Source organism: Eschscholzia californica, unplaced genomic scaffold (assembly GCF_041429995.1).
Source record: "Eschscholzia californica isolate CP2 unplaced genomic scaffold, dmEscCali1.0.p SCAF_3, whole genome shotgun sequence".
NCBI lineage: Eukaryota > Viridiplantae > Streptophyta > Magnoliopsida > Ranunculales > Papaveraceae > Eschscholzia > Eschscholzia californica.
The window spans coordinates 2,847,331-2,919,419 of NW_028238420.1; the positions used below are offsets into that span (position 1 = coordinate 2,847,331).

Genomic DNA, 72,089 nt, shown 5'->3' on the forward strand with positions numbered 1-72,089 from the left:
TCCTACTGTAAAGTTCTTTCTTGTACACCACTATGTTGATCTCGTCAAAGTTTCACTCATGCATATTTAGGGTCTTCCATGTGTCGCCCAAGTCAATCAGTTGACATCTCGACTAATAAAGGCTGATCAATATTATTCTCAACACGAGTCTCCTCCCCTTTCTTAGCAGAACGCATATAAGGAGTAATGAAACTCCACGTTTGCTCACTTTTTTTTTATATGGATCATCGTACATAAAATTTATATCATCACCAATTATGGCTTGAGGAGGTAAGTCATACCTTAGGAGGCAAAAAGAAGGGTTGTGCTCCATGTGTGCCTCTTATTCTTCTTGGGGCAGAGCATTTGGTTCAGGGACACATTTCCTAACTTTGGTCACATCGCCTTGACATTTTGGGTGCGCATTAATTTATTGATTCAGATGTTTTTTCAAAAAATGTACTTTGTTACTCAATCAATTCTTTGATTACCGTTACAAGTTGAATTCTCTCCACTCGCCCATAACTCAGACGTTTTGTGTGATAGATGTGATCCGTCTTCCTCATTCCAAATATAATTTTTTGTTTTGATATTTTTATGTTAGATGTGATCCGTCTTCCTCATTCCAAATATAATTTTTTGCTTTGATATGTTTATGTAAAGGAGTTTGTTTGAAATTTAGCAACAAATTTCAAAACTTCAATCGTGCACATGTTGTACAAGGTAGTGGTATAATCTAACTGAGAGTTTTTATAAACACCATTGTCATGGTCTAATTGAAAAACAGGGAGTTGTGATTTCTAGCTATTACTAAGGGATTCCCAAATTATAAGTATGAAAGTTTTCTATATCCTGGTGCAATCACGTTGGGTTTTATGCGGAACAGTAGCAACTTTGCTAAACATACTTCTACTCATTGGCTTTACCAACGTTGTCATGTGTGGGAACTTAAATTTGTAGTTTGCAACATAAAATTACATATGCTTGGTGCTAATTATAATATCCTTCACGAAAAGAAAATTTTGTCGTGTTAGAAAATGACATTATTTAACAAAAAAACGTCATTTGTCTTAACACAGAACGAGTGCCCTTTACTTCTCACGTGAAGAGTATGCGGCACATTCTTTCACCAAGACAATCCATAAATCAATATATGGACATATTAAGCAACGCAACTATATTATAATTTTTTTAATGCAAAAACTGACATCTAGTTCTATCGAAAACACATGACCATTTTTTTCTTTTTTGGAAAAACATGACCTTATGATTGTTAATAAATCGATGTTGCCTCAGCCTAATAACGATAAATAAATGTCCCGTTAATAAACTCCCCTTTAAAGACACAAATTACACATGTGAATCTATTTTATAAACAATTTCGTGTGAACTTGCAAACATACGCCCAAGTGGAAGATCCAACCAATTTCGCATTTAATTTTGTTCCCACTTTTTACGCCTTCATTTGCACGTATAATGATAATTGGTTTTTTTTGTTTAACCCCCTAATTTATGATTTGTGTTGTTTGACCCCTTAGTCTATACAAAATTCTCAAATGTCCTCTTTTTCGTATTTCTTGCGTATTTAGCCATTTGACCAGTCCAGAATTTCTACTATTTTTTTCTTTATGTAAATCTCTTACTACCTTCATCATCAAGTTCATGATAAAAAGATTTCAAACTTTTTATCCTAAAATTTGTTCATCGTTTCTTTTTCTTTCTCTCTCTTGTTTCTCTTGTTTTCTTCCCTCCCATCCCAATCCCTCTTCGTCGAACTCTAAAAACATAAGAAAATCTTTTTCGTATCTTTTTTCTCTTTCTCTCTCGTTATCTAGAAACTTCTCAAATCTCTATTAAGCGGCTTGAAGACCGCGAAATGTAAATTCATCTAAAATATGGGAGGACTCCAACAAAGGGGAGAGTAAGAGCATCTCCAACAGGACACTCTAAGAAAAAACTCTTAAAGTCCTAGTTGTCAAGTGTCAATGAAAATTCTCTTTCCTAAGTGATAATATAGAGATATTCCATTTTTTTTTGTCTATAATGGAGATTTCTAAAATACCTAATTATAGAGTGTCTCTATTGAGACTCTTAATAATAAATGCATCTACTTCATAATAATGTGTTTAACAAAGTGTCCCATTGGAGGAGGTTTTTAACATAAACTCAAAAAAGTCATATGTGACACCCCAAGTGTTAGGGTTTGAATGGCCCACTGGAGACAGGGCCGACCCTGACTATTTTGTGGCCTGAAGCTAAATCTAAAAACGGGGCCCTCTGTGTTGTGCACAAATTTTAAAACTTTCTCTTACGCTATCCTAAACCTAGGGTCGACCTTATGTCCATGCTATGGAAATTTGTAAAAAAAATGAACATCTTTTCCATCATCCAAAATTTCATTCGAAGATGCATATATAGCATCAATCCCATCAATTTAATCTTGACTCGATTCATCACAATAATTGGCCTGCCAAAATGAGTTCATATTATATGATGCTAAAATCGAACTATGGGATGGGGCAGGGAGTATTTGGTCGATTTTGTATGTTATTTCTAGACCCCTTGCTTGAAGATTCAGAATTTAGGGGTTTTATTCAATGACTTGAAGCACAGAGGTAATTCTAACTCCTAGACTATCTTGATTACCAAGTAGCAAGACCTATCGTTACATAACATATTTGAAAGTCACGTGCCTATAAAATTCTTAATAATGTGTTTGTTAACTCCTGGAGTGACTTCGTAGAACATTGACCATGGGATCTCATATTAGATCGGGAGGAGAAGTCACCCAAAATGATGGTCATTTAGATCCATTTAAGATAATTTAAAATCTATCTAACCTAGATTGTAAGTACATTACGTATGAAACATCAGTAAGCATTATACTGTCGTAAAGGAATTTAATATTTGAAATAGTTAAAAATACCGTAGTTTGTTGGCAAATCTAATTTGAGATAACTTTAACATTACAAAAAGAAATGATAGGAACCGTCTAAACATAAAACTTAAATAAATTTTACTTCAATTGCAGGACGGAAATTAACTAGTATAATTCTAGTTATATAAACTTTTAACATTTTATTGCAATAACAACAATAGACATTAATGAAATAATTTTAATGATGAAGTAAAAAAGCGTAAAACTACATATGTACAAAAAGATAGTGTTTATCGTATGGACTCCGAAAAATGTAGAGAGTAATGGGGATGGGTGAGACTGTGAGAGGGAGTGACCGAGAGATAGAAAGAGATACTAATTGGAGACGGAATCATGGAGTTCTTGTTAAAACATACATCAAAATTAGAGTTGATACGTTGAAAAAGTTCAAACTTTTTTGTGGAGCCCCCCCTCGTTGAAACAAATGAAAAGTATAAGCGAGCGCACCTTGGATGTGAGCCTTTTCTTACGTTAGTTGGTTTTGAGGTTACGCACGAAAAATTTACTGTTATAAAATCTATAGATACCTTCACAGATGTAGCTCCAACTCTGATTAGAGATGATTAGAGAGAAGATATTCAGAGTTTGAAGAGTGTAAAATGTAGGTTAGAGGGGAAGAAGATACTAGAAAAAAGAAAAAAACAATTTAGTGTAAAGAAGTCAAGAAAAAGTCATTATTTTCTTTTGTCATGAGCTCGAAGATGAAGATGACAAACTTGGTAAGAAAAATGGAAGAAATGACAAAAAAAAAAAAGGGAAAGTGATGCTGAAAAGGGGATACCATGTTGGAGTTAAGGGTGAGTCATGAGTGGGGCGATCATGAAACATAGTAATAAATTAGGGGGCCAAACAAGAAAAAAAAACCATGATTATATACCCGCGCCCGATCTGGTGGCAAAACTGTAATTTTATGAAAAACAACGGGCTATATTTTCACCGATTCTCAATCATAAACTTTCGTTTATACAGTAGATACCCTCGACGCGAGCTCGGATACAGGGCAGAGAGTTAGAGAGAGAAAGTTCAGACAGAGAGTTAGAGAGAGAAAGAGAGAGAGAGGGAATCATTTTGATTCACTACGTCTCTATTTCTTCCCCGATTCCATCAATTTCTAGGGTTTTTTTTTCAGTTCTTGATGATCATTCTTCGTATTAGAATGTTTTCAATACACATCTTACGAGAAGAAAGTAATTTAATCTTTATTTGAATTTGTTTCTGTTACCGAATTGTTAGGGATACCGATGATGAAGTTAATTACGCGATAGATTTATTTATTTCTTTCTATGTTTATATCCATGGGAGCTTATAGAAACGAATCAGATTTTATTAAAGAAACTCGATCTCAGTGGAACCCTAAAATGGAGGGTGGAATTGGTAATTTGATTGATAAGTTTTCATCAATTGGTGTTCAAGATTCTTCTACAGATAATAATCTTTTTCAGGTTATGAAAGCTGTTGAAGCTGCTGAAAGCACCATCAAACAACAGGTTAGGTCTAAACTTTCAAAATTTTTTTTTTGTTTAATTTGATTCAGGATTTCTGATTATTAGTTAATATCTAGTTAATAACTGAAAACTTTGTTTGAATTGGTTATCTGCCTAATAGATGTTAATTAACTTTATCGAAAGAAGTCTACGGTAGTAGTTGATGATTAGCCCTAAATGCACTCGCATGACGAGACAATGGTTGTTAAGTTATCTTCGTTGAGTTTCTAATTATGGGTACAAGGTCATTTTATGATAAGTATTTTATGGAAAAGTTGCATTATAGTTATCGATGCACATACATGATTTCAACTGGTGGAAAAGCCCTCTTATTGGGGTTTTGAGTTCTAATTGTCATGTAATAAATACTTTCCACGGTTAACAAGTAAAAGTTCAACTTCTCTCACTGATAGAACAAATTTCAATGTTTTTAAGTTAAAAATGGAAAGAATTATGTCTTAACCTTCATATTTAGGTGAACGAAGTTTAGGAAAATAGCTCAAGGGAGTGTTCAGTAACACTTCCTCATTTATCAATATGAACTGAAAAGGAGAACGGAAACTAAATACATCTAAATGACATGATTTCAGTTATAGTTAGTAACGGTTATCTGTTACTATGTTATTTTGATATATCTATGACCATAAATGCAGTTTCTAGTCCTGGATTATACGCCTAGGTTATTGTTGTATAACAGTTGTTTTTTTGAAACTTAATTTGTATAACCGGTGTTATTATATGATCATGTAATTAGCAACATCAACTGAAGGTGTTTTCCTTTCATTGGGTCAAGAAGGGTGTTTGCTTATGTTTTTTGTATATTACTAGGTAGAAGAGAATAATATCTTACGAGCTGAACTTCAGAAAAGGACCCAGGAGCTAGAGAGATATGTAAGTGCCCTTTTTTCATCGTTTCATGTTTTAGATATGTTATGATTTTACTTGTTAAGTTTATTTTTATCTCAAGAGACACTACTGCACTCTCGATTTCTTCATTTATATGTTACCCAATCATTTATCGTTAACATAGAGGATAAGTAAAAATGAAGATTTCAAAAATTAATACTCATCATCTACAACTACGAGAAACTGAAAATTTCGGTTGTGTTTTCAATTCTAATTGTGCAAATCACTTAAGTATTTAGTCTAGTTAACTCTTTAAATGAAAGATTTGATGGTATTCTTCAGTTAACGCTTGTAAGAATCATCATGTACCTAGTCCTCTCTTAGCTTTGAAGGAACCCATATTTTGGAGTCAGTCAACTGATAGAGTTTAGATATAAATCTGGCTTCGAGTGGTATGCCTGCAATTGAAGTACCATAATGTTTTGTTTTTTAAATAATCATGTGAGCCTATTATGTGAAGTTCACTTTGGACGAACGATATTATATTAGCAAGGCTGTTTTTCGCCCTTCTATTGCATCAATATTTAGTTATCTACTTTCTTGGTTTATGTAAGAGCTGTAGTCATAATATAAAATCATCAAAAAAAAGAAATTGACATCAATGCCCTATCTGTATCTTAATTTGTATATATATTTATAACATTGGTTAATAATGCTCTACGTGTCCGGCAGAAATCAGATGAGCCAAGTGTTCTAAGATCTCATTCAGATGACTTACAGACTGACTACATTCAAGGAATTTACAAAGGAAACCAGTCAGATTTTTCTTTAAGGAATCACGAAGAAAGAGTTCGATGGACAGATAATAGAACATTATTGGATTCACAAGGCACTCTCGCTCTCCAACAAAATGAAATGTCAAAAGTTAACCCTAGTTTACATTCTTCTGGAGAAAGTCGGCACTACTCTGAATCCAACAATATAAATGGGGCTGTTAAGATGCTTCCCTCTGGAGAGGCCACAGGAGAAAATGCATGTTTCTCTCAGCTTTCCTCACCGTCTTCACGATCCTTTTCTCCAAGCAGGTAGTTCACATCACATTTGAAAAATAGACAGTATCAAGTCGTGTAGTATTGTGTATAAGAATGTTCAAAACAATCACATGTAAGAGCACTCATGTTGATACATCTGTAAGTCATATTCATATGCTGCAACTTCTGTCATAGGTACCAGCGTGAAGGAGAGCATCATTCCAGTACTAATACGCCTGGTCAAGGACTGGTGCCAGTTTCTGATGTGGATAATCAGAGAAGCCTGTGGAAGCAGGTATTATCTTATCACTTTGAACTATGAGACTTGGGTATCTCTATAAGGTTTTAATGGACCAAAACTAAATTTTCCGCAGGATCTTGTTCTTAAGGTTCGAGAACATGAAGAAGAGATTTTGCAGCTAAGGAAACATCTTGGTGAATATTCCATTAGGGTAAAGCCTTGTATTGATCGTGACCATTTTGTCTAGGTGGATGTTTGTTTCTCAATGACAATGTTTTTGATGTCCTAATTAACTGAAATCACTACTCCATGTTATCGGTAGGAAGCACAAATACGTAACGAGAAATATGCTCTGGAAAAACGTATTGCTTATATGCGTATGGTATGTATAATCTTGCTTCAATATCTGTGAATTCCTGTATCTCTTAGCTTTAGGTTACTAACCCTTTTGTATTCCAAAACATGCGCTAGGCATTTGATCAGCAGCAAAAAGACCTCGTCGACGCCGCATCAAAATCCCTCTCCTATAGACAAGACATAATCGAGGAGAACATACGTCTTACATATGCATTGCAGGTTCTCACCCTTTCTCTTTCTTATTGCCAGAATACATACTCAAGGAAACTATACGCTTCGTAGCATGAATATGTGCTTTTGATGAATTTCAGCAGTTTCCTTCCTTGATTCTTTTGCATGCCATTGGTTGGATAAATCAGCTTGCTAACCATTAACCACAATATATTCTCTTACCATAAAAAGAGCACGAGATTTTCCAAGTTTAGCCCCAATGAATTATTTAATTATCAATTTAATGCTGATGAAGTTTTGTAATTTAGGTATCTAATCAAGAAAGATCAGAATTTATAAATTGTCATCTAGCCTAACATCTATTATTATGATTCGGCTTGCAGGCAGCGCAACAAGAAAGATCAATATTTGTATCATCCTTGTTGCCTCTTCTGGCCAACTATTCTTTGCAGCCACCAGTGCTTGATGCCCAATCTATTGTTAGTAATCTTAAGGTTAGTATGATCCAGTTATTTAAATAGAATGTTACCTAGTACTGTGTTCTGAATCCATTCTTTATCTGAGAGCTCTCTAATTACTCGTACCTGACATAAGGCAGCTCAAGTCCTTCGGGGTACGCACCATGCACCTGTGGAACTGCATATCTGTTAATTTACTATTAAAGGCAATGCCCTCATAATTTTGACATGCAGTTTATATATCTTATGTGGATCTGGGCTGGGCTCTACGAAGAAAGATATAAAAAAGCTGTTCTAAGCATAAGTCCTTTCATGGCTATTATAGATACTCTTCACCTCTTGAAGTTCAGAAGGAGTAAAATTCAACTTATAAACGATAACTTTCTTCAGAAAAAGACGCAGATAAGCTGTCCTCGCAATAATATGACACTTTTAGATATCAGCCTGTCCATATGATCACATCACAAGAGCCAGACTGTGTTTTATTTGTTTAATAGGATATACGCTAATGGTAGTTATGCTTATATTTTTTTTGCTTTGCAGGTTCTGTTTAAACATCTACAGGAGAAGCTTATTATTACAGAGGTATGTATACATTGAGAATGAAAATAGCCAGTGTTTCTTTGAACTGATTTGCTCTTTTGACACAATAAGCTTTCACAATTTTCTTCCTATTAGATTGTGAAGATATTGAGGAGCATTACATCGTTTTCAATATGCAAATTCTAGTATATTCACATCTATTAAGAACTTGATATGTATTCGTATTTCATAATAATGTCACAGGCAAAGCTAAAGGAATCTCAGTATCAATTAGCCCCATGGCGGTCTGATGCATTGACTCCCCCAAGTTATACTCCTCAATCACCAGCACATTCGATTGGTGCAACGCTAACTACTTCAGTACGATCATATGCCTTTTTATGAGTTTCTTCCTATATATCTCAATGGTTTCTTAAACTCTTACCTTTCCTTATCAGAATAAGAATGAGCTCGAACTGGTGGCCCAACCAGCTTATTCTCACGGACAGACACCCATATCTTCCAATCCAAATGCTTCCCCAACCAGCGATTGGAGCCCAATGGAGAATCTTACACATCAAACTGAGCCAGATAACTTGGGAAAATCATCACCTTCTACAAGCAGGTGATTTCGGTGATGTCACACATTATCAATTAAACAAGTATTTATCATTTTAATGCATTAACGTAATGCCACTACCTCTTGACATAAAACGGACCATATGTTATCGCTAAACTACCTTGACCAGTTGACCTCCCTCAATTCTTTAGGGTGCATTTTAAAGAAGATCAAAGAGCGTACTAGTTAAGACTTAAGAGTAACTACTTTTCAAAAAAAAAGTTAAGAGTAATTCATGGTAGTTTCTAGCATGAATAACAATTTCAATAGGCTATAGGTTTTTCAGTTGATTTCAGGTTTTACCGTTCTTTTCCTTTTTCTCACAGAAAGTTCACTTCGAATCTGGATTTTAAACCAAAGTCAAAAACCTCTGTTACTTATATGGACTTTAGATTTGATTGATAGAAACAAAAAACCTCTTAAGTGTTCTTTAGGCCCTTCTTTATGGCTGAAAATCTGAATATAAGAATGTTGTCTCTTTACTGGCCAAATGTGAAGGTTAGTTATATGGACTTTAGGTAAAGCAGACATTCTGCTGACCAAATGTGAAGGTTACTTTTATTACATTACAAAGCTGCATTAATGTGTTGGGTCTTTGTTGGTCTCTTTACTGTAGACATGTATATGATCACAGTAGATACTTTTTTCTGATTTGCTTAATTTAGTGTGCCAATTATAAAAACTTATGCTCTTACTCCAGAAATTCTGCATTCCAAGATGTACCTGCTCATGACGTCAATCGGGATGATTTCCAAAACAAACGTTATAGAGAAGACACCACCAATAAACTACCATCTTTTAACGAGTACCTTAGGAGTGGAGACACGGATGATCAGGATGCAACTATACTTCAGAGTGGCCGAGAAAATTCACCAAATTGGGGTTCTGGAAATTCTCCGTATATGACACCCACACATGATGATCCAAGCACTTCATTTTCTCCTTATTTACCACCAGTTCTCGAGGAACCTTCTTCCTCGTATTCTGAAGGTAAATATATTTGTATATATTTCAGTGCGAACCATTGGTTTAATAATGGCAATTGCTGATCTATTGCTTATTTATCATAATATGATTTGCAGCTGCAGAAGATGATCCCTTACCAGCCATTGATGGCCTCCAGATTTCAGGTGAAGCTTTTCCGGGACGAGAACTACAAGCTTGTGGATACTCTATTAATGGAACAACTAGTTGCAATTTTGAGGTAATTTAGGTGTTCAGCTGGTACTTCTGTTTTCGTCTCAATTATGTGTCAACCTGTGTCTGAGGCTCTGAGCCTTACTCTAAGCCTGTGCACCAGTTTCACCGATTCCTTGCAGATTGGCTGAACGTTGGTTGCTTGGTAACAGAGTTTGTACAGGTTCTCTTATACAAGGATAACATGTCTCACTTATAAACTTTTTTTTTTTTTTTTTTGCATTACCAGTGGGTGCGCTATCTGGAGGATGGATCTGTAAATTACATTGAAGGTAATAATAATTAATTTTCTCATACCCCATTTTGTTTCTTTATCTTTTGTTGTTCTGATTCTTGGGTCTGAGTATCTGGGTCTGAAAAAGTTTTCTGGCTACAGGAGCAAAGCAACCAAACTATCTAATAACTGCTGATGACGTGGACTCATATCTTGCAATTGAAGTTCAGCCTCTAGATAACAGGAAGAGAAAGGTACTTTTTCAAATGTTCAATGATATTTTTAGCACGAAATTGGTTCCAGAAGTCCATACTTCTTAAAGTTTTGCAGTTCGATTAGTAGCCATATTAGATGCTGTCGATGAGTTGTGTCATGCGATGCCTTGTATAATTTTTTATTATCAGCTCTCTTTCCTCTCTTCCTCGTACTGATGATAAATTGAGTCATGTGATGCCTCTGTAGAAGATGATGTGTTGTCGTCCATATTGAAACAGTTTGAATTTCAATTAGTGGGTAAACCAAAAAGACGGATGAAAAACATTAAAGGTACAAAATTTGGTGAAGAGGTTATTCACAAGCAAAGGTGAACTGAAAATGATGTTTGAGGTTTCACATGGTTCTGTTGGAATATGTGCCATTAATGTGATTGTAGAAGTTCAATGTCTTTTATGAGTGAATTTCAAGAATTTTTCCATTTGGGATGTAAGACAAGTATGCATGAGCTTTTACAAGGAGGCTTTTTATATGTTGATTATTGCGGAGTTCGTGTGATACATGACCTTTTCAGGCTATTTGTGTTGTGAGTCATTTTGTGTCTCTTGAGTCTTGACGCTCTTCATGTAGCATTATTAACCTATGATGGCACATAATCAACAACTCTCTTTATTGATTTATTGTTCTTACTCCTATGAAATTTCAGTTATGCTATATCCTGTATGCTGTGAACTGCTATATTACATCTGACATCTTCATTAAACCTTCATTTATTGTTTAAAGAAAACTGCATATGCTTTCTAGGATGGTGGTCACCTTTGTTTAACTGGGTCCAGACTAACCCATTTCTTGTACAAATACAGGGTGAGCTTGTAAAAGTGTTCGCAAATGATCAAAGAAAAATCACTTGTGGTGAGTTCAATACACTGATTTAGGTTTTTGCAACGGATACCAGCTTATCGCATTTGTAACATTTACTCGTTTTTTTGTAGACCAGCTTGTTATTTTGAATAATGTTCAGCATATAGAGGAACTCACTGATCAAAATAGCAATACCATTTGCAATTGTATAGATTTAGGTTGATTTTGCCTAATCAAAGTCAGCAGTTTAAGAGATTTATTCTGTTTTATTCAGGAGCTTATCTTATTATCCTTTTTGGTAACCATTCTTCATTATTGTCGTCACTTGTGTTACCTCATTTTCTTTGGCCTCTCTTACACTGTCTATTTGGATTCCTCATTATAAGGACATATGCAAAGCCACTGCCGAGTTATCATATTAAAGTTGGGATACCTCAAATATAATCGTTATGTATTCATCACAGAAAGGGTTTTTAACTTTCTCTTCCATACTCTTTCTGGAACCAATTTGTTTAGATTAAGGCTTAAATTTGTCCCAACTCTCTGTATATAGTTTGTAGTTGTCTACTTCAGCGTCTCAGCATTTTATCTCAGTTTTTCCTATCCAAGTAACAAGCACAGCACTTATTAAACACAAGTAAATTGATTATGTATTAACCTGATTCTCCCCACTTCTTAATATGCTTATCAGAACCTATATTTTTAAATATCATGACATAGATCCTGAGTTTTAACGGGGCTTCCGACCTTTTTTCCCTGCTAGCGACTTGTTAAATTAAATTGCTTGCAGTAATTCTTTTTCTCTGCTGTTTGCAGATCCTGAAATGCAGGAACAGATACAGAAAACCCTTAACAGTGGACATGCTTCCTATGAAGTTTCTGTAGCAGTATGACATCTTCTTCAGATACTACCTCATTAATTTATATAATTATTTTGAATCTATATTTAGTTTAGTTAATTGAGTTTATAATTTTTGCTTTTATTAATATGTGCACAATTTTTATCTCCCCTTTTCTTCAAACAAAAAAGGAAAATCTACTATGAACCTACTAGAATTTTTTTTTTTGAAACTTCGAATGATCCTACTAGAATTCCAACTGCTCTAATGTATTCCAAGGGTTACCATTCAAAATTTACCTTTAATGCAGGTTGGGTATCTTGATATATGGGAGCCAGCTATTTTGGCCCTTAAGAGGGAGGGTTACATTATCAAGTGTAATGGGCCTCGTGGTGTTGTTGTGGAAGAAAAGTTTTTGCCAATCACAGATGTAAGGGTTCTAACCTTTACACTTAATTTGAAGTGCAAATGCAACAAGTCTTGATTTTGATTAGCATGAACAACTTTTCCCCATAATCAGATATGCTCACTCTTCTACATTTAATGGCAACCTACGTAGCATAATTTTTTTTTTTTTTATGTGTTGCAGGTTACAATTCCCTATGGACATCCTACGGCATTTTCAATACTTGGTGCTGGCGGTGTTGAACATCCTTTAAAAACGACAGATAGTAGCGCGTAAGTGCTTAATTGTCTCTATGTGGTAACATGAAGATTAATGTCATAAATGACTGTTCTAGATAGATTTCCTTGTCTCCGTGTCTGAAATGACTGTTCTAGATAGGCACCAAGTAATTCAAGCATACATCTAATCCCGACCTTCCATTTCAGTAATTCCACCATGTTACAAGATGTAAATTGTAAATGACCATTTTAACCGTCTAAAAAAGGACCCCTCCAGCCAACCATTTTCAGTGGAAGCTGTACGCTGTGGAAACCCTATAGTCGAGGTACTAAATTTTGGCTTCAATATAAATTTTGGTAATGTGGAAGTAGTTACAAATTTATAGAAATTTATGGTAATGATGGTTACCTTGTTTGAATGGTGGAAGTAAATTTTTTGTTAAAAAGTTAGCGAACTAGAAAAGAAGCAGAAAACTCATGTTATCAAGTTCTAGCAATAATCATGGTGTGTAGAAATGAAAAAAATAGTAGTATTCTGTTAGCTGCACTATAGAGGTTGTTACAGATATCATGTGAAATCATTAGTTGTATATACTACTTGCTGAGAAAGTTAATAGCTAATCCCATATAAAACGATACGAGATAATGATATAGTGTGTGATAAGGTAATTTATTCCATTCCTTGAGATCGTAATGTACTAGACAAAAATTTGGAATTTTAGTAATTTTTTTTGATAAATATTTCGGTTGAAACCACCATGTGTCTAAATGAGAAGTGATTTACTACCAAAATAGTCTATAAGGACATGCTATTTGAATGTCGGTAGGCATTGAATCAACTTATTCAGCCATTTTAACCGAAATATGACAGAAGTTTAATGCCACGTATATATTTATTTTGGTGGTTTTGCCGGTTGGATTTTGTGATTATTTGTTATATATAAATGCCACGTATATATTTAAGCAGCTATTCTCTTAAGGTTCTGCAATGACTAATATAAATGTTCTGATTTCTTTTTGAAATTCTGCAGGTTAAGAGATACCATTGTGTTTACAATGAGATTGTTTATCATGAGGGTACTACTCTTATCTTAATCACGATTTTATTACTGATTTGCAAGAATGGTATTGTTGGTTTAAATTGAAACATGTATAGATAGTATGGTGTTTTGGACTGGTACAGTTTTTCCAGAAAAATTGGCTTTCAAGCTGTAACATCAATTAACCCCATTGTCTAAAAACCGATAAATATACATATACCAGTCTTGTGTGTATTTCTTTCTTATACTTGACATTGGTGTATCAGCTTATATATATTTAGTAGTATAAACACGTGTCTAGGGTTTCATTGTAATTTTGTACGACTTTTAGGTACAGGTGTTGGCACTGACTTCAATTATAATGGTCTGACGAGGACTGAGATACCCAAATACACTCAACCTTATGAGACAATGAGAATCAACTTCGTTATATATCATAAAAATATCTTAGTAGTAGTAGTAGATGTGGGTGTTTCGCCAAAACTGCGGAATCCTCTTCGAGATTGTGTATTAATCGGTTGTTTTCGTCGAACTAGTAGTTAGTATCTTCAGACAGTTGTTGAGAAACCCATTTTCTTAAAATCCAAATCCTTTTTTTGCAGGCTGTTCAGAAAAAGAAAGGGAAGAAAAGGGGATTCTTTTTTCACAAGTAGATCGAACAAATTGTTTGTTATTTAACTTCTTTTTTTTCTTCTTCTTGTTATCGAATGGGGAGGGAATTGCTGTAAAGGGTTTGTGGTTACATAGTTTTTTTTTAATGCACATCAAACGAGTGCAGATTTGTAGATTTTTCTTGTAGTTTGTGTATCTAAATCTCATTTTATATTAATTAACAGTTCATTTTTGTTATCTCAGGGGAAGAGATTCAAGTTGTCATGAAAAAAATTGGATCTATTTTCAGAACTGTAAACGAAACCCTAATTTCTGCAGTTTCTTCTAGATGAGGTTCATGTCTAAGCTGATTAGGTTTGAAGGGCATTACTGTGATTATATAGACAAGTTTCTTTTGTGTTTATTATACACATTGACTTATTTCTGAGTGACAAATTACGAGCCCACAAATTCAAACCAAGACGGTAAGGCCGGATCTTTTCGGTTGTATGTAAAATTTTACGATGAGATTTAATGATTTAATGGACTGTTTGAATATGAATAAAAATAGATTATAGGAGTGATTGATGTTTAAACAACCAACTTGATTTATTTATTATTATGTTGAAAGAATCAATTTTATTCAATCCTATATGTCATTTATAGCCGTACAAAAGATATAATATATCTTGATTAAATTATGTTCAAGATAAATGTGATTGAACAATTAATAATTTTTTATTAAATTATCTTGTGGAAATGTATAAGTCATAACAGATGTGATATTTTAATGTTAATTTTGTCAGAGATAAACATGAAACAACGACTATTGGCTAATAACACTTCCAAGAATCTAATCTTCATAAAAACTTGCTTTTTGATTTCTCTGTCGGATAGGTATGATTGGACCACATTCCTCGCTTTGTAGAATGATTTATTTAACTTCCCGTAATAATTTGAGTGTTTTTGAAAAAAATAAAAAAAATTTGGAGTATAAAATTTTAAAAGAAAATTGAGATTTTGTTTGTCGGCAAATTTTATGGAAAACAAAGTTTTAAAGAAAAATTGTGGTTTTTGTGGGGGCAACGATGCTTCTTATTTCTGCTCTCGAGCTACACTTGGCGCCACCCATTTCCAACCATTACTACCATTTTTTACCCGCTATGTCCTTTCTTCTCCTTTCCACCAGCACTTATATTTCCCTTTTCTCTCCCCTTCTCCTCACTAATAATTATTTCGGCCAACGGGACTGATTGGGGTCCCCAAACTAGATCGAGGAATAAATATAAATATATGTATATATATATACAGATAGAGAGTAGGAGAGAGAAAATAAGGACGAGAGAGAGGAAAGAGGAGAGCAATGATGGTTGTCAGAGAGAAAAGATTTCAAAAGAAAATTTAAGGTTGCGAAAATGACTGTTCACTGCTGACTATTTTCGGTGCGGAGAAAAAAGGTGATAGGAGTTGGGGGAAACACATGAAACAAAGAAAAAGGTTAAACAGTTCTGGTCAAAATTTTCTACCTCAAATTTTTTTCTTGTTTCTTCCAAACGGTGGTCCAGAAATAATATTAAGACCTATTATCTTAAATGTGTTTCTTGCAATGATGTCGGGATCTGATTTGTTGTAGTTAGAGGCACATAATCGTTTTAGAATATTTTAGACTATAAAATCAATTCAAATTTATTTTGGGTGATGTATTTTGGAAACAAGGAAATTTTTCGAGATACAATGACGCTTTGAATAAAAAAAATCATACACAACGTGTCCCCATCTCCTCCCACCTCCGACCCCCACCACTCTTGTGACCAGCGACCACCACTAGTTCGACATATATGAATAGATACACGTTGAATAGTAGCTAAGGTTGATCAATGAATAATAACGGTTACATTTTCTTTTTAAATGCCAAATCTTTTGCTACAGATGACAGATGACCCCATAACCAATAATCACGCATTGGTCATTTTTTTTGGACAGTTAGTTACGCCAAATTTCGTAACAAAAATGTTTAATTAGTAATTATGTATGAGAAGCGTAACAAAAAGTTCGTGGTTAAAACTTTTTGTGACGACAATATTAATACGGAGTGAGTCATAGCAAAATGTCGTCTGCTACGAATTTTTGAGTATTTGTTATGGCCGGTGTCCGTAATAAAAGCCCGTCTGTTTTATAGTGAGATCTAGTTAACAAATAAAGAAACCAGCTTATGCAACTAGGTGGTCAAGTCACCATAAAATGATAAGCTAATTTTGAAATGGTCTAGGTCAAAATGTCTACTAGAAATATACAAAAATAGAAATCGTGTACACATTATTCAGCTGAACATGCAGTCATGTACACAACTTTTTATTATATTCTTTTATAATATTCAAAAGCATAATATTATTTTTTTTTTGCTGGAAATATTCAAAAGCATAATAGAAAATACTTTTTTTTGTTGAACACACTATTACTGATACAATAAAATATGTCACCAGTAATCTCATTTATTTGACCTAATAATTTAAGGTACAAGTTTTATTTAATTTCTTTTCATAATTTTAACGTGAATTACACTATAAGGATTAATTAGAGAGAAAAGAAGACGAATTCAAACAGATAAAAAACAATATCACTAGATTTTTATTTGTTCTGGTCTTTTAGATGTCAAACATGTAAACACGACTTTTACTTTACATATAATACTCAAAGAAAGAGTTAGGTAATCGTATGAAAACTATTATCGACGAAAATATCAAATTAAAGAATATCTTTTACTCCAGAAAAGACATATGAAGGAGACATCCAATTAAATTAACTTAAAAAGTCTTCCAAATTTGTCAACACATATCTGAATTCACCATGATCTTAATTGATAATGACCGTTGCAGAAAATATATCGTATCTCAAATTCAAATGTCAGACCAATTTATATCGTCATGGTTGGAACGAAGAAACGGTAAATGTACGTTCCCTTCTTACGAGTTACAAGAATGGATAAGAGAAGGCTTTGAGTTATTCGAAAACAATTAATCAAAATATTATTATTATTTAATTTTGTTATCGTAACATGACCCACTAGGATTCAGAAAGTTAATTTTTTTTTTGTTGAGAAATCGAGAAAGTTATTTGGATATATCCTTTTTGTATTTTAATATTTTGATATAATGGCAAAGACTTATATAAAGTATTTTTTTCTTTTTAAAAGAGTCCATTTCGATCAATGTACACTGTCACTCTATTTTGAGTTATTTTTTTCGGCTCCTACTTTGTGACCAACTTCTTTTTTGATCTTCTGTTTTTCGTAAATTTAAAATTAGTCTCTTTTTTAGCACCGTCAGTTAACTTTAATTGTTAACTTTTTTGTTTCTATAATTGTCATTCTTGTAGAAATGATTTTGTAAATTCAAAATTGACTCTCTTTTAGATATGAGTTAATTCTCAAAATATTCCAACTTTGTTAGAACAAACTAGGGGTCCAAAATAGAATTGAATTTCAAAACATTAAAGACACTTCTCTCTTTCATTTCATCACCTCTCTCTTCCACGTCATCTCTCTCGCTACCTTACTATCTATTCTGGCGAAGGTAGCCGACCGGTCAAAATTAGCGGCGAGCTTCAACTTTTTTTTAAGATCGTCGAAAATTTTAGTCTTGAACCGAGTTCTATAACAAATTTCAGTCTGAATTCACAGATTTTAAGATGCCTCTCACATAATGCAATCACACAGTGACGCATGTCATAAATCATGAAGTTAGTAGTTATGTAGTTCTATAAATTTTATTCTCAGACATTTTATGTGCTTACATGAAGTTCACCCATGACCTTAGCTGAAAAACATGATCGCTGACATTTCCATCCATAACCTAAAGTTAGAAATCGTGATCAATGACGCTTTTAGGTCTCGTTTGGCAACCAAAAGTATAATTACTTGTAGTAGAAGTTCTTTTGCTTCAAAAAAATAAAAAATTATAACAAGTATATTTGACAAAAATGTTATTTATAAGTAAAAAAAAGTCAAAAAGTTAGTTTGGTAATGTAATTTACTTTTTTATTTTTTTTCTCATAAAAATACTTGATTTCAATTAAATTTATTTATGTTTTTCATGATTATTCTTTTGGAAGAGGCGGTGGTGATATAAATGGTAGTGGTGGTGATATAAATGGTAGTGGTGGAGCCTTTGAAGTATGGTAATGGAAGCGATGGTGGTTGTTATGTAATTGAGGTGTGGTGGTGGTGGCAGAAGTAAGTTTGTAGGGATATGGTGGTGGTGGAGGTATGATGGTGGTGGCGGCGACGGTGGTGGTGTTGGAGGTATGACGGTGGTGGCAGCAGTGGTGGTGGTGGAGATATGATGGTGGTGGTGGTGTGGTATGGGATTGTGGTGCGGGATATATGAGGATGGGGTTAGTGGAGGTACGATGGTGGAGGTATGGTGGTGGTGGAGATACGGTGGAGGTATGGGATGATGGTGGTGGATATGTATAATGGTGGTGGTTGAGATACAAATGGTGGTGGTTGTTGAGATACAATGGTGGTGGTGGTTGAGGTGTGGTGATGGAGGTACAGTTGCGGTAGAGGTACGGTGGTGGTGGAGGTGTGGTGGTGGTGGTGATACAACGGCGTGGTGGAAGTTTAGTTGTGGTGGTGGAGCGGAAATAAATATAGAATTTTTTTTGGTAAAGTATAATTCGTGCATATGTTGAAGAAAAGTTACTTAACTTTAAAGTCAAAAGCTAAAAATATGAACTTTAAAAGAAAGTCAAATTTTAATTTAAGTGATGTCGAAAGTTTTAACCAAACTAATTTTTTTACTTTTCTACTTAAATCAACAAAAAGGTAACTTATTTTAGTGTTTCCAAACGACACCTAAGAAAAAATAGGAAAAGAATAAGACATAGATTTGGTCATAAAAAAAAACTCAAATTACCCTTCTTCATAGCATGTTAAAGCAATATTTAAATTGAAAAATTCTAAGTGTCGAGATGAATTTTTTGAGTTTTTATAAAAAGTTTACTCCAATGCAAGACTCAATTTAGATCTTAAGATGATGTGGAGTCATTTAATATTGAGATGTCTCATTAAAAAATCAATATTTAAGAATTGGATTATTTTGCGATACGGGCGTACATAAGTACCGTTTTTGCGAAAGGAGTATGACTATTTGTTATTTTGCGAAGTGGTCGTGGGCTAGCGTTGACCGTTAAAAATAAATGTTAGCTTTAACATCACATCACATGAATAGTTAACATCGTTATATAGATGTAACGGGGTCACCCCTGAATCTGATGGGCACTATTCCTCTACTTGGATGATTAATATCTATTGATCAAACTTATGTCGTCACTTTTTTTTGCGCGAAGCGAGTCCCTTCACTTCATCTTCTTACTTTTTCCTTTCTTCCACCTTCGATTTTCATCGGAAATTTAAAGAGGTGTTGTTGATTGAGTTTTACAAAGAGATTGTGCAGACGACAGGAGAGCGTAGTTTTTCTTTGTCAACTTTCTGGTCTTTGTTTTTAATTTTTTTTTTTACGAATCCTCATCAAACTTCTTAAATTCTTTTTTGCTTTCTAACTCTTAAATTTAGCAGACAGAGTAAAATTTAGGTTTATCTTCACATGCTTTTAGGTTTTCTCTCTCATGCTTATGTCGGAGTTGAAATTTTACTTCTTTTTTTTTATATTCCATATAAGTATATTTTGTTTATATCATTTATTCATTATGTATTAGATTATGAAATTCATTATTTATGTGTAATGCTAGAAAATTTGGAAAAATAATACGTTTCAAGGTGGATGTTTTATTTTCTACCTTCGCGAATTTAGCGTCAAAATCGTATAGTTTCCTAACTGTATTATGTAATGGAGTTAGATTAAGGGTATTAAAATGTAACGGTGTTAGAACTTAACTGGCCAACACTAGTCCACGACACTTTTGCAAATAAATAAAAGGTGATGCCCTTTCCGCAAAATCCGGTACTTATGTATGAACCTTTTACAAAAGAACCCTTAAGAATATTTAACATGATCTCAATTGTTCACTCAGTATTAAAAATAAAACTCCAGATCTAGGAAATGACACCTAAGTAACTTTTAAAATTTTGGAGTGTTGCATTGAAAACGTCTTTTTTGAACTGAGGATCTCATTGTGGAAACAAGAATCCTAATTGACCGTTGACACATAGGACAATTTGAATTTTTTTTAAATTTTTGCATTAGTTAAAGATATTCTCAGAAAGAAAGTGAAATGACTATAATTAAGAAATATTTGTGGTTTATTAATATTTAATTATCGGCTAATGTGAAAATGCTAATTTTCTTACTCCATAATTGTCCACCCGTTCGATTCGGCCCTAAGACTCCCAAAATTATTGTTTTGTTTCGATTCTACCCTTGGCATTTCTATAATATTTGGTTTTGCTTTATTTATCTATCTCATCACTCTTTCACTCCTTTACTTCAGTCTCTCATTACTCCACCTCATCTTTTTCTCTCCTCCACCTCACTTATTCTTCTGACAAGGACACAAAGACCTGATTTTTCTTTTGTAAATTTCTGTGGAGGTCGTCGACAGAGGGCCGTCTAGTGCTCTATTGGCGACCTCAGATTGAAGAAGAAGAGGTGAGGTGCGAAGAGAGGGATGAAGGGGAGGAATGAGAGAGTGAAGGGGAGGAGTTTAAGAGAGTGATGAAAAATAAAGGAAAACTAAAAATTGAAGAACTGTCATAAGCATGGAAACGAAATAGATGAAAGTGTGAGAGTGTCGAAGATAAGTGAACTGCGAGACACATATAAGAGTCAAAATGGTCAAATGATCTCAAATTAGGGGCTATAATAAAATTAAGACAAAAAAACATCTTTTCTGTCTTAATTATAGATTGTTTTCCCGTCTGAGATCCACAAGTTTTTTTTTGTTGAAAGGAGATCCACAAGTTAGTCACTATAAAGTAATGAAAACACATCTATTTTAGCCAACCCAAATTTTTTTGAAACTCTATTATTTCAATCATTCAATGTGATACAGTTTAATTTAGGTTTTCAAGAGTGGAGCCCCAAATTAAAATAATGGATTTGGCACCTTTAATGAGAAGTTATCGAGTGAAAGAATAAAAATATTGACTCATTAAACACATCTTATCTCGCTCATTAAGACTTCTGATCCATACCGCGACCTCAATAAAAAACTTTAATTTGACGGATTAGTTAATATTCTATCTTGGTCAGCATCAGGTAAGAAACTATGAGCCGTAGGATTATAATTTGTTTCATAGGTGCTATGTTGATAGAATATCTGAAAAAAGATGGTAGCATGGAAAACTTATCTTTCTCGAAAGAAGATTCTAATTCTTGATTAAAATAAAGTTTGGAAAAAATTGGTTTATGCACATTAAAAACAATGAGAGAAAAGGAATTACTCAAAGATCCTTAGAAAGTAAAATAATACAAATAAGCCAGCCATGTACAATTTTCTATGACAAGTTGGAAGGTGTATTAATTAAAAAAAATAATAAAATAAAATTTCACATGCTACTTAAAAAAAAGTTTATAAATTCTTTTTTTTTAAAAAAGTTTATAAATAGAAGGATATTAATCCATTTTGAGAAGAGTGGAGAGACAATAGGTGAAGGAAGCTAGAAGAGATGGTAGCCATGAAGAGAGTAATCCTTCCATTTTTTCTCACGTTAGTAATAGTTAATTTCCGGCTACCGGAAACCGCCACGGCGCAAGATCCTACATCAACAGTCATTATTGTCGGTGCTGGCATGTCCGGTGAGTAGTCCATAAACATCATATTTTGAACTCGACCTAACACTAAGTATATTTTTCATATGAACCAGTAGAATATTTTATATCTTTTACCACGTAAAATTATCAATCAAGTCATGTTGAGTGATTGATGTATATCAATGTTGAGTGATTGATGTATATCTCATATGGTACAGGGATAACGGCAGCAAAGACATTATCAGATGCAGGAATAAAGAATATATTGATATTAGAAGCAACTAATAGAATTGGTGGAAGGATCAAGAAAACAAACTTTGCTGGTTTATCAGTAGAAATGGGAGCAAATTGGGTTGAAGGTGTTAATGGTCCACAGGTTAACCCTATTTGGACTATGGTCAACAAGATTGGACTCAAGACTCACTTCTCTGACTATGATAGTCTCTCCTCTAATACTTACAAACAAACGTATATTTTCTTCATATTCAAATCAACCATTTTCATGTGCTTTTTCTTTCCCCTTCATGAATCACTATATATCATGATAAGACAATTTTAGGCTTAATTTTTTTTCTGGCCTAGTTCCCTTTTAGCCCCAAAATAGGACTAATTCTTGTGTTTAGCTTCCAAATGACCAACTTCTATTTTGGCTTCAGACCGTATTACGAGATATGAGAACAAGAAGCAACTCTTTCTTGACTCAATTGGTAGAAGAGGCAAAAATAAAAAACTTGGCAAACGTAGGGGCTAAACAACACTTAGCCAATCTTTTGGTACTTGGGTGTCTTTATTGTTCATGAAGTCCACTACAAAATAGATCTAGATTCGTGCGAGTTACTTTATTTGAATTTATCATAAAATAAGTCCTTAGATCGTTTCATTAGACCAACACTAAATGGTGTTAAAAAAACACGTCTACGTAAAAGTTAGAATATCCGTCCTCATTGCATATTTGTTTATTTATTTATATTTGCAGTGGCGGGTTATACAACAAATCAGAAATTCAACCAGTGTTTGATGCTGGGGATGAACTTGCAGAATTCAGCAAAAATGTATCGAAATCATTGACTAAACACAAACTAGACGATATCTCAATCTTGGCTTCTCAACGGCTCAAAAACCAGTTAAGCATCTCTACTTTTATTTGTAATATAATATTGTAATACCTAATATTTATTTATTTCCGTCAATAGATATCGATCGAAGAAATTGTTGTTTTTAATTAAAAATTGCTTTCTTGTCTAACTTTGATTTTTTATTATTTTTCTCGATCTAATTTTGTCTGTTTCTCGAAAGACGATCATAAAATTGAATTCGAACATGGGGTGTAGCCGTGCAGAAGAACCATGTTCAAACAACGGTTTTTTTTAAAATATGTCTATTAATTTATTTAAGTGTTATAATTTTTAGAATATAAATTTTTATGGATCCATCCTCTAGTATTTTCTAGAGTAATGCTAGAGAACAAGAAAAACAAGACAGATTCTGGGCAGAAATCATATTTGGCTTGTCGTGATTCACTATCTAGTGGATCAGAATCATCGAAAGCAAGAATCACGACGATCCACATAGGATTTATGCTTAGAGTGTGCCTTGTTTTTCTTGTTCCCTAGCATGTTTCTATTTTCTACACCTCTAGATATTTGAATTATTGAAAGGCCGCGGCTTTGGGGAATAAAGAAAATTCTCCGGGGAATAAATTTTTATGGGGAATGCAAATTACATTTTTTTGAAGTTCTCCTCCATGTCATCTGTTCTCTCTGCCACTTCATCTTCTCGCCACCTCATCATCTTCTCCGGCGAAAGTTGCCGGCCGAAAAATTTTCCGGCCGGCAACCTTCAAAATTTTTTTTTTTTTTTCTCTCTTCCTCTCTCTCTCTCTCTCTCTCTCTAACACTCCGGCGAAGGGAGACCTTCGCCGGAGATCTGGTCTGTTCATGGACAGCCATGGACAGACCAGATCTGGTCTGTTCATGGACAGCCATGGAAAACCCTTTAAGGTCTGTCCACGAACAGACCAGATCTGTTCGTGGACAGACCTTGAAGGTCTGTCCATGGACAGATCGGATCTGGTCTGTCCATGAACAGACCGGATCTGGTCTGTTCATGGACAGACCGGACCTCCGGCGAAGGTCTCCCTTCGCCGGAGTGTTAAAGAGAGAGAGAGGAAGAGAGAAATTTTTTTTTTTTTTTTTTTTTTTTTTTTATGTTTGGAGGTCGCCGGCCGGAAAACTGGTCGGCTGGCGACCTTCGCCGGAGAAGATGATGAGGTGGCGAGAAGATGAGGTGGTAGAGAGGTGATGAGTTATAGCATCTTCTAAAATTAAAAGCCCCTTAGCAATAAAAAATAAACATAAAAGTCAATCTTATTTGACTAGTTTTAAGAAAAATCTTTATTCCCCGGAGAATTTTCTTTATTCCCCAAAGCCGCGACCTTATTGAAATTCGCATTTGAAAATGATATTTGATCCATTCGATAACTGAAAAGTTTATAAATATCTGAAACAATAGCCTCCAAATTTCGATCCCGTAACCTCACAAATTTTGGAACTAATCTTAATTTTTTTTCACTATAATTATAAGAATTCAAACATATACACGGCATTTTATTGATGATTAAAAAGGACTAATCAACTTTTATCTACACCATTCAATCTTAAAATCTAGAGTTCCAACATCTCCGGCTGCTATGGCGTTCGATTATTACACGTACGATTACGAGTTCGGCGAACCACCAAGAGTAACAAGTTTACAAAACACAGAGCCACTGCCAACATTTACAAATTTTGGAGAAGATTTATTTTTTGTAGCTGATCCAAGAGGATATGAAAGTGTTGTTCATTATGTGGCTAAGCAATTTCTTACCACTGATAAGAATGGAAGTATCACTGATCCCAGACTTAAGTTCAATAAGGTGATTTTCTTTTTTTTGTTCATAATCTATTTCGGATTTATACTTTAATAAATGTTAAGAAGAGGTAAAAGCATATCGGTTTATGATCGTTTTCATTATAACGCATAAAACATCACAACAATTTCTTTATGGGTATGTCTGAGAAGCGTATAATTACTACACTTTGATGAATAATCCATCACTATATTTATACTATTATATCGCACAACTAATGTATGTAAAAATAGACGTACAATAATTTTTGCACATATAGTCTTCTCACAAGACAGAGTGGTAGCGTGTTGGGAGATTGTAGCTAATTTTACTTATGGCCATCTCTCTGTCTCTCTCGGGCGTGTCTGTAGATACAATCCTCTCACATGAAAAAGTTGGCCATAGATTGTGGCCTGGTAAACATATGGCTAACACTAACACTCCGATGTAGTAGTGTTGTACGTATAAACAATAGTTCGAAGGAATTTAAACTGATAAATTATCTATCTTATTTGAAAAACAGGTTGTAACAGGCATTCGCTACTCACAAAGCGGAGTTATTGTTAAAACCGAAGACGGCTCGGTATATAGAGCAGGATATGTCATGGTCTCTGCTAGCATTGGTGTCCTACAAACTAGTCTCATCAACTTTGAGCCCGATCTACCTGTTAGTATCTCTATCAAACTCACGCTTATCAGTAAAACCTACTTTAGTTGGGTCGGAACATGTGTCTCTCTCTACTATGAAGATCAGAACAAATTCAAGTCTTACTTAAAAAAGTAAACATCATTGGAGATAAATCTATATCGGACACTATAGACACTGACACATGTTACTACGGAACCAAAGAGGGTTTCAAGTCTCTCTATATAGATATATAGATATAGGTGTTATAAATTCATATTACCAAATTGTAGCTTATGAATTGGTTTATGTTGTGTGACTTGCAGTCATGGAAGCTACTATCCATATATCAATTTGACATGTCTATCTACACCAAGATTTTCCTCAAATTCCCTAGCAAATTTTGGCCAACCGGTAACGGAACAGAATTCTTCCTCCACGTTCACGAGAATCGTGGTTATTACGCAATTTGGCAGGTAAATTATATTCAATAAATAAATATAACTAACCAATTTAATGAGTATATTGAAGAAATTTGTGACCATATTTTTATGGTATAGCAATTGGAGAATGAGTACCCAGGAGCAAACTGTCTATTGGTAACAGTAACAGATGATGAATCAAGAAGGATAGAGCAACAACCTGATTCAGATACAAAAGAAGAAATCATGGAAGTCTTGAGATCTATGTTTGGGACGAATATCCCTGAACCCACTGACATATTGGTTCCTAGATGGTGGTCTGATAGGTTTTACAAAGGCACATTCTCTAACTGGCCCATTGGTGTTACTCGATACGAATACGATCAAATAAGAGTAAGTTTCTCATCTTTGTCACCGACAACGTGTCATGACGTGGAGACGGGAACAGACATAGACGACCTCAAATGGTCCATGGCCTGCCTGTGCCACTGGCACCACCAGGCCATGAGCTCGTGACCATGCCAGGCATGTGTCAATTCACAGACAATGGTCCGTCATGGCATGTGGCCAAATAGACCGTGTCTAAGGAAATGGAGGTGCCACCCCTTCCCTTAGACTCGGTCGTGTTGTTGTCTGTGCCAGGACGTTTTTTAGTTGGAACGACCTATTGTGAACTACTAATCAGAATGTACTTCTCCTTTTCTTTCTTTCAGATTACCGTACTGATACCTTATTTTCATATTTAGGCCCCTGTCGGAAGAGTATATTTCACCGGGGAGCACACAAGCGAGCATTATAACGGTTACGTTCATGGTGCATACCTCGCAGGTTCACCTTCTCTCTTTTGTCATCTGTCCATTTTATCGTACTTTTTTCGGAAAAAAAGTGTACGAAATTTTCTAATTAATTTTTCTTTTCGTGAATTTTAGGTATTGATTCTGCAAAGATTTTGATCAAATGTGTGAAACATAAAAGGTGCAATTACATGGTGAAGCCTAAAGGGACATAAATTTGAATTTTAAGGGCTAATGGAAAAGTCTGTATTTGATGTTCTAGTTTGCTTTAGAAAATTGGAATTTAAGTCTTTAATTTGTTGAATGAAAGAGGTGCTAAATTTGTGTTATTTTATGTGAATAAAGAAGGCTTCTCCATTTGAGTGTAAATTTTCAGAATTTTGTATTACACTTTCGAGTTTCGACCTGATTGAGGTTAAGAAGGGAAGGGATTTGGGATTAAGATAAGATGACAAATTAATGATTGAGAATCACAATTATGAGGTGAGTGGCCCTTAAAATAATGGGACGCATCGAAACTAGCCCATGGTAACGATGTCCAACTTAGGTCTGCATAGACAAACCCAACCCATCACTAACTGGGCTTGGAGTATAGTTTATGTCCAAGAGGTTGGTCCAATATTTGACCTAACAAAAGCTCGACCCAAAATCAGCATGATCTTAACATCTGATTTCATAAGGAAAGTGTTATGGGAACAAAAGTTTTTTTTTTTTTTTGAAAAATCAACTACGATCTACGTTGGTCATTAAGTACAAGACATTGATACATCATCGAGATATGATAAACACGTTAACCGCTTAAGCAAACCAATAATTAAAGAGGCCTATAGCCCGACGACATAGAGCTTAAAACACGACAAACTTATTATTATTATTATTATTATTATTATTATTATTATTATTTATACCTTTAACAACCCAAATGCATAACTATAAATTCCACCTCTTTTGAAAATCGAACGGGGGACTTCCAGAGTGCTGACGGCATAAAGGTTTTTACATAGCTCAAACACGGATAAAGGCATAACAAATCCGTACTTTTATAGCTCAATTCCGTCTTCTAGAGCCAAAATATATATTTTTTTTTTTTCTAGAAATATCCTTTGGAGCCAAAATGGATTTAACCTTAAACAATGTAAAATCATTAATTGCCACATCATTTCCCTTTCTCTCCTCCACTTCATCCATCTCTCATCTATTTCATCCATCTCTCCTCCACTTTACCTATTTCTCCTCCACCTAATCCCTCTCTTTCTCCATCTCACCCTTCTTCTCCGGTAGACGGGCCGTGGACTTGCGACGATCTTCGACCTAATTTTGTTTTAATTTTTTTTTTATCTCTTTTCTCTTCCTTCTTACTTTCTTTTCTTTTTCTTGTTACGCTCTTTTCTTTATCTTCTTCTTCTTCTTCTCTTTTGTCTCTCTCTCCTTCTTCTCTCCTCTTCTTTTCTCTCTCCTCTCTCCCGTGAAGGGGACAAGCCCTTTCGCTGGAAAAGTCCGGTTTTGTGTGGAAATCATACCTTCACAAAATTAGATCTTGTTTTGTTTGGAAACCAGAACCAAACCTTCAATGTTTTGTTTCATATGAAATCTTTAACAAAAGCTCAGGACTTTGAAGTTCTAGTTAAAATGTTTTCTAAAACTTTATTAAGTTATAGAACTTTAAAGTTTCAGAATTTTCATCTTTCAGAACAACCTTCAAGTTCTAGAACACTTCTGTCCCAAATTAATTTTTTTTTTTTAGAATTTTTAAAGTTCCATTACTCTGAAGTTCTAGTAAAAACATGTTAACTAGTAACAGGTCTTAATGGACAAATCTAAATACTTTAAAAAATAAAAAGTAAAAAAAATTTGATTGTTAAGTTTGACTAATTAAACCTAGATAGTTCTAAACGAGCCCTAATATAATGTTATTGATGTTCCCCTACATACAAAATTTGTGAGGGGTTAATTATGGGTACAAGGCCGACCCTCGGGTTATGATAAGGGAAATAAAATTTTAATGTTGGACAAATATAAAGGTCAAAATTTCTTTTAGGTCACCAATTGGATGCCAAAGTGAAATTAACTATTAACATAATAAACTATTCAATTTTACTTGACGACCATCCACAAATTGATAGAGTTGTAATCATTTTTATTTTAAGTTACAAAGAAAGAAAAGAAAAGACATAACACATCATCCTTAATAAAAGCCGCGAGGGAGTTCCAAATATTCGTCCGGTGGTGCTTCCTACCTCATTTAGCTAAGGCATCCGCTCTAACGTTGTCATCTCGCGAGATATAGGAAAACCAGATGTTAGTAAATCTACTCTTCAAGTGGAGGATTTTCTGCTAAGTTTTTCTTGGGTTGCCATTGATTAGAGTGGCTTTGATCTTCTAAATAGGAGACGATGTTAAGGTTGTCACTTTCTAGATGGACCTGATGTAATTTAAGGTCTTGTGCCCATATGAGTGCCGCTCTGATAGCAAGACATTCACGTTCTTCTGCATTTTGACCCCTGACAGTATCTGCGAGCGCAGAAACCAAGTTGGAATCCGCACCGAAAATAATACATCTGATCCCTGCTGGCTCTATTAATTCGGTGAAGGATGCATCTGTGTTGATTTTGAGGAATGGTGTCGATGGAGGGGTCCATTGGTGTTGCTTTGGTTTTTTGCTTATGCTGGTAATCTTCAGTGGTTCGGTTAATGAGGCTTTGATTAATTGAATGGTTTGCACGGGGGATTGTTTTTTTTGGAGAGAAGCATGCTTCACACCTACCTTTCCAAATAAACCACATAATTTTAGCATATAAGTTCGTTAATTCCTCATCCTGATCCTTCTAAAGAAGAATCCATTGTTTAACTGAGGTAATATTTTCCGTTCTGACTTGAACCCAAAACCATATAGCTTTGGCATAGTGACAATGCAAGAGAGCATGCTAACTCGTTTCATTGTAGAACAATTATTACAAGAGAAAACATTACCAATAAAGTTTCCTATTTTGTCCTTCACAGGTAAACTGTCGGTACAACATTCCCAAAAAAAGAGTTTAATTTGTGGTATCGTGTTTAAGTTCCAAATGTATTTCCATTATGGTATTTCATTCTTTGTATCATTCCTGTTAGTTCTGAGATAGTTGTACATGGATTTAATAGTGTAGTTTCCCGATTTGCTTAGCGTCCATTTGGCTGTATCATCAGCCTCCATCTGTAAGTTGATACTAGTAATAGCATTTCTAATATCAGTGGTAAAACAAGTGTTTATGATATTCATATTCCAAGTGTTATTAGAAATGAGTTGACTAACCCACGTTAGATCTATGTTTCTGATGTTCGGTATAGGGGGCGGGTGATTGGGGATCCAGTTATCGCTCCATATATTCACATGGGTGCCTTTGTTAATGTCCCAGACAATCAGACTCGCTACTTGCTCATAGTGTTTGCAAATGGACTTCCAAGGCCAGGAATGATTGGGATTTGGGGGTTGGGTTTATGGGCTTTAGGAAAATATTTAGCTTTCAAGATGCGGGCCCAGAGTTCTTGAGGATTATTAATCATTCTCCAAGCGAGTTTATTCAAGAAAGCTTGGTTGTCGATATGAGGAGAACGAAAACCTAGTCCACCCAGTTTGTGTGGCTTGCAAATGGCGGGTCAGTTTATGGTGTGGATGGTTTTGGTTTTTCCCCACCAGAATGACCTTTGCATGGTCTCTATGCGATTACTTATGCCTTTGGGAATAGCAAAACATTGCATTTGATATTGGGGAACGACTGCTACTGTAGAAGAGATAACTACAAAGCGACCAACTTGAGAAAGAAGATTGGTTTGCCACTTGGACAGTTTGTTTTGGATTTGATTGAGGAGGAAAGAAAACACTTGTTTCTTGTTTTTATTGATGAAGAGGTGAGTGCCTAGATATTTGTCTAATAAGGAATATTGATGGACCTTTAAGTTTCTTATGAGCATTCGCCTTAACCTGGGATGAGAGTTTTTGGAGAAGAAAATAGTGGATTTAGCGTAGTTGATCATCTGGCCCGAGGCAACACTGAAATCTTTTAGTATTTGTTTAAGGTTATGAATGTTGTCCAGAGTGTTACGCCCGAAGACAAACAATCATCCGCAAAGAGGAGATGCTTAATATTAATGTTGGAGTTGGCGATTGGAAAACCCTCGAACTGATAAGGGTGAGTCGCACTTTCGAGCATTTGACTAAGGCCTTCCATAGCTATGGCAAAAAGGAAGGGAGAGAGAGGATCACCCTGGCGGATGCCACGACTCACCTCAAAAGTGGCACCAGGACGTCCATTTATCAGAGTACCATAGAGGAAGAGTTAAGATAAGCGTTGATGAGTTGAATCCATTTAGGAGAGAAACCCATCTTTGCCTTGATGGTGGTAAGGTAGTTCCACTCAATACGATCGAAAGCTTTGGACATATCCAATTTAAGGTCGAAGAAGCTTTTAGACCCACAAGTCTTTTTGCAAGAATGCACGATTTCTTGGCTAATGAGAATATTATCCGTGATTTGCCTCCCAGGTTAACATACGCTGCCTGGAAGGGAGAAATTAAGTCCGGAAGAGTATCTTTGAGCCTATTAGCTAAGATTTTGGTGATGATCTTATACGTAGTATTTAGAAGACTGATCGGACGAAATTCCGCAAGAGTTTGCGGGGTTTTGGTTTTAGGGAAGAGACAAATGTGGGCGTGGTTAGAAGGGGAGGGGGGGAGGGGGGACAGGCTGAGTTAAAGAAATCAAACACCATGCTGGTTATGTCCGCTTTGTTGTGTCCCAACTGGATTGGTAGAAATACGGAGGGTAGCCATCAGGGCCCGAAGCCGCATCAACTTTGAGAAAGAAGACAACTTTCCTAATTTCTTCCTCAGTGGGATTTCTGAAAGGGTTGAATTCTGATTATCTTGGTACTGTTTTGTATAAATTTCGTGGCCACGAAATCTATTTGAAACAGTATCAAGTTCCTGCCCACGAAATGGGACTTTTTAAAAAGTAAACAAAGTTCCATTTCGTGGCTAATACTTGGTACTGTTTTGTATAAATTTCGTGGCCACGAAATCTATTTAAAACAGTACCAAGTTCCTGCCCACGAAATGGGTTTTTTCCAAAAATAAACAAAGTCCTATTTCGTGGCTAAAACTTGGTACTGTTTTGTATAAATTTCATGGCCACGAAATCTATTTGAAACAGTACCAAGTTCCTGTGCACGAAATGAGACTTCTCAAAAAATAAACAAAGTCTCATTTCGTGGCTAAAACTTGGTACTGTTTTCTATATATTTCGTGGCTACGAAATATATCTGAAACAGTACCAAGTTCCTGCCCACGAAATGGGACTTTTCCAAAAATAAACAAAGTCTCATTTCGTGGCTAGAACTTGGTACTGTTTTGTATATATATTTGAAACAGTACCAAGTTCCTGCCCACGAAATAGGACTTTTCAAAAAATAAACAAAGTCCCATTTCGTGGCTAAAACTTGGTACTGTTTTGTATAAATTTTGTGGCCACTAAATTTATATGAAACAGTACCAAGTTCCTGCCCACGAAATGAGACTTTTCCAAAAATAAACTAAGTCCCATTTCGTGGACAGAAACTTGTTACTGTTTCATATAGATTTGTAGTTATTCTTCGTAGTTTTAAGAAATATGAAAACACTTGAATCTATTTTGTGAACATTTAGCTAAATATTTGTTGTATTTCTCGTAATGTTTGAATTTTTTGGGATGTGTTCATGAAAAGTGTAATGAGCATTTTATTTTACTATGGAAACATTTCGTATAATGTTGTAGTAGAGGTGTTAAGTGTCCGGATTGGATTGCGTAGGAATTCTGAAGGAAATGACTTGGTAAACATTTTTCAGAAAGAGATATGGGTTTCCTGTTTATGGAGAGAGAGAGAGTGGTGGGTTGTTGAGGTTATATATAGGAGGGTAAAAGAGGGAATATGAAATTAGAGGAAGTCTTAGAGATGCGTTTTTGGGACGGATTGTGCCTAGGCTAGGGGTGGGAAAAAGATCCGGAAGACCGCTATCCGACCCGTTCGACCGAGATAAAAAGTGTCCATGGATACTCGATGGTCATAACGGTCAGTGTCCGACCAGCTCGAAAGAATTGGCGGACGGTCATGGTCAAAATTCTATGTGGAAGGACCGACCGCTAACCGACCGGTACGAGTGACCGAATAGGTTGACCGACTAAACTGTCCTCATTTTTAGAAGTTGACCGTTGAATTTTATAGACATATGAATATATGATGGTCGTTGCCTATAGTCATATAGTCCTCTAGAATACCAAACATTAATACATGGCTTAATTATATATTGTCAAATGATTATCAACTGTGTTTTTTTCTTTTTTATATCTACTTTTGATTTCTTGGTTAAACATCTTCATTTGTAAGTAATTTTATTTGTGGTAATAAAAATAAAGTTTTGAATTTAAGTAAATTTTATTGGAAAGTCCGGACCGAGACCGTCCGGTGTCCGAGTGGCCCGATAAAATAAACGATCTTGGACGGTCAATGGACAAAGAATTCTTGAGAGTGACCGTCTGAGTCCGCCCGTGTAAATAGGTGGTCACCAACAGTTTATGTCCGAGTCGACCGGTTCGATGAAGTTAGAGTCCGTACCGACCGGTCCAGACCGATTCCCACCCCTGGCCTAGGCCCTAGAGATCCGTATTTGGGTTTGATCTAGGATAATATTAGAGAATTGGGTTTTTGGTGGGTTATTATAGGGGTGGGAAAAAGATTCGGAAGACCGTTATCCGACCCGTTCGACCGAGATAAAAGTGTCCATGGACACCCGATGGTCATAACGGTCAGTGTCCGACCGACCCGAAAGAATTGGCGGACGGTCACGGTTAAAATTCTATGTCGAAGGACCGACCGCTAACCGACCGACCAATATAGACCGTCCAAATAACCAACCGGTACGAGTGACCGAATAGGTTGACCGACTAAACTGTCCTCATTTTTAGAAGTTGACCGTTAAATTTTATAGACATATGAATATATGATGGTCGTTGGCTATAGCCATATAGTCCTCTAGAAGACCAAACATTAGTACATGGCTTAATTACATCTTGTCAAATGATGATCAACTATGTTTTTTTTTATATTTACTTTTGATTTCTTGGTTAAACATCTTCATTTGTAAGTAATTTTGTTTGTGGTAATAAAAACAAAGTTCCGAATTTAAGTAAATTTTATTGGAAAGTCCGGACCGAAACCTTCCGGTGTCCGACTGGCCCGGTAAAATAAACGGTCTTGGACGGTCAATGGACAAAGAATTCTTGAGAGTGACCGTCCGAATTCGCCCGAGTAAATAGGTGGTTACCAACAATTTATGTTCGAGTCGACCGGTTCGATGAAGTTAGAGTCCGGTACCGACCGTTCCGGACCGATTCCCACCCCTATTCCGGGCTGGGTTTTATTCCCTCTTTAGGCCCAAAATTTGGATTTTTAACCAAAAATTTCTTTCATCCATTCCCTAGAAACAGGAGCTTCTAGTTCTTCAATTTTCGATTTTGGAAAGTTAACAGAGAGAAAACCTTCTCCCATTCTCCGTCTTTCCTTTTGGGGTTTCGATGGCGTTGAGAAATTTCAGGCACCTTTTTCGTGCGATCCCTTATCGCACATTATCTTCCCATCAAGAGATGGGTAATTTACAAAACATTCCGAAACACGAGGAAGAAAAGGAAAATGTGTTTGATAGTGCCCTCAGGGGTTATTATCTGCAAACTGCGTCGTGGCCTTCTAATGTTGAGGTACGTAGAATGATAAACTATACATTAACACTGTTTATTTCTTTTTGTTTATCTAATATCACTTCCTTTTTTGCAGGAGAGGGAACATGGAAGGGAGAAACACACAAATGAGAGACGTATTCAAGGTACATTTCTACTCACAATTTCAAAGTTCGATGCATATTTCCACTCGCAGATGCTACTACTAAACACTGAGACTGTGTCTCAGTGTACTCCACAGTACATCGCAGGTAGCTTAACACTGGTTATACACTTTTTTTTAAATATTTTATTTTGATTTAATAAATGCGTATTATATTAAATAATATTTAAATTTTTTTAAATTAAAAAATATATTTAAATTAAAAAAATATTTAAATTAAAAAATAATTTTTTTAAATTAAAAAAAATATTTTAAAATTTTTTTTATAAAAAAAATTTATTTCAAAATATTTAAAAATATTCAACACACATATATAGCTAAATCCAAAACAATGTTTTTCTTTTTTGCATTGGAATCTAAATAATGTATAAGTATGGTACTTAAACTGCTTATACTTCTTAACTACAAACAAATGTACTGTATGAGTACTATGGACGGCTTATACCCCCAGTGCTACTTTTCTTCCGACGGAAAGGTGCTTGCGAGCACCGGGCGCCACGGAAAGGTAGCTTAACACTGGTTATACACTCTTGCTTAATTACAATTGACCGTGTCTATATCTATTCTATGTGGTTAATCGCAGGTGCTATTACTAAACACTGAGACACAGTCTCAGTGTACTCCACAGTACATCGCAGGTAGCTTAACACTAGTTATACACTTTTTTTTAAATATTTTATTTTAATTTAATAAATGCGTATTATATTAAATAATATTTAAATTTTTTTAAATTAAAAAAAATATTAAATTTTTTTTTTTATAAAAAAAATTTATTTAAAAAAATTTAAATTTTTTTTATTAATTTATTTAAAAATATTCAACACACATATATAGTTAAATCCGAACAATGTTTTTCTTTTTTGCATTGGAATCTAAATAATGTATAAGTATGCATACCTTGTAAAAGACTATAGGGTTAACAGGTTGAAAGTTTTATAGAGATGAAATTTTAGAGTTTAGACGCATTTATTCTATCGCCATAGCATCTTGGACGATAATATTGATCGGCTAATTTATACTAGCCCAGTACTCAATAGTATTGAGTACCTGAGAATGTTAAATAATTTATACTAGCCCAGTACTCAATAGTATTGAGTACCTGAGAATGTTAAACATGCTCAGAGGATTGAATATAATGATTCACAACGAGAGAAGGGTTGTAACAAACGACTATGGGTTTCGATGGCGTTTTTGAGAAATGTTGTAACAACTAAGAGAAGGGTTGTAACAAATGAAGAGAAGGGTTGTACCATATTTCTATTTGGTTCTCTAGTTTATGATTTGTAATTCTTTTTGATGTTCTATTTCTTCTATATAAAAATTTGGTTCGCGATACTTCATATTCATCTTTCTTATGAACTTTTTTACCCTGTGAACGTGTGACTCTGGTCTCACTTTGAACTCCATTAATGGAAATCCATTAATAATGAAGACAATGTTATAAGATCCCATAACTTCATAAGCTAAGATAAATGTACCAAATAATTATGGCAGTGACTAATAGTAAGCCATTTTGCCCAACTTATTTCGAAGAATATCTTGCTTGGCGAGAACGAGACTCGATTTCTTTAGGTTGCTTTGGTGTAGAAACGTATCCCAACGGCCAACCCCAAGATTGCCAACAGAACAAGAAATTGAAGTAGCTTGATGATAAACTCTGAAGTCTTAACCCGGTTGTAATGAGGTTGCTCCGGAGGAACATATTTTTGTTTAGCAGTGATGGTTTCCATATCCATCTCCCCCTTCCATGGTTGCCTTAGCCCTTAGCACTTGTACTATGACTCGCATCCTCAATCATCAGTTGCATCTTTTCTTGTTAAAATAGGTGACTTATGCTCTTATTCACTCCGGAAAAGAAATATGAATCTGAACCTTATAAGTTTTTGTACTAAAAAGATTGAGAGGTTCTGTATGTATTGAAAAAGTCCTTAGTTAGACAGGCTCCTTGCAATTCTTGTAATGCCATGATTGATTGGTGTGTTAGATTATTCAGTGGTGAGGATAAAGTGGTTGTGGCAGACTTGTTTTTAATGCTTTTATTTGTCATGTGAATAGGAGGGGTTTCTCTGGCAATGAGGTTACTTACGAGGAGTTTTTGAGAAGACGGAAGGAAGATGAGAGCATGATGTCTGGTAACTTTGCTAGATTGGCCAGCAATGGGGCTAAGGGGAACCCGGAGTTAGCTGCTAACCTTCCTGGTGTTACTCCTATTAGGTGGACTGGTCCTAAGCAAGGAGCCATTATGATCAACACTGATGGGTCTTTCTCTGAGACTAGTGCTGGGTTTGGCTGTGTCCTAATGGATTTTCATGGCTCTGTGATTGTGGCTATTCAAGGAGGCTGCAAACCTATTAGCGTCATACATCACGAATTACAAGGTATCGACGCGGGCTTGACGCTGTCTCTCACATATGGTTATGACAATGTCATAGTAGCAACCGACTCTTTGTGCGCTTGTGAGCTGCTTACCAAGGAAGGTGTTGTACCTCCTTCGTCGTCATTTAATTTCTGGAGGAGGATCAAAGCTCTTATGAAGTCTTTCAAAGTTTGCCAGATAACCCACGTCCATAGAGAAATCAACCAGCTAGCTGACTTGCTCTCTCGAGCTAAGTCTCTAATTGGCATGGATATTTTGGGTCCCGCTCATCTCACCAAGGAGATGGAGAAGATAGCTAAAGAGGACAGAGATGGTGGCATAAGACTGAGGGTGAAGTGATGCAGCAGATAGCAGTTTGATAAGGAGACTCTCAAAATTGAATTCTATAGTGTACAGGCGGAGTTTTAACTTTTAAAATTGAATTCTATTGCTTAGACTCTCAAATGAGTAACAATTGTGAGCTCACCTAATTAGACTTCAATGTCTTGATCTCACTCCATAAACTTGAATATCACAAGTGGAAGAAAATATCTTATACTAATATCAATTTCATTTTCTTTTTGTTGAAAGATATCAATTTCATCTGGCCAGATGAGTAGAAAAGCTTATAATAACTATCTTACTCGGACCAGTTCTTCATTTCACCTTTCCTCACCACCTTCTTCGGTCTAATAGGAATTAGGGTTTGGGGTTTAGGGTTTAGGGTTTAGGGTTTGAACACATCCCAATCCAGAATTTCTACACAATCCAATCCGGACACCTAACACCTCTACTACAACATTATACAAAATGTTTCCGTAGTAAAATAAAATGCTCATTACACTTTTCATGAACACATCCCAAAAAATTCAAACATTACGAGAAATACAACAAATATTTAGCTAAATGTTCACAAAATAGATTCAAGCGTTTTCATATTTCTTAAAACTACGAAGAATAACTACAAATCTATCAACTTCATTCTCTTCACTTCCTGTCGAATTTTCTCTCTCTCTCTCTCTCTCTCTCTCTCTCTCTCTCTCTCTCTCTCTCTCTTTCTCTCTCTTTCTCTCTCTCTCTACTTCTTCATTCTCTTCTCTCAACCTTATTATTCCTTTCTTCATTCTCTTCTCTCAACCTTATTATTTCTTCCTTCATTCTCTCTCTCTCCTTCTCAACCACTGAAGCAGGGGGCATGGCGAACCAACCATTCCTCTGCTCAATAGCTCCGGAGCAGTCAACCAGGACAGAAGTAGGTGGTACCTCGAGCCGACCAGTCATTCAACCAGACCTGGATGAAACCCAACATCCAACAACGCAGACCACGGCTGCACCTCACTCCTCCGCTCTTCCTCATTTACATACAATACCTAGGTTGCAGGCTAATGGGACTTACATCCTTACAAATCCGTACTCCCCTAGAGATAATTCTCTAGAGCAGAGCTTGGCAAAAAGGTTAGCAGACCTAGAGGCTTTACTTACACGCATACCCGGGGTTCCGGCTCCGTTTAAAAAGAGTCTGCCACAAAATTATGCTGACTCACCATTTGTAGATACCATAGCTCTCGTTGAAATGACCAGGAAGTTCTCCTTCCCAAGTATGAAGATGTACGATGGTACGTCTGACCCTGTTGACCACATTGCTTCTTACAAGCAACAAATGTTTACAACTGCTATACCGAGAGACTTAAGGGAGGCCTGTATGTGGAAGAGCTTCGGCTCTAGCCTCATTGGCCCAGCCCTACAGTGGTACACTAATCTTCCTAACAAATGTATTTCATCTTTCGCACAACTGACTGATACCTTTGTTGAGCAGTTCGCCAGTAGCAAGAAGATAGAGAAATTATCTGGCGACTTATACTGAATACAACAAAGGAGAGGCGAACCTCTTAGAGAGTACGTGGGAATATTCAACAGGGAGAAGGTATCGATCCCGTACTGCAACACCGAGACAGCTGTGGATGCCTTCAGAAAGGGGCTCTTACATGACGGAGAGTTGTACAAAGAACTGACCAAGTTCAACTTTTCGACCTTTGATGACGTACTATCCAGAGCTTGGTTGGAGATCAGGTGGGAAGAAGACAAGACCCACCGAAACAAAGGGTATCCCTATGACGACCAATCAAGCGATCGACGATCCAGGAGACCCGATCGCAGACTGCAACACAGAGGCAACAGAGACCCATACCCAGCAAGGCGTCCAAACCCAAGGGAGAACATGAGACCTCTAGATCCTCCATCCAGACGACCTGACGAAAAGGTCCATGCTCCTCCCAAGGCAAGACTTCCAGAGTACAACCTCAATGTCGAACCAAGCGAGGTAATAGCCGTAATGAAAGGTATGGGCAACACCGTGAGATGGCCGGGTAAGATCAAAACTCCAAGCGACAAGAGGGACAACTCCAAGTGGTGTGAGTTTCATTCAGATCATGGACATACTACTGGAGATTGTATAGCCCTGCGATTGGAGGTAGCAAAGTTCTTAAAAAGAGGGCACCTCACGAACCTGCTAACAGACAAAGGAAAGAAGACGTTGGCACTTAGGGATGAATAAATGAAGGAGCCAGAGCCGCCGATCCCAACAAGGACATGCTCGATGATCACTGGAGGTTCGGAAGTAAGCGGAGTCAGCCATTCAGCCGCCAAGAGAAGCGCAAGGATAACTCATAACTCCGAAAAATCTACTCTCTAAGCCTCAGCACTCCGTCGACTTAGAGAGTGGGGGACAAATTGTATGGGCCAAAATACGTCACCAAAGGCGCCCCCAGAAATCCACGATTGATGGGCTTATCCGGTGACCAAGCCCATGAATTAATGACCAATAGGCCCAACCCATTTATCTTTAGGCATCCTGAAGCGACGCTAAAATACGGGAATATACCCAGCTCTGGATAAATAGGTTCGTCCTCACCAGCAGGTCAAAGTACGGAAGTGAATTCAGCTCTAGATAAAGAGGTCCGTCCTCATTCCCTCAGCAGACCAAAATACGGAAATGCAACCAGCTCTGGATAGAAGAGGTCCGTTCTCTCCTCCTCAGCTGACCTCTCTTCGTATATCCGTTGGGAAAGCGTTACGGTCATTCAAGATGACAATATCCCCAATATATCCGTTGGATGGGAGTTGTGGTATCCCCATTCATGGCAATAACTCTGTGCGTTACCATACTCAAGGCAATAACTCACCACCAGGTGAGGGTTGACCAAAACGGACTGTTGACCACAAAACTCTATATAAGGATCAACTGGTAGTCGACTAAGGCATCCAACGACGGATAACAACACCCGACATCCAAATTCACTTGCAATAAGCCAACCACCTATTTTCTCTCTCTCATATCAATCATCTAAACCTTTAGCAGGCAACCAACGACTGCTACTACCATCATCTCCTCACCCGATTAAGGAAGACGAACGATCCTTCTCTCTCCTAAATGATCTCCTACTTAATGAAGACGAGCGATCCTTCTCTCTCCTCAACGACCACCTGCTCAAGGAAGAGGGGTGATTTTTCTCTGTCCTAACGACCTGACAACCAAGGAAGAACGACCAGGGGATCGTTCATTTCTCTCTCCACACGACTAAGGGGTCCAAACACTTCATTTCATTCGACGATCAGAGAACTAGGCAGACATATACCCGGTTGTATCACCTTTTCTCCCAACGACTGTCTTGCTCCAGCAACATACTTAATTCCACATCTCGAACTCTGGTTTATAATTCTTATTTATTATTTACCAAGTTTACTGACTTGACCGTCGGAACCCCCTTAGGCCGGCACCATCCCAGTGTCCCCTGAGATCTCACGGTCACGTGCGTTGTTGTCTCTTTTGTCACAGGTTAAGCCCAAAGACGTTGTCGGTGCCCGCAAAAATATTAATAGGTGGAGGTTCGACTTCCGGTCAACGATCCGTTCTCCGCTGACTTCTTGACCCGCGAATTCTTACCCTCACAGTTTGGCGCTAGAAGGAGGGGGTTGACTACCAATTACTGAGCTTATCCCAATGGTACAAGAGATGACCAACACTCCACTCGACATAGCATCCCAACTTGCAACGCTAACAACTCAAATGCAAGAGAACACGCAACGATATAAAGCCTTAGAGGAGGAGAACATCCTGGTCTGAGCTGAAAATAAATTATTGCAGGAAAAGATCACGGAGTTGTCTGTAGCCGTACCACCTCGAAGGCCAGTTGCCCTAGGCAGATAGAGTTGAATCCCGAAGAACGGGCTGAAAGGACCGCAGGAGCAGGGGGCATGGCGAGCCAACCAATCCTCCGCTCAATAGTTCCGAAGCAGTCAACCAGGATGGAAGCAGGCGGTACCTCAAGCCGACCAGTCACTCAACCAGACCTAGATGACAATCAACATCCAACAACGCAGACCACGGCTACACCTCACTCCTCTGCTCTTCCTCATTTACATACTGTACCTATGTTACAGGCTAATGGGAATTACATCCCTACAAACCCGTACTCCCCTAGAGATAATTCCCTAGAGCAGAGCTTGGCAAAAAGGCTAGCAGACCTAGAGGCTTTACTTACACGCATACCCGGGGTTCCGGCTCCATTTAAAAAGAGTCTGCCACAAAGTTATGCTGACTCACCATTTGTAGATGCCATAGCTCTTGTTGAAATGCCCAGGAAGTTCTCCTTCCCAAGTATGAAGATGTACGATGGTACGTCTGATCCTGTTGACCACATTGCTTTCTTACAAGCAACGAATGTTTACTGCTGCTATACCGAGAGACTTAAGAGAGGCATGCATGTGTAAGAGCTTCGGCTCAAGCCTCCTTGGCCCAGCCCTGCAATGGTACACTAATCTTCCTAACAACTGTATTTCGTCTTTCGCACAACTAACCGATACCTTTGTTGAGCAGTTCATCAGTAGCAAGAAGATAGAGAAATTATCTGGCGACCTATACCGAATACTGTAGGGTTTTGTGTATCCTATACACTATCTAGTGTTGGTAGCGGAATCTCAAACATCATATGTTAACACTAGATTTCCCATGATCATATGCATAAACTAATCAATGAACTAGAAGAGGGATAAATATCTTAACGCGTTTTTCCCTCGAACCATTCCAATCGCATGTGAAGATCGAGAGCTCCAAGTGTAGCTCCTCTACTTGAGACACCGAGTGAATAGACTTGATCTCCCTTCCTTTCAGACTGCTAGGACTTACTAGAAGGTTGAGAAGAACTCTTCTTCTTGACTAGATTGATAGAACGGGAGTTTTTCTCTATATTCCTCTCTCTCTCCACTAGCTGTATATTGAGAGAGAGAGAGCTGTATATTTTTCTTCCAGAGAAAAATCCACACCTTTTCTGTTCTCTACTGACCCTATATATTGAGAAAACCTAATTAGAATCTCATTCAGATTAGGTCTTTCTATTTTTGGGTCACAGAAAAGATAATTATCAAAATACCCTTTTGGGGTATTTTGACAAATCCCTTAAGTGTGGCCGGCCAGAACAGCCCACCATGGGCTTTCTATGGCCGGCCCACTTACTCTGGTCGGCCATCACATGGCCGGCCTAATGAGCCTTCCTCCGGGCACCCCTTTTAAGGCCCGGTTCTTTCTATCTTGTTTCGAATCTATTCTCAATGGCCTGTTATGGGCGGCGGAACATAATTATAATAAAATCATTATAGAAAGTGATAATATCAATATCATCCATAACATTCAGAATATCAAGCATGAAGTTCAATGGCAGTCTAGAATTCACATCCGGAAAATTCATGAAGTCAAAAGATAGATTGAAAGGGTGAAATTCAATTACACAAACAGAAAATTCAATTCGCCGGCGGATAGGCTTGCAAAATGGGCTAGAAAGAAGAATAAATCGAAGACTTGGAGTAGAGTACCTTATTTTATAATTCCTTTCTATTGTAATGACATTTTATTAGCTTAATAATATTTGTATCTCTTAACAAAAAAAAAAAAAAAAAACAAGGCAAACTCTAAACAGATATCATATTTGGCTTGTCGTGATTCGCTATTTAGTGGATCAGAATCATCGAAAGCATGAATCACGACAATCCACATAGGACCTATGCTTAGGTGTCGTTTGACAACCAAAAGTAGAAGTACTTTTACTTGTAGTAGAAGTCCTTTTGCTTTTAAAAAGTTAACAATATTTAAAAGTATATGTGCAAAAATGTTACTTATAAGTAAAAAAAATCAAAAAATTAGTTTGGTAACTCAATTTACTTTTGCTAATTTTATTTTTCTTTCTCGTAGATATACTTGATTTTAATTTGAATTTATTTATGATTTTCACGATTAGTCTTGTATACGAAGAAATGGTGATATTGGTAGTAGTGGTTGTGCCATGAAGGTATGGTTATGGATTGTGGTGGTGATTGAGATTTGATGGTGGTAGTGGTAGAGAGGTATGATGGTGGCAGCGGTGGTGGTGGAGGTATGATGGTGGCGATGTTGGTGGAAGTATGGTGGTGGTGGAAGTACGGTGGTGGTGATGGTGGAAATATGGTGGTGGTGGTGGATAAGGTATGTGAGTGATAGCGACGGAGTTATGGTGGTGGTGATGGATGTTTGATGGTGGCGATGGTGGTGGAAATATGGTGGTGGTGGAAGTACGGTGATGGTGATGGTGGAAATATGGTGGTGGTTGGGATACGATGGTGGTGGTGGATAACGTATGTGAGTGATAGTGACGGAGTTATGGTGGTGGTGGCATGACGATGGTGGTAAAGGTGGTGGATAAGATATGTAGGTGGTACTGGTGAAGGTACCGTGCTGGTGGTGAAGGTACTGTGGTGGTGGTGGCGGTGGCGGCGAAGATACGGTGGTGGTGGTGAAGGTAAGGTGATGGTGGTGGTGGAGCTACGAGGTGGTTGTTGTCGAGGTGTGGTGATGGTGGTGGTACGAAAGTGGTGGTGGTGGTACGAGGGTAGTGGTTAAGGTGTGGTGGTGCTAGTTGAGGTAGGTGGTTGATGAGACATGAAAATGTCCCATCTGAATCTCTTAACTCGGGCTAGTTAGTCCAATTCGAGCCGTTACTCTGATGAATTGTTTGTTTTTCTTTCTCAGGTGTCTTTTTCAGAATTGAGCGGGGAAAACTGATAAAAACGGGCTAAAGACACATTCGGGGCATTTTGGTCATTTGTGTATTCTGGTAATCTTGGCTAATATTGATGGTTCAATAAGAAACGGGGCCGAATACGAACCCAACGACGAAAGCGAAAGTGAAATCGGAGTATGGACGGGAGAATTATAGCAGGTCAAAGGTTGGGTCTAACATCGTTGACCAGCGGGTTACGTTTGGGCTTGATTCTGGCCAGCGGGATAGTTTCAAGTGACGTGGCGCAAATGGAATTCAAGGACGTCATAGTTCTATGTACCCGCTCAGCATCGAAATGAATTACAGCCAGATAATCCAGTGGAATCCGTCGCAAGATGATATCTATACTCCCGCTTGCCACCTCGCGTCCAAATTCGTATGTTCGTGAATCTGACGGCCACTGAATCCCTGTACACATGTGAACCAATTTGAAGGGTGCTGCATCATTTTAAAGTACTCCGAGATACACCGTAGCAACACCTAATAAGCCAACTAATCTTCACGTGATAAGTTCCCAAAATTTGGAAATGGCATATCCTTTATATATTCCTTCTTACCTCCATTACCATTAACAAATTTGGTTTTATAATAAACAGAGAAAGAAAGCCTGAAGATGGATTACGATCTTTGGCAACCATAAAAGAGCAGATACTTCTCTCTCTCTCTAGAAATTTAAAGCTCGAAATCTAAAGAGATAAGCTGTATAGAGAGAGATAAACCGAGAAGATGAAGGATTCTGGATTTGATATGAAGATCTTCTCGGTTGTTAGAAAAGGGAAAGCCGAGAGAGATTTGAAAGGAAGTATAGAGATTAAGGAAAGAAGAGAGGATCATGGTGGCTGGATTTTTTCAGTGAGAGAACAGATTGGGGAGTTTTCTTTCTATCACTATATTCTCTATCTTTTTAAACCAAAGGAAGACATGGAAAGCTAGAAACTATTGAAGATATTTCCAACTCTTGAGAAAGGAAAGAGATAATTCTAAAGAATGAAATGTGATGGAGAGACAACTATAGATTTCTACAGAGATGGTAAGAGAGAGAGATCTCTCGGTTTTTGGGAAGTTCTTCTCATCTTTTTACTAAGATATTCAAAGAGAGTTTTTGGGGGTAAAAGAAGGAAACAGAGAGGGAAGGATATTCTTCTCGGGTATAAACAGGAGAGATAGGGCATCATCAATTTTCATCTCGGGTTGGGGGTCAAAGAGGACGATCTCTAAGCTCAACCAAATAGAAAGATTAGAGAGAGAGAGAGAGAAACACCATTATCTTCATCTACTTTTTTTCTTCTTCTTCTTTTCTGTAATTCTTTTAGTGAGAGAAAGAAATTATAAATTGAGAAAGAGTGATTTGTAGAGTGAGAAAGAGAGAAGAATTGGAAAACAATAGACATTTGATTTTCGGTTTTATTTATCTATCTTATTTTCTTCCTCTTCTTCTTGTTGTTATGGTTCTTGTTGAGAAAGAGAGAGATTGAAAAGGAAAAGAAAGAAGAAGTGAGAAAACAGTAAGAGAGAGAAAAAGAGAAAACAGTAAAGGAAGAGAAAAACCAGAGAAGGAAAATTATTTTCTCACCAGGAAATCGTTTCCGGGAAGACGAGAAAATAATTTTCCCTAAGGGTCTGTTTGGCGGAATTTTGGGAAAAACAGAAGGAAATCATTTCCCTAAGGCCCTGTTTGGTTTGGAAATAGCGAAAAAGTTAAGTTTTCTTCCATTCTCTTTTACTATTCATATTTATTTAAATCTCGATCATGATTAGCTAAGACTCTCCATCTAGGGCTTTACGATGAAACCCATTTTTGATCTTTTAGAGATATAATTTTTATTGATTAACTCTTGATTAATGCTTCATAGTTTAATTCGTTTTAGTTTGATAAATAGATTTTCTTTTCACTATTTATACTTTTCGATTTGATGCATCGTGCTTATGTTAAATCATTTGACGGTTCATACTTATTAATTGATAAATAGTAGTTTAGAGATTTATTTATTTAAAATAAAATGATTACATTGTTATGTTTTATTCGGTTTTAACGAAAACATCTCCCGGAATTAGGATAGTTCATTATCCGAAATTCTGAGTTATAAAAAAGAGAATTAACCATTTTAAGTATTTGTTTCTAAAAGTGATTTTATGTGGTGGAATCCTAAACTCTAGACTCCTCTCCCCATTTGAGTTCATTTTCATTCCCGTAATTTTATTTTAATATTTTATTTATTTTATTTTAAAAACCAAAACCAAATCATTTTACAATCTTATTACTTCCAAGTCTTAGAATAGGTTTCACTTAGTCTCTGAGGAACGAACCGGTCTTACCGGAATTTATTACAACTTGACACCCGTGCACTTGCGGGTGTAGACCTATTTAGGGTAACCTTTCTAGGCCCATCAGTGGTGGGGGAGGTGCAATGCTTGTTGTGGTGGTGGGGAGGGTAAAATGGTATGGTAGAAGTTCAGCTGTGGTAGTGGAGTGGAGATAGACAAAAAAAAATTCGTCAAGTAAAATTCATGCATGTCTCGAAAAAAAGTTACTTTACTTTGAAGTCAAAAGCTAAAAAATTTAACTTAAAAAAAAAAAGTCAAATTTTAACTTAAATGAAGTCGATAATTTTACGTACCAAACTAACTTTTTGACTTTTCTACTTAAATAAGTAAAAAAAGTAACTTATTTTAGTGTTTCCAAACGACATCTTAGAGTCACCTAGTTTTTCTTGTTCCCTAACATGTTTCTGTTTTCTACACCCTTAGATATTTTGTTGAAATTTGCATTTAAAAATTTTCAAAATGATATTTGATTCATTTGTTAACTGAAAAATTTATAAATATCTGAAACAATAGCCTCCAAATTTCGATCCTGTAACCTCACAAATTTTGGAACCAATCTTAACTTTTTTTTTTCTTCATTTTAATCATAAGAAATCAAATGTATATACAGGACACTATTTTTGTGATTAAAAAAGACTTACTAATCAACTTTTATCTACACCGTTCGATCTTAAAATCTAGAGTTCCATCATCTGAGGTTGCAATGGCGTTCGATTATTACACGTACGATTACGAGTTTGGCGAACCACCTAGAGTAACAAGTTTACAAAACATAGAGCCATTGCCAACATTTACAAACTTTGGGGAAAATTTATATTTTGTAGCATCCAAGAGTATATGAAAGTGTTGTTCATTATGTGGCTAAGCAATTTTTTACCACTGATAAAAATGGAAGTATCACTGGTCACATACTTATGTTCAAAAAGGTGATTTTCTTTAGTTCATAATCTATTTCCCATTTATACTTCAGTAAATGTTAAGAAGAGGTAAATGTTAGAAAATTAAATCTAAATATGCGGAAGCTACATACCTTCAGCCGTTGTTGATTAAGTAAAAATTGGATCTGTAAGATATTGAAATCTGAAAGTCTTCCAACCCGAATCCTCTCCGTAAGTTGTTGTGTTATTGATGGAGAGACACAAGCAGTAAAATAGGAGGGGTTAGGGACCTTTAGTTATTGTAACTACTCCCACTTCTTTTCCATCAAAGAAGGGGATAGTGAGTTGGTTATTGTAACCAACTTTATCTCCCAAATAAACTTCCAATACACATGTACGCATTTACTGAATTCAAATCAGTAAATGGTAAAAACCAAGTCAGAGGGAAATTAGGAACGTGGGTTACCCTTAGTCTCCAAAACAGACGTGTCCAACATTCTTCCACTTGACCCACATGATATATTTCATAAGTACATGGGTGATGGACCGTATGGACATACAAACAGTTGGGAGACCACTCATTCTAAATTAAAGAACATATCACATGAATCATAGAGGTCACATTCTGATAACTAAGCACTTGATTAGCATAACTTCTAAATGAGTAATTTTTGATAAAATTACTCAGGTCCTCCTTTAATATCACACTGGATATAAGATGGTTATTCTTTATGTGCACAAATATGGTGATTTGTCCATAAAAACCAAACATCTCAAATTGTCAAGGAAAGTACATAGTCAAGCATTACATAAGTTAAGATCCTTCTGCACCACATGATTTAAGAAAAATTGTGCCGGCAATGTCTTAGTTATAGGAATACAATATCATTAACTTATTACTTATATGCTTAGTGGTCACTTTATGTTCTTTAACTTTCTTCTGACAAGAGATACTTTATGTCGATATATTTATTTCTGCTCCCACTCTTATTACCTTATGAGAGAACAACCATTGCAGAATTATCACAAAGGGTCTATAAATGTCTCTTTGTAGTATCGACGATTTTGAGACGAAAAACGAGGTTTCTCAACTGTATTACTTGTGTCATTGTTTCATAGCGTATGAGGTAGCAAACTCAAATCACTATTTGCAAGTATATATTATCTAAATATAAGACTAAACATGTACACTTGCTCCCACTAACCTCAAGGTATGTAAACTTTGATACCATTAGTCAGATGCAAGTTTTAGTTTACACATAGACTTCTTGAGCTTGCGAACTAAATAGTGTTAGAATCAATCTTTCTTTTGATGTTCAACCCTTTTGGAGAAGAAACATTCCTGAATGCCATGATACTTTATTGACTTAGTTGTTTCCTTCTTCACAGTTGACATGGTTGTGTTTCCTGGTACTTCCATTTGTATGAGAAACAAAGTGGGCACTTTCAAGTTTCTCACGTTTTATTCTCTCTTCGTTTTGAACACACATGGTCAGAAGCTCATAGATTGACCAATTTTCCTTATGTGTGGGAGATTTTGAAAAAACCCATATTCCTTTGGAAGAGGATTAAGTACCAAATAAACCAACAATGATTCCATAATCTCGACAAATGTTGAACAAAAGTTCTTTGATTTCCATAATGTGCTTACGCACGCCTTAGTATGGTAAAAATTCATCCGGAGAAACTCTTCATTACGGTGTTGGATTGTGTTTTATTTGAGCGAACAAATTGTTCCTCAACTACTTAAGAAAGACTTTTACATGAGGATAATCAGGGAACTCCGAATACTCTTGTTCACGCGGGACTTAATGACCATCAAACTTAGGCGATTAGATCGCTAACACCGCTTATAGTCTAACCTTTCCTGAGGCGTACTTTATTTCTTGGGGATATGTGGTATATCCGCATGAAACGCCAAGTTCAAATCCATACACCTTGATGTAAAGAGTAATTTTATTTTAATCAGAGAAATCACGAACGGACTCAAAGCTATGAAACATATACCTTTATTCTAAATTAACCAAGGTCAATTTAATAGTAAATTCTTGCCTTCCTGTGGGTAGAGGCTACAAGCGCATAAAAATTTACTTTACTGTATTAATAAGACTAGCACAAATAAAATATCAAACCCGTAAACTTTTCATACCTGTGGGCATAAAAAATTCACATTTAATACTTTATTTTACTATCTTATTCCAAAATAATTTTACAAAATAATTACCTCCCTGTGGGACAAAGTAATTATTTATAAAAATCACATCGCAATTGGAAGTGTCATTTTTACTTGATGCGGTAAACCAATACAATTTATTATCGCACATCTACATGTTTTAAGATGCTATGGCTACTCTAAGAAACATGTAATGTTCAAAATAAATGACAATGTTTCCTTATTCATGAACGATTCCTCATACCAAATGTTAGAAAATTAAATCTAAATATGCGGAAGCTACATACCTTCAGCCATTGTTGATTAAGTAAAAATTGGATCTGCAAGATACTGAAATCTGGAAGTCTTCCAACCCCAATCCTCTCCGTACGTTGTTGTGTTATTGATAGAGAGACACAAGCAGTATAATAGGAGGGGTTAGGGACCTTCAGTTATTGTAACTACTCCCACTTCTTTTCCATCGAAGAAGGGAGTAGTGAGTTGGTTATTGTAACCAACTTTATCACCCAAATAAAATTCCAATACACATGTACGCATTTACTAAATTCAAATCAGTAAATTGTCAAAACCAAGTAAGAGAGAAATTAGGAATGTGGGCCACCCTTAGTCTCCAAAAGAGATGTGTCCAACAGTAAAAGCATATAGACTTACGGTCGTTTTCATTATGACGTATAAAACACCACAAAATTTTTTTATAGGTATATACAATTATACGTACAATAATTTTGTACATTCAATCTTCTCATAAGACTGGGTGGTTGGCGTGTTGGGAGATTATAGCCAATTGTACTTATGGCTAGCTCTCTCTCAGACATGTCTGCAGATATAGTCCTCTCACATGAAAGAATTAACTATAGATAGTGGCATGTTTAACATGTGGCTAACACTCTTATGCAGTAAGGTTGTATGTGTAAACAGTAGTTTCGAGAAAATTAAAACTGATGAATTATCTATCTTATTTGAAAAAAACAGGTAGTAAGGGAGATTCGCTACTCACAAAGCGGAGTTATCGTTAAAACCGAAGACGGTTCCGTATATAGAGCTGGATATGTCATGGTCTCCACTAGCATTGGTGTCCTACAAACTAGTCTCATCAACTTTGAGCCTGATCTACCTGTAAGTACTTCTATCAAATTCACCGTCATTGAAGAAACCTACTTTAGTTGGGTCGTAACATGTGTTTCTCTCTACTACGAATATCACATCGAATTCAAGTCTTGCTTAAAAGAAAACATCGTTGGGGATAAATCTGCGTCGAAAGCTGTAGACACTGACACATGTTATTACCGAACCAAAGGGGGTTTCACGTCACGTCTCTCTATACAGATAGATATAGATGTTGTAAATTCATATCACCAAATTGTAGCTTATGAATTGGTTTATGTTGTGTGACTTGCAGTCATGGAAGCTACTATCCATAATATCAATTTGACATGTCTGTCTACACCAAGATTTTCTTCAAATTGCCTAGCAAATTTGGGCCAACCGGTAACGGAACAGAATTCTTCCTTCACGTTCACGAGAATCGTGGTTATTACACAATTTGGCAGGTAAAAATATTCAATAGAACTAACAAATCTAATGAGTATTGAAAAAAATTAGTGACCATATTTTTATGGTGGTTTACAGCAATTGGAGAATGAGTACCCAGGAGCAAACTGTCTAATGGTAACAGTAACAGATGATGAATCAAGAAGGATAGAGCAACAACTTGATTCAGATATTAAAGAAGAAATCATGGAAGTCTTGAGATCTATGTTTGGGAAGAATATCCCGGATGCCACTGACATATTGGTTCCTAGATGGTGGTCCAATAGGTTTTACAAAGGCTCATTCTCTAACTGGCCGATTGGTGTTACTCCATACGAATACAATCAAATAAGAGTAAGTTTCTCATCGTTGTCACCAATATTTTATCTATTATGCATCACAACTAGCTAGTGTTTCACAATGTGTCATGACGTAGAGACGGGAACAGACTTAGAGACGGGAACAGACTTAGAGACGGGAACAGACATAGACGACCTCAAATGGTCCATGGCCTGCATAAACCACCAGGCCATGAACTCATGATCATGCCAGGCATGTGTCAATTCACAAACAATGGTCCGTCATGGCCCGTGGCCAAACAGACCGTGTCTAAGGAAATGGAGGTGCCACCCCTTCCCTTAGACTTGGTCGTGTTGTTGCCTGTGGCAGGCCGTTTTTTAGTCAACACGACCTATTGTGAACCACTTATCAGAATGTACTTCTCCTTATTTTCTTTAAGATTACTGTACTGATACCTTATTTTCATATTTAGGCTCCTGTCGGAAGAGTATATTTCACCGGGGAGCACACAAGCGAGCATTATAATGGTTATGTTCACGGTGCATACCTCGCAGGTTTACCTTCTCACTTTTGCTATCTGTCCATGTTATCGTACTTTTTTCGAAAAAAAAAAGTATGAAATTATCTAATCAATTTTTCTTTTCATGGAATTTTAGGTATTGATTCTACAAAGATTTTGATCAAATGTGTGAAACATAAAAAGTGCAATTACAATGGTGAAGCCTAAAGGGACATAAATTTGAATTTTAAGGGCTAATGGAGAAGTCTGTATTTGATGTTCTAGTTTGCTTAAAAAATAGGAATTTAAGTCTTTAATTTGTTGAATGAAAGAGGTGATAAATTTGTGTTATTTTACGTGAATAAAAAAGGCTTCTCCATTTGAGTGTAAACTTTTAGAATTTTTGTTACACTTTCGACCCGATTGAGATTAAGAAGGAAAGGGATTAAGATAAGATGACAAATTAATGGTTGAGAATCACAATTATGAGGTGAGTGACCCTTAAAATAATCGATCGAAAACTAGCCCATGGGCACCGACATCCAACTTAGGTCTGGATAGACAAACCCGACCCATCACTAAACTGAGCTGGGAGTATAGTATATGTGGAAGAGGTTGGTCCAATATTCCGCCTAATAAAAGCTCGGCCCAAAATCAGCATGATCTTAACATCTGATTTCAAAAGGAAAGTGCTATGGCACAAAAGTTTTTTTTTTCTTAAGAAATCGACTACGATCTACGTTAGTCATTACAAGGTATTGATACATTACTAAGATGTGATAAGCACGATAAACTCCAGAGTTTTGAAGTTTATGTCAACACTATCGACCACTTGGGCAACTAAGTGTTGCCGGCATAAAAGGTTTTTACAAAGCTCAAACGCGGATAAAGGCGGGAAATTTTATATAAACCTATTGGGGTTATTCGTCCGGAATTTTTTTATAACATCTTCAGAGTTCGAAGTTTAACGCTATTGGTTCAGAACTTATTTTAAGAACTTCAAAATTTCATGTTATTCGTTCAGAATTTTATATAAGAACTTTACAGTCTAGCGTTATTCGTTCAACTCTTTTTTGAAAGAAAAAAGAATTCAAAGTTCAGCTTAATTGGTTTACAACATCTTTTAAGAATTTCGAAAATTCTGCGTTAATCGTTTTTTATGAAAGCTTAAGAACATTTACCCAAATCAGGTCCAAAGACTTTTGGAGTCAAATTTATTTACTCGTAAATTTGTTAAGTTCAAAGTTCCACCTGTTTAGGAGGATCTTTGAAGTTCAAACTACCAAAGGTGTACATAAAAGATAGCGTTAATTTTCTTTTGGTCCCAATATGTGACTCAACTTGCCGTTTTGGTCAGGTGAGTGTCTGGCAGCTCGATTCGGTCCCCTAGAGCCAAAATTATTTTTTTCTAAAAATATCCTTTGAATCCAAAAATGGAATTAATCCTAAACAATTTAAAAACATTAATTGTGAAACCCTTTCCCTTCTCCACTTCATCCACCACCCCTCCATCCAATCTCTCCCTTTCTCCATCTCACCCTTCTTCTCCGGCTGACGGGCCGCTAACTTCCGAGCGACGATCTTCAACCCTAATTTTGTTTCAAATTTATTTTTATCTCTTTTCTTTTTCTTCTTACCCTCTTTTCTCTTCTTCTTTTTTTCCTCTCTCTTCTTCTTCTTCTCTTCCCTCTCCTGTCTCCCGTGAAAGGGACTAGCCCTTTCGTTGGAAAAGTCTGGTTTTGCGTGAAAACCATTCCTTCACAAAATTAGATCTTGTTTCGTTTGCACATCCGAACCAAACCTTAAATGTCTTGTTTCATATGGGATCTTTAACAAAAGTTCAGGACTTTGAAGTTCTAGTTAAAATGTTTTCTAAATTTTTATTAAGTTATAGAATTTTAAAGTTGCAGAACTTTCATCTTTCAAATCCTTCAAATTTTTGAGAGTTTTGAAGTTTCATGACTCTGAAGTTCTGGTAGAAACAACTTAACGAATAACAAGTCCTAAGGGACAAATCTAAATACTTTAAAAGATAAAAGGTGAAAAAAATTTTGATTGTTAAATTTGACTAATTATACCTAGAAAATTCTAATGGAGCCCCAAACTATTGTTATTGGTGCTCCCCTCCATACAAAATTTGTAAGGGGGGTTTATTATGGGTACAAGGAATGCTTATAACATTAAGTGGGTGCCTATAGACCTACCATTGGATTATGATAACAGAAATTAAATTTGGGAAGTTTTATAAGGCCTCCCCAATTTTGTTAAAAGGCTTCCACATGAACCATTTTACTTGCTAAATTATCACTGAGGGGAGGCCTTTTAACAAAAATAAAGGGGCCCTATAAAATCTCCCATTAAATTTTAATGTTGGACATATATAAGGTTCAAAATTTCTTTTAGGTCAGAAATTGGAGGCCAAAGTAAAATTAACCCCTCTCAACAAAAAAAGAGGTAAAATTAACCCTAATTTTGGTGCTATGAACATAATAAACGATTCAATTTTATTTGACCACCATCCACAAATTGATGTTGTAACCATGGTATGCAAGTTCTTGGTATAGATATAGAGACATACTCTTACAAAAATATTGTAGGCCATATTGATTTTTTGCAGTTTGCTTATGTTGCTAGTAGTCTATTGATACTCACGAATTTTTATTTTTTCTGTCAAAATTGGAATAATGTCCTTCGATATTTTTGCTTCAATTTTTCCTGTGGTAGTTGAAATCGCGGAAAACCCAAAATGACTCCTGTCAATACCAAAAGTTAGAAAGACGAAACTATAAAATAATTATGGCGTGGACAAAAATACAATGAGAGAAATCATTTCGTAAGTGATAAAATATTTAAGATTGCTGTCAGCTGCCGATAATAATAACTCCATATATAGATATGATTATCATATTTAAATAATAACGATTATATCTGTATACATAATTACCATATTGAACTAAGAGACTTCGGAAAAGTTCAACGGTCATTTGACATAATTTCTTATAATATATCAAAGTGGGATGATCATATTTTAAGTTAGATTTTCAATAGAATATTTTGATTGTTCAACAAAAAAGAAATATAATATTTTAATACAAAATGTATTTTTAGAAATACATCTATTTAGTTTTCAATTATTTCTTAAAATAACCAATACATAATAGTGTAACTAATCATTTATGAGGGTTTTAATTTAGTAATTTAAAATCATAAAAGTATTGTAGAATAAGGGCAAATATGGATGGCGCAATTTAACCAATCATGGGTTTAATTAATATCTAATAAACCCCAAAATAAAATTTTGGACTACTTCTCACACTCTAGCTGACACTCCAGGTCATTCTTATACATGTAAGATTGTGTAGGTAGCTTCCTAGCAGTGGCGAGGCCAGAAAATTTTATGAGTGGGGGCACTTTTTTGTTATAGTTAGTGAAAGAATTCCATAGTATACGATCAGGCTAGAATCAAAAAATAAATTTTCAACAAAATTTTATTTATAGTTTAGATATTCCATGGTAATTATGATGTACAACAAGTAATCTATAATTTTCTCATCAATATGATTTGGGGATCTTCCCCCCAACCCCATTCCCAAAAAATATTAAAATAAAAAACAAAGGGATGAAGAGATAGTGGTGAAGATTAAGAAAACGATGGTGGAGATGATGAAGAGCAAGTGGCCGTAATGGATAAAAATGAAGATAAACTTTTCTTTCTAATAACATGTTTACTATAACAAACGTGTAAAAAACAATCTTGAAGTCCAAAATACAAGTCACTGAAAAAACCAGCATCAAAATTAAGGGAGTTATTTAGAAAATTCATCATCTCTACGAAGTCGTTTTATTAAGTTGGTCACTTTGAGGAGGCCAAGATTGAATTAGTTCAATTAATAAGAACCAATTTTGGACCAAACATGCACTTTATAAAGTATTTTCAATAAGCATCATCATAAGCCAAACAATACTTTCAACTAACGTAAATAGTAGACATTCTACGAAAAAAGTGTAAGTAGTGGAAATTCTAGAAAAAAAGGTGTTGTGTGTGTGGATCGATCCCAAGACCTCCACAATGTAATCCAAGTGTTTCACCAATTGAGTGAGAAAAGAATTCTACTTAAAAGGTGGAACTACAGTTACATAATATAGTAACAAGTGCAGTTTAACACATACGAATTACATTAGGGTGCCCCCACGGACCCCTATATGGGCTCGCCCCTGTTTCCTAGATGTTCACGTGTTCAAAATCCAAAAAGATTTTAGGAATAACAAAGGGGGAGTTTTATCTTTTAGACATGTCTTAAATAAATCTTAAGTATATATTACAGTTATGTCGTGTGAGCATGCTTCTGTCACTTCAGATCTAATGACCATCCCTCTCAACAAAAAAGAAAATCTAATGACCATCCAAATAAAAAAAAACTACACAACTTTTTTCCGATTTTGGGTTACTCTCTAAGATTTTATTTTTTTTTATAGAAAAGTATCTAATAAAACACTCATTTTTTTTTTGTTGAACTAATAAAACACTCATGTAGCAGCAAAAAAGAAGTTGTCCAATATATATATATATATATATTTTTTTTTTTGTTAAAAGAAAGAAGTTGTCCAATATAAAAATAGAAAACTTCAATTACAACTGTCAGTATCTCTGACTTGAAGACATTATCCCTATTGTGGAAGTCTTCTATTTTTATTTTCATTTTTATAAAATAGTTCAAGGTAAAAGGGGCATATGAAACCAGATATCCCTATTTCGATTCTATTTCTTATTCTTTTTTATGTGATATTTGAATTCTAGATAAAGTGTTCCCAGCTGCATTAGTAGTGGTGGCATGTACGAAAATACTTATGGAAAATGCTACTTCGCCTTAATTTTGGAGCCGATCAGTAATTACACATGGTGATGTAGCTGGCTATAATTAGTCAACTCATCCACATGTGGTTGCTAAATAGCCCCATTCAGTTCTCATTGGGTAGAAAGTGTGATTAAAAGAGGCTGCGACTTTGGGGAATACTTTGGGAACATATTTACTTTTTAACCCAATAATAAGTCTAATGGCTTTTTTAGCACTTATTCTGCATCTTCACTTTACCTTCCCGACAAAATCACCACCCCTAACACAATTACCACCACCACCATTTTATTCTCTATCCTTCCTATCTCTCTTTCCCTCCTTTCTCTTCTCTCTATCTCATCTTTTTCCTCACTCACCGTGTTGATGAAGACGACCAAGGGGAGCAACAACTAACTAATCTCTCTCTCTCTCTTAATTTCAATGGTCTACCCCCATCTTACTGTTCTTCAAGTCAATTCCCCACCTTCAACACCCTAAACTCTAATTACTGAAACCCTAATCCTAAATTACATTTATATAGTCTTCTAACCGCGAAATTTGTATTCTTCTTCTCCGATCATGAAAGGGTTACTCAAGAAACCCAATTTACTTCTTCTTGTTCTTCATCTAATTTTCTTATTGTTAGTCCCTTTCTTCATCTTCTCTAATGTTGCTAGCCCTAAAGAAGGATATATTTGCTGCCTTCAAGGAGTGAAAACCTCACTCAAAGATCCTGAGGGAAGACTTAATTCATGGGTTTTTGGCAAGCCTACTGTGGGTTTTAGTTGGAAATTTCTTGGTGTTACTTGTTGGAATGATTAGGAGAATCTTTTGATCAGTCTTCAACTTAAAAGTTTGGAACTTTTTGGTGAAGTTCCTGATTCTTTTCAGTATTTTCCAAGCCTTCAAACTTGGGATCTATCTGATAATAAGATCTCTTCTAATATTACTTCTCAAATTTGTAATTGGTTGCCTTTCCGTGTAACCCTAGATCTCTCTGGAAATGATACATTATTACTATCCCATCAGATTCTAGATCGAGGTTATTTAGAGAAAGAGAGGGAAAAGATGAGAAAGATAGAGATGATGACAAAAGGAGGGAGAGAATAAAATGGTGGTGGTGGTGGCGATGGCGGGAAATGGTGGTGGCGATGGCGGGAGGGTGGTGGTGGTGATCGGAATTTGTGGTCAAAGTGGGTGAAGATGAAGACTAAGGACTAAAAGACAATCAGATTTATTTTTGTACTAGGAAATAAATACGTCTTCTAAGTCAATATTGGTTGACTAAGTCTTTATTCTCTGGAGATTTAACTTTATGCCCCAAAGCCGCGGGCCTTAAAAAAGACTTCATTTGTCTTCGGAAGGAGCTTCATTTTTTGTTGAAATAACAAAGACTTTTTTATTTTGCCCCTTTTTTGGGCCCAAATTTGTACCTTACGTCCATTCCCGATATCTAATTAAAATAACTTAAAAAGTTGCAAATTTGTTGATAGATATTCAAATTCATCAAGATCTTAATCGTATCTTAAATTCAAATCTCAGGCCATTTTTTTTAAAGGAACTGTATTTTATTACTGATAAGAGTTTGGATACATAGAGATACAATTCATCAACGAGAGGGACCTAGTTACATTTACATTGTGACACCACTCTAGTGAAACCTTCGATAACCTAGTTTGTTTTGCAAGATCATTAGCCTTGTTGTTTGCTTGTCGAAGTACATGATTAAAAAAAAACAAACTCAAAAGAGTTTCTAAGACTTTTTGCTTTTGAAATCCACTCTTACTGGTCCAGTGGGCCAAGGATAAATCTCCTTTAAGGCCAGAAATGATGTTTTTTGAATTTCCCTCCAGTATTATTTGTTTCACCTGCATTTGTTGGCCAAAAGTATTGCGTTTACCGCCGCCATGGCTTCACCTTCATCTACGGCTCTGCAGTTGACAAAAACGATTTTCTCTACAATACGAATACCCTCATGATTATGGAATAACCAATCTTATGGGAGCATCTTCACCGACATATTTGAAGGAGATATCAAAGTTGCATTTGAATATATTTGGAGGTGGAGGTATCTGATGATGCACAAAATGTTCAGACGTTGACTAACGTCTGAAGAATCAAGATCAGACCTGAACTCCACTGGGTCAACCCGGCTTAAGGCAGCAGGACAGCTGAGTCCTTGATGGTCCACCACATATTCCCCTAACTGGAAGGTCGGTCAGAGGAAACCAGCCCTGCAAAACGCCCTTAGCACGAACAGATCAGCCCTGGGGTCCTCAAAGGAGTAAGGGGATCCACACAGGTTCGACTAATGTCTTACGCCCAGAACTGGGGAGGCAGAAGCGCCAAGCGACCTACCGACTTAATCTCGAAACTTCCAGAGAGATCTCAGACGGCTACATATCTCGAAGTGTTTAAGCCAGTTTGGACTCCACGTATCTAAAGGAGGAAACTTCTCCTTTAGAGTCTATCACTTCGGTAAGATATCTACGAAGAATCCTTGAACTTAGGAACGTCTGTCAACAACCTTTGGTTGGAGTGGTAAGATAGTCTTCCCTCTGATGAGACATGAAAATGTCCCATCTGAATCTCTTAACTCAGGTTAGTTAGTCCATTTCGGGCAGTTACTCTTATATATTATGTGTTTCTCTTTCTTAGGTGTCTTTTACGAAGTTCGGTGTGAAAAAAAGCTAAAATCGGGAGAAAGACACAATTAGGGGCATTTTGGTCATTTGGAGATTACGGTATTCTGGAAATTTTAGTACTCTGATGGAAAGAAGAGTCCAAGACGAATCCGTGGGTTAAGACAGAAGTCAAATCGGAGTCCGGATGCGAAAACTAGGACGGGTCAAAATTTGGTTCAAAACCCGTTCACCAAGTCAACTGGAGGACACGTGGCGCGCAAGAAGGGACTGAATTGCACGGCTCCAAAGCTACGCGGGATATATTCGGTCATATTAGGACGGCACGCGGGAATTTTCCAAGAGCATGTAACGAACCAGGTAATTATGATGCTGATCTGACGGCTTTACCTGCAGCGTTTCATTTTAGCCCAGCAAGCTTCGATACACTGAATCATTTCCGCATTATCCACCGAGTATCTTCTCATTGGACGCCATATTTTTGGCAGTTATCTCTCTCGATTTTGTTTCTTTTTATCCCTCTAATTCTCTTTGTAACAACCTATCGAGAGGGAGGTAACAACTAACTTGAGTTAGTTTCCCCCCAAAATTGGAGAGAGAAAGAGTCGGGCGGAGAAAATCACCTTTATTCTCGGTTTTGGGCGGCGCGGCCTCTAGTAGGCAGTTAACGTTCCTATAATTCTGCCTTATCAGGCGGTTTTAGGACGGTTACAACAGTTTTTTTTTCAAATTTTCAAATTTATCTGATTGTTTGGTTGCTCTTAAGGAGCTTTTCATCATGAGATTTAGTCTCCTATCATTTTCTCTTCTTCCTATTTTAATCATTTACAGCAGGAATATAGTTTCAACTATGGATTCTCCCAATTCACAATTTCTCCAACATTTCGCTGCTCTTACTACAGAAGAATTACCCCCGACAACAGTAGAGGGGACTGATCTAATTAGTTCTTTCTCAGAGAATAATAAAAGGGGAGTTCTTAAGTTTTTTGGATCGAAAAAGATGGAAATAGGTCAGGCTATGATCCGTTTATCACGGGTAATTCATGGACCTAATCGCTTCTCTCTGTCTGAACTTCAAGACAATAAGTTTCTTATTCGTTTTGCAACAACAAGCGAATTAGACATTGCACTTGAAAGTTCCCCATGGACAATCGCAGACGAATTGGTTGTTCTCAAGGAATGTAAAGTCGACCTTGCTCCAGAAGAACACACTTTTGAATCAGCCAGTTTTTGGGTTCAAATGCATGGCATTCCGATGGGTTTACTTACTAGCACGACAGTCAATAGATTGGCAGGTTCTCTTGGAAGTTATATACCGGCGACACCGGAAGATGCTAATCGATGGAGTGTCTATGGGAGAGTAAAAATTGAATTTAATCTAAGTCAAAAACTCCCGAAAGTTGTCCATCTTACTCTTTCAAAATCCAAACTCATTGCGATTGAACTAAGATTCGAACGACTCCCTCGGTTTTGTTTTAATTGTGGTCGAATTGGTCATACCATTAAATTCTGTCCAGTTGTTCTTAACTTTACAGATTTACTGAAATGGGATTTAAACCCCGAACAACAAGCCTTGGTTCAAAAGGCTATTAAACCAAACTATTCTGACTCATTTAAAGTTCTTTTTTTTGCTAGAGGTCCGGGGAGGGAGTTGGAATCTTACTTGGCATTCGCACAAACCCAGGCAATTAATGATCATGATTTTGGAACTATCCTTCCGGACGAGGAATCTCATCCAACTGTTACACCACTAAAAGATTCCTTCGGAGAAATGCTTACACATCTATCACAGGCAAAAAGATCGAAGATGGTTCTACCCGATGGTCAAGTAACAGGAGTGTCTACAAATTCACTTTCTTTGGATTTTATGCAGGCGGACAGGGCTGAATCGTCCACTTCTAGAGGACGTAGTGAGGACAGACAAAGAAAGTCATACAAACGGTCATCTCGTTTAAGCAACGTGGACTCACAATTGGATAGGGACTCGACACCCTCAATGCCGACCGAGCCATGAGTTGTCTAGCTTGGAATTGTCGGGGTTTGGGGAATTCCCCGACAAAGGAGACATTATTTCAATTCCTCGGGTCTACCAAACCCAATTTGGTGTTCTTATCAGAAACTCGTTTATCTTCCTCTTGTATTTTACCTAATTTTAGTCTTTTTGGTCTTACTAACTTTCTTCCTGTCCCTTCAATAGGCAGGAGCGGTGGATTATTACTCCTTTGGTCTTCCTCTATTGCTGTTCATTTACATTTTTCCTCTCCTAATCTTATTCATGTCACTATATCCGATATGGATAATAAACCGGATTGGGATTTATTTTGTATTTATGGACCTCCTAGGGTCCAAGATAGAGCCCTATTCTGGTCGGACCTTCTAAACCGTATTAATAATACTTCTAATCCCCTATGTTGTATTGGGGATTTAAATAATATCGTATCCTCTCAGGAAAAAAGGGGTGGTTCTACCCACACCCCATTTGTAAACCAATTTAGGTCTTTTATAGACCAATCGGGTCTAATAGACTTGGGTTTTAATGGCCCGGCTTTTACCTGGACAAACAATAGGTCCATTCATCATCTTACGAGGGAACGTTTGGATAGAGCATTAACTAATTATAATTGGTTAATGGAATTTCCGGATGCTGGTCTCTTTCACCTCCCTAGATACAATAGCGACCACGCACCGATTCTACTTAAGTTTAAAGTGGCTGGCCAAGTGTTACAAACCATTACTAGATACTAGGTTCTTTGGTCCAAACATACAAATTACACTGAAACTTTTCGTAAAAGTTGGGAAGAAAGTGTAGTCCCCTTCCATAAAAGAGTCGGTCAAGTAAAAACCAATCTAGTTATTTGGAGTAAATCAGCATTTGGGGTCCTTAAAGATAGACTACGCATTCTACGTAAGAGACTCCAAGACATTCAATCCCAATCCCCAACCCCAATTTCTCTCTTGATCGAAAGTGATATACAAGAACAACTTCTTTTTTTGGAAGAAGTTTATAGAACCAAAATGGAGCAGCGCTCCAAATTAAAATGGACACATAATGGTGATCGGAATTCTAAGGCCTTTCATGTGGCCATGACTCAACGTAAACAGAAAAATAAAATACAACAACTTACTAGCAATTCTGGGTGTTCAGTAACTGACGAAAAAGAAATTGCTAACGAATTGGTTTTGTTTTTTCAGAATTTATTCAGTGCAGAGCCTATAGGCCAAGCCCCAATTGAGATCATGGAAGCATATAAATTGATACCGGACACAGAAATGGGCTACATCTCAAGGGTTCCTACTTCGGAAGAGATAAAAGAGGTGGTTATGGAAATGGGTTCTACCAAAAGCCCAGGACCGGATGGCCTTCCATGTCATTTCTATCAACACAACTGGGAAGTAATTGGTTCGGATCTTATCTCTTACATTCAAAATGTTTTTGCAACTGGCAAGATAGACCCCATTATCAATAACACCACTATAGCCCTTATCCCAAAAGTGAGAAACCCGAGTATGGCCTCTGATTTCAGGCCAATATCACTATGCACCTCAATTTATAAATTCATCACTAAAATAGTGGCGAATCGAATTCGACCTTATTTGGACCAATGTATCATGTGGACTCAAAGTGCCTTTGTCCCTTCGCGTCAAATCATGGACAATATTATAATTACACAAGAAATCATTCATACCATGACTAAGTCTAAATCCAAAAAAGGAGGATTTTCGCTTAAAATCGATATGGCCAAGGCCTACGATAGGGTCAGTTGGGACTTTTTAACTAGGGTCTTGAGAGCCACAGGGTTTTCAGGTCTTATTTTAGACCTTATAATATCTTGTATCACTACTTCTACTTTCAGTTTACAGATAAATGGTCAACTATATGGGAATATTGTGGCTACTCGAGGTCTCAGGCAGGGGTGTCCTCTATCCCCCTACCTTTTCCTATTAATCTCTCAATCTCTCTCGCTCCTCATCAATCATTATGAAGCAAAAGGTTTGTACAATGGATATCAGATAACTCCATCTAGCCCTAGTATTTCCCATCTTCTTTTCGCGGATGATCTCATCTTGTTTGGGTCGGCTACCATTTCAAATCTCACTGCCATCATAAATATTATTGAAACCTATTCTAATTTCTCTGGCCAACTTGTTAATTTTGATAAATCCTCCATATTTTTTGGTAAAAGAGTACCTTCAGACATCCAAACCCGCTTTTCAGACACACTCCAAGCTCCGAGAATGAATAATCAAGCAAAATATTTGGGCTCCTTTCTCCTTAAACCAGGTAACAGAATTGATAGTTTTTCCTGGTTAACAGACAAATTTCATAAAACTTTAGCAGGATGGAAAAACAAATTCACGTCTCAAGCAGGAAGAACTGTTCTTATTCAAGCTGTTCTTGGTGCCTATTGCACTTACTCATTCAGCTTTCAACAAATACCAAAGCAAGTGATTCAGCAATTGGAAAAAGCAGAGAGATGTTTCTGGTGGGGCCATACAGCTTCGGAGAAAAAAATTCATTTCATAAATTGGGATATCATCTGTTCATCTAAAAACCATGGTGGACTAGGAATTAGAGCATTATCAGAAGTCAACAGTTCTCTCATTGGTAAGATGACTTGGAGGTATTTAACTCAACATGGGTCAAGCTATTAAATTCAAAATACATTAAGTCTGGCAATTTTTGGAGTGTAAACTCCCCTTCCAATGCTACTCCTTTCTGGAGAGCAATTCTTAAAAGTAGAACCACATTTGAATCCAATATTATTTGGAAGGTGGGTGATGGTAAAAGCATTCGGATCTTGGAAGATCCTTGGTTAGCAGATCAACTAAACTGCAGGCCCACTATCATTGAACCCATTCCTTCTAATATTAAGTTTGTAGCAGACCTAATGAAGCATGATAATAATAGTTGGGATCAAGAGATAATTAGTAAGTATTTTGATCATGATACAACAGAAGCTATCAAGTCAATTACCATCAACCATTCATCAGAGTCAGATAAACTCATTTGGAAACCTACTGTCAATGGTAATTTTACCTCCAAATCTTATTATCAGGAGATTAGGGTCAGACCTATCTTAAATCAGAGGGTATTTGATTTCCCTTGGAAAAAGATGTGGAAGCAAACTTCCATTAACCCGAAGGTTCAACTTTTTATATGGAAAATCCTTCATGATGGACTAGCAACTTTTGGTAATTTGTCTAAGTTTATCTCCACAGTGCAACCAACATGTAGGTTATGTGACACAGGCGAGATTGAATCTATCGATCACCTATTTGGGTCTTGCCCTAAATTCAGAGAACTTATCAATATTACGAACAATAATGGTCTAATAAGTTTATGCGAGGATCCCATCCAGAACATGCGTGATATACTAATGAAAGGTAAGAATGGTGAAGAAGAATGGAGAATTTTTACTTATCTTTTATGGTGTTGGTGGAAGGAAAGAAATGCATGGATTTTTCGATCTACAAAACCGGACCCGATTCGTTGCTGGTGGTTAACCAAGAGAGAGGTACAAACGCTTCACCCTTTAACTAATATCTCTTCTGATCTGATTGATGAACAGGATACTCACTGGCTGCCTCCACCTTCTTCAAAAATCAAAATAAATGTCGACGGTGCTTTCAATCCACCGCAAGGAGCTGCTGGAGCTATAGCTAGAAATCACTTGGGAGAAATTTTAGGGACAAAGACGATAAGCTTTCCATCAGTCTCGCCACTTCATAGCGAAATGAAGGCTTTTGAACTAGGGTTTTTCTTAGGTCAAGAACTGAGAATCCGAGCTTATATACTCGAAGGAGACAGCAAATCAATGGTTGAGATGCTTACATACCCATTTTGTCTACCCCCGTGGCGTTTATCTGGTGACATAGAAAAGATACGTGGTCAAGTAACAACGGCGGAGATTGATCTACAACACTGCCCCCGAACTTCTAATATGGAGGCACATAATCTGGCGAAATCTTGCATTACCCCCTGACTAGAGCTTATTTAGCTTCCTGGTCCTTTCAATTCACTTTTCATCCTAGATTAGTTATATTATTTTTTTATCATTTCGAAATGTAACTAACTTTGGGTTGATTTATCTATTTGAAAGCCTTATTCAAAAAAAAAAAAAAACAACCTATCGAGAGAGAGAGAGACTGGTTGGTTTCTCTTCTCTAATGTAACAACATCACTCGGCTGGATCCAAGTTAGAGAGAGAAAGTTTCTGATTGGAAAATCTCTTACCTTGTAGTTTTAGAGAAAGATATAGGAGAGAGAGCTGCGGATTTGAGATTTATAGAAAGAAATCTCGAGAGAGATTGTGACAGTGAAGATTGAAGAAGATTAAACCGAGAAGGAAGGAAAGATTGAGGGGGAATTCGATTAAATCAGAGAGAAGGTATTCTCTCTCTAGAAACAGAAACAAAGAAGCTTGATTGATTTTTTAGAGAGAGAAGGGGTCGACTGGTTTGGTGATTATAAAACAGAGAAAGAACAAAGTTAATAGGGCATCTCGGTTGGAAGAGGCTACTCACGGCTAAAGACAGAGAAAAAGACCATCACCATTATCATTTTATTTTTCAACTTTTTCTTCTTGATTTCTGTTTTTTTTGTGAGAGAAAAGATAGATTGATAGAGAGAGAAAGAGGGATTGTAGAGAGATTGACAGAAACAAATACAAAGAGTGATTACCATTTCTTTATTTTCTTCTTTTGTTTCATCTCTTTTAGTGAGAGAGAGAGAGAGAGAAAAAAAAAAACAGAGATAGAGAGAGAGAAAATCACCTCTGTTTTGGTTGTTGATTGTAGAGAGAAGTTATTCTGATTGTTCTTCTCTGAGTTTTGAAATATCCAGAATTTAGGCAAAGCTCAATTTAGTCTTCTTCTTCCATTCATTTTCTATTAATTACAGAGAGGGTTAGTTCTTTTGGATTGAAAAAAAAGGAGAAAGAAATAATAAGAGAGAGAAACAGTAAGAAAGAGAGATTTTCTAAGGAAGAAGAAGACCTCGTTTGGTTTGAAGTTCTGCTGGAAAATAGTTTTCTCACAGTGCTGGAAAAGTATTTTCCTTAAGGGACTGTTTGGCTGCAAAAGGGAAAATCAGCGAGAAAATTGTGGTTATTCTTTTATGTTTCTCTCATTCTCTTTCATACTTACTAGTTTTTATCCGTTTATCATGAGTAGCTAAACACCTAATCTAGGGTTAGGATGAAGCCTTAATCTTGTATGATAGGATGACATTTTTCTCACGATAAATATATTCGATGTGATTTGATAGATAAATTTAATTTCTTTGCACTTATTTTATAGTATCTCCTTCATTATTTATGCTTACAATTTGATGTTACATGTTTATACTTAGAGTCTTTAATGTATCATGCTTAGGGTTTGATATGTAATAGTTGGAGCATCTCTTGAATATTTGTCTTGAAATTAAGATATTAGATGTTTATGTCGTTTTAAAAGATTATAATTTTCCGAGGTTTGGTACGAATGGTTGCCTTCCCTTGAGTTATAAGAAAAATATTTGATTGTGAAAAACTAGGTCACTTTACATACACGATAAGGTGGACTCCGAAACTCTAGATTTCTCCTTTTACCATTATTGTCTATCCCCGTCGATTGTTTGAATAGTTTTGTTAGTTTTATTTTTTTTCATCACAAAAATCAACTTTCGAAGGAAACCATATTAGTTATTGGATTTAAAATAGACTGACTTAGTCTCTGAGGAACAAACCGGTCTTACCGGAACTATTACTTGACGCCCGTATACTTGTGGGTGGTGACCTATTTAGGAAACTTTCTAGGCCCATCACCCTCCTAGAGGTCAAGGGTTCGAGACACGCTGAACAACTCAAAAAAAATAATCTTGGAGTGTTTAGGCTTATATGAGACAGAGGAATGGAGAGGATTCTATTAATGATGTCTGGCTGAAATAGCTGAGGAAGTAAAGTCATATCCCATTTTGAATCTTGTGTGATTAGTTGGTTCACCGTTTGTAATTCTTGTTGCTCTTGATAATTGAGTGTAGTGAGCGGTGGAGTGTCAGGGATCCATTTGTCGTGCCAAATATTTATGGCACTTCCATTTCTCACTTCCCACATTGTTTTAACGATTGGAATCAGTTTTGTGATTGTTTTCCACCACCAAGAAACTGAAGTGTTCTTAGGTTTTTTGATATCCCCATGTGGATAATACTTAGCTTGAACCATTTGGCTACATAAGTTTCTAGGGTTCTTCTTCAGTTTCCAAATTTGTTTCGCCATGAGGGTCATGTTATCTTTGTTGAGATCTCTGAATCCAAGTCCTCTTAATTTCTTCTTTTTGACCAACACCTACTAGGCTTTTAGGCAAAGTCCTTTTGATTTATTTTTTCCCCACCAAAAATCCCTTTGCAAGGACTGAATGTTTGTTATGATTTTTTTGAGAATTTCAAAGCAAGACATCTGGAATTTTGGGGCAATTGAGATAGAAGAGTTGATAAGCTCTGCTCTTCCAGCCTGAAATGAAGAAACTGTAAAAGTACCTTCCCTTCTTACGAGTGACAAGTGACTGGAATGAATTAGAGAAGTCTTTGAGTTATTCCAAAATAATTAATTAAAGTTTAGATTATTATTTGACCTTTTTCTATCATTACATGACACACTAGGATTGAGAAAGTTATTTTGATATATTCTTTTGTATTTTAATATTTTGATTTAATGACAAAGACTTATATGAAGTCTTTTTTTCTTTTAAAAAAAGTTCATTTCAATTAATGTTATAATGACAAAGACTTATATGAAGTCTTTTTTTCTTTTAAAAAAAGTTCATTTCAATTAATGTTATAATGACAAAGACTTATATGAAGTCTTTTTTTCCTTTAAAAAAAAAGCACATTTCAATTAATGTATTTTACTTGTATATGTGGCTAGTTTATGGTAGCTTGACTAATCTTTCAGATCGGGAGAGATTCAAACTACTACATCCCAATGTTTTAGCCTAACTCAGAAGTGTTCGAGAAATAACTCTAAAAAATACTAACATAAAATATATTTGTACAAAAACATTAGGGTGACATCGACCCTAGTCCACCAATTTGAATAAGGGGGCCGACATTTTATACTAAACACAATTCAAATTTGTTGGACTCATGCCAAATTTTATTACAAAATTCGACTTCTACTGAATTTGGGGTGCCTCTAACCCAAGCCAATGTAACCACATTTACCAAATGAAAGGGAGTGTGTGACAAGAAGGGCAATAAGACATTTTCAAAGTTTTCTAGGATCAAACAACAATATTTTTTTTTTGGAAATTGACTACGATCAGCAATAATCATTACATTGACATTGATAAATCAAAGATGTGATAAGTATGATAACTGCCGAATTCAAACTCTTACAAAAAACGGGCCTATAGCCCAACTAAACTATGGCCTAAATCCCAAAAACATTGTTTATACCTTAATAACCCAAGTTCAATAAACCATGGTACCGCCTCCTCTGGGAATTGAACCTGGGACCTCCTGGATTTTGTGGCTTATGTCAACACACTAGACCACTTGGCAACCAATTGTTGACCAACCAACAATAGATTGAACTTTTTTCCAACAGTTTTGTTTCTTAAATATGGTAAACTTTTTGTGTTAGACCAAACCTTTTCCCATTGAGGCGATCCAGAAGGTATTTGATATAGTAAATTAAAAATATTATGAATAAGTAGTAAAATAGATAACACTTTAGCAAAAAAACGACCAATTTTGTTGCAGTTAGTACACTTATAAGCAGTTTTGTCGGATTGACAACAACTTTAGAAAAATTTAATTTTGTCTTATTGCGAGTCATCATTCAGAAACATCAGTTGTTTCAGATTATCCGTTTCATAAATTAAATTAAAAAACTTGATAATTTTTTTTTCTTTACTTTAGCTAAATCGAAAAAACAAGATGAAGATGAAGGCTCTTTCTCTTTCGATCAATGTTAACTCACAAAACAAATTTAAGGTCGTTGGCTCCGGTACCAAGTTCAAAGTGATCAAATGAATTATTTTATTCCTTGATGAATTTCAAAAGAAATACACGACTCTATTTATTGAGTTAGAATACTACTAGTTTCCAATTTACTAGTTGTTAATATCTAGTAGTTTCTAATATTTAATAGCTTTTAATATTTTTACTAGTTTCTAATATTTACTACTTTCTAATATTTACTACTTTCTAATATCTCAATATAGGAAAGATATTTCAACACTCCCCCTCAAGTTGGTGCATAGATATTGCACATACCCAACTTGCCCACCAATTTAAAAAATATTGGATTTGAAATTGCTTTTGTAAGAACATGTCCAATTGATCTTCAAATCGGATCTTTGATAACTCCAATGTGTTGTCGGCTAACTATTCTTTAATAAAATATCGATCTACTTCAACATGCTTTGTACGGTCAGGCTGGACTGGATTATGAACAGTATCACATGCTGCTCTATTGTCACAATATAACCGAATTAGTCTTTCAAAAGGATATCCTAAATCATCCAAGAGGAGTTTAACCATAATCTTTCAAATATGTCATCTGACATGCCTCTAAACTCAGACTCTGCACTTGAACGTGAAACAACGTTCTGATTTTTACTTCTCCATGCAACTGGATTCCCACCAACAAAGGTAAAACATCCTGCAATGGATCGCCTACCTTTTACTTCTCCAACCCAATCAGCATCAGTATATACATCAATAGTTTGACAACTTGAATTTTTAGTAAACAAAATACCTTTTCCAGGATCCCAAAATGCGTAAAATAACATTAAATGTGTTCTAACCTGGAATTGTGCATAAATTGACTAAAAATGTTTGACGCATATGCAAGATATGTCCTCGTGTGCATCAAGTACATCAACCTTCTAACGAGTCGTTGATATCTTCCTTTATCAATCGGTGTCTGGTTAGGCTCAATGAACAACTTTAATCCTTCTTCGACAGGTATATCAATCGGCTCACACACTGACATAGCCACCTTATGTAACAAATCTAAACTATACTTTCTATAAGATAGGTAAATTTCGTTACTAAATCGAGATAGTTCAATTCCAAGACGTATTTCAAGGGACTAAGGTCTTTCATCTCAAACTCTTTAGATAAGCAATTCTGTCAAGCCTTACGTTCTACGGGATCATCCACAGTAACCACTATGTCATCAACATATACAGTAAGTGATGTGAGTTTTCCTTTCTGTCTTTTTGATAAATATTGTATGGTCAGAATTGCTTTGGAAATACCCTAATTCCTTCATAGCCTTTGTAAACCATGAAAACCACGCTCTTGCTGATTGTTTTAATCCATACAATGACTTTTTCAATCTACACGCCTTCTGATTATGTATTTCTGGTATCTTGCATTCTGGTGGAAGGTCTATATAGACTTCTTTTAACAGTTCTCCATGCATATAGACTTCTTTTAACAGTTCTCCATGCAAAAATATCATTCTTCACATCAAATTGTTGTAATGGCCAATCTAATTTCGCTGCTAACAATAACAAGACGCAAACATTGTTGATTTTTGCAATTGGGGAAAATGTCTATGTGTAATCGACTTCATAAGTTTGAGTGTAGCATTTTCCCACTAGTCTCATGTTGCAACGTTCAACTGTACCGTCTGCTTTGTACTTCACCGAATAAATCCACCGACATCCTACTGGACTTTTATCAAATTGACGATGAACTTGCTCCCAAGTGTCATTCTTTTGTAAGGATTTGATCTCTTCATTCATAGCCGCTTTCTATTTTGGATCAGATAAGGTCTCATGTACATTGTTAGGAATAGAAACAACAGATAATTCATTTACAAATGACTTATTTGATTACGACAACTGATGATTTGACACATACTGGCTCATACGATATTTGACTCTACTAGACAACCCAGGTTCATATGTTGGTTTAGGAATACCTTTAGTTTGACGTGGCGGTAATATTTTTCTAGGTAATCAGAAGGTGCTTCAGAAACATCCTTGACAAGCGATTGGTTTGGTCTATTACAAAAAGATTGTAGCATGCAAAAATTATCTTTTTCGAAAAAAGATTCTAGTTCTTAATTAAAAAAAGTTAGGAAAAAATTAAAAACTGCAAGTGTTCTATGCACATAAAAGAATTAGAGAAAAGGAATTACTCAAAGATCCTAAGAAGGCAAAATATAACAAATAAGCCAGCCATGCATCTACAATATTCTTTGACAGGTAAGAAGGTTTATTAATTTGAAAAAAAATTAAATTTCACATGCTATTAAAAAAAAAGTTTATAAATAGAAGAAGATTAATCCGTTCGGAGAAGAGTGAAGAGACGAGGTGAAGGAAGCTAGAAGAAATGGTAGCCGTGAAGAGATTAATCCTTCCATTTTTACTCATGTTAGTAGCAGTTAGTTTCCGGGTAGTCTGGATACCCGAAACCGCCAATACATCTACTGTCATCATTGTCGGAGCTGGCATGTCCGGTGAGTGGTCCGTAAATATCCTATCTTGAATTCCAGTGAATATTATTTTTATGAATCAGTAGAATATTATGTTACTTGTTACCACGTAAAAAATCTACGTTTACTGTCAATACGGTCAATCAAATAGTATTGACAGATTCCTTCATCAAAAAAAAAATATAGTATTGACAGATTGATGTATATCACAGGGATAACGGCAGCAAAGACATTATCAGATGCAGGAATAAAGAACATATTGATATTAGAAGCAACTAATAGAATTGGTGGAAGGATCAAGAAAACAAACTTTGCTGGTTTATCAGTAGAAACGGGAGCAAATTGGGTTGAAGGTGTTAATGGTTCACAAGTTAACCCTATTTGGACTATGGTCAACAAGATTGGACTCAAGACTCACTTCTCTGACTATGATAGTCTCTCCTCTAATACTTACAAACAA

At 36.2% G+C, this 72,089-nt stretch overlaps 4 protein-coding genes, 1 long non-coding RNA gene and 1 pseudogene across 6 annotated transcripts in view; all 6 read left to right on the plus strand.

Annotated features, from left to right (window-relative positions):
* Window positions 1-3,855: 3,855 nt before the first annotated feature.
* LOC147547682 (uncharacterized) lies at window positions 3,856-14,483 on the plus strand. Of its 2 annotated transcripts, XR_015237873.1 has the most exons (22): window positions 3,856-4,404; window positions 5,230-5,292; window positions 5,980-6,332; window positions 6,474-6,573; window positions 6,653-6,730; window positions 6,842-6,901; window positions 6,991-7,095; window positions 7,431-7,541; window positions 8,049-8,090; window positions 8,292-8,408; window positions 8,486-8,652; window positions 9,347-9,636; window positions 9,729-9,850; window positions 10,073-10,115; window positions 10,220-10,311; window positions 11,134-11,182; window positions 11,948-12,018; window positions 12,281-12,400; window positions 12,560-12,648; window positions 12,802-12,920; window positions 13,626-13,671; window positions 14,237-14,483. XR_015237873.1 is itself a non-coding variant. In XM_086669982.1 (21 exons), exons 1-21 carry the CDS (start codon window positions 4,201-4,203, stop codon window positions 14,285-14,287), a joined length of 2,373 nt encoding a protein of 790 aa, XP_086526108.1. In that variant the 5' UTR covers window positions 3,873-4,200; the 3' UTR covers window positions 14,288-14,483. The 2 variants fall into 2 exon arrangements, 1 of the variants encoding a protein (XP_086526108.1); XM_086669982.1 differs by lacking the exon at window positions 12,802-12,920 and having other exon boundaries at window positions 3,873-4,404.
* A 7,264-nt stretch (window positions 14,484-21,747) lies between these two features.
* Window positions 21,748-27,022, plus strand: LOC147547683 (polyamine oxidase 7-like). The gene is made up of 9 exons (XM_086666687.1): window positions 21,748-21,982; window positions 22,156-22,405; window positions 22,914-23,060; window positions 24,605-24,851; window positions 25,348-25,491; window positions 25,776-25,925; window positions 26,010-26,264; window positions 26,618-26,699; window positions 26,801-27,022. The coding sequence occupies exons 1-9, from the start codon at window positions 21,853-21,855 to the stop codon at window positions 26,878-26,880; spliced, it is 1,485 nt and encodes a 494-aa protein (XP_086522813.1). The 5' UTR covers window positions 21,748-21,852; the 3' UTR covers window positions 26,881-27,022.
* Window positions 27,023-31,989: 4,967 nt separating this feature from the next.
* LOC147547684 (uncharacterized) lies at window positions 31,990-37,362 on the plus strand. Its single transcript, XR_015237886.1, has 3 exons — window positions 31,990-34,430; window positions 34,507-34,555; window positions 36,628-37,362. It is a non-coding gene; the product is annotated as an uncharacterized LOC147547684 (long non-coding RNA).
* Window positions 36,698-37,288, plus strand: LOC147547685 (uncharacterized). Its single transcript, XM_086666048.1, has one exon. It carries the CDS (start codon window positions 36,698-36,700, stop codon window positions 37,286-37,288), a length of 591 nt encoding a protein of 196 aa, XP_086522174.1.
* A 9,577-nt stretch (window positions 37,363-46,939) lies between the features above and the next one.
* On the plus strand, window positions 46,940-51,949 carry LOC147547686 (polyamine oxidase 6-like; annotated as a pseudogene).
* A 19,577-nt stretch (window positions 51,950-71,526) lies between these two features.
* LOC147547687 (polyamine oxidase 1-like) overlaps window positions 71,527-72,089 on the plus strand; it is a 5,162-nt gene continuing 4,599 nt past the window's right edge. The window contains exons 1-2 of the mRNA XM_086670897.1: window positions 71,527-71,653; window positions 71,842-72,089. The exon at window positions 71,842-72,089 is cut by the window's right edge and continues 2 nt beyond it. Of these exons, the coding sequence (XP_086527023.1) occupies window positions 71,527-71,653; window positions 71,842-72,089 (375 nt within the window). The remainder of the gene's footprint in view (window positions 71,654-71,841) is intronic.

What these genes read in the sequence shown, in the direction of transcription:
- LOC147547685 (XM_086666048.1), top strand. Translation starts at nt 36,698, where the DNA reads ATGTCTGGTAACTTTGCTAGATTGGCCAGCAATGGGGCTAAGGGGAAC.
- LOC147547682 (XM_086669982.1), top strand. Translation starts at nt 4,201, where the DNA reads ATGTTTATATCCATGGGAGCTTATAGAAACGAATCAGATTTTATTAAA. An exon ending in GTCTTACATATGCATTGCAG is followed by an intron (nt 7,096 to 7,430) that starts GTTCTCACCCTT and finishes TTCGGCTTGCAG; the next exon opens with GCAGCGCAACAAGAAAGATC. An exon ending in CAACTAGTTGCAATTTTGAG is followed by an intron (nt 9,851 to 10,072) that starts GTAATTTAGGTG and finishes TTGCATTACCAG; the next exon opens with TGGGTGCGCTATCTGGAGGA.
- LOC147547683 (XM_086666687.1), top strand. Translation starts at nt 21,853, where the DNA reads ATGGTAGCCATGAAGAGAGTAATCCTTCCATTTTTTCTCACGTTAGTA. An exon ending in TCTCAACGGCTCAAAAACCA is followed by an intron (nt 23,061 to 24,604) that starts GTTAAGCATCTC and finishes CTTAAAATCTAG; the next exon opens with AGTTCCAACATCTCCGGCTG. An exon ending in ACGAATACGATCAAATAAGA is followed by an intron (nt 26,265 to 26,617) that starts GTAAGTTTCTCA and finishes TTTCATATTTAG; the next exon opens with GCCCCTGTCGGAAGAGTATA.